Source organism: Aspergillus aculeatus (genome assembly GCF_001890905.1).
Source record: "Aspergillus aculeatus ATCC 16872 unplaced genomic scaffold ASPACscaffold_3, whole genome shotgun sequence".
NCBI lineage: Eukaryota > Fungi > Ascomycota > Eurotiomycetes > Eurotiales > Aspergillaceae > Aspergillus > Aspergillus aculeatus.
In genome coordinates this window covers 1,417,945-1,484,291 of record NW_017962978.1, presented here as the reverse complement: position 1 = coordinate 1,484,291, position 66,347 = coordinate 1,417,945, and the positions used below count along the sequence as shown (strand labels likewise).

General features: G+C 52.0%; 14 protein-coding genes across 14 annotated transcripts; 6 read left to right on the top strand and 8 right to left on the bottom strand.

Moving 5' to 3' along the window:
• Positions 1–4,456: 4,456 nt before the first annotated feature.
• Positions 4,457–7,258, bottom strand: ASPACDRAFT_76111 (glycosyltransferase family 20 protein). Its single transcript, XM_020204644.1, has 5 exons — positions 6,638–7,258; positions 6,013–6,388; positions 5,576–5,946; positions 5,162–5,501; positions 4,457–5,009 (listed from the first exon to the last, which is right to left on the bottom strand). The coding sequence occupies exons 1-5, from the start codon at positions 6,936–6,938 to the stop codon at positions 4,943–4,945; spliced, it is 1,455 nt and encodes a 484-aa protein (XP_020059382.1). The 5' UTR covers positions 6,939–7,258; the 3' UTR covers positions 4,457–4,942.
• A 1,531-nt stretch (positions 7,259–8,789) lies between these two features.
• ASPACDRAFT_76110 (trehalose-6-phosphate synthase) lies at positions 8,790–12,232 on the top strand. The gene is made up of 3 exons (XM_020204643.1): positions 8,790–8,990; positions 9,054–10,383; positions 10,441–12,232. The coding sequence occupies exons 1-3, from the start codon at positions 8,968–8,970 to the stop codon at positions 11,995–11,997; spliced, it is 2,910 nt and encodes a 969-aa protein (XP_020059381.1). The 5' UTR covers positions 8,790–8,967; the 3' UTR covers positions 11,998–12,232.
• A 1,630-nt stretch (positions 12,233–13,862) lies between these two features.
• ASPACDRAFT_57995 (putative chromatin assembly factor 1 subunit B) lies at positions 13,863–16,405 on the bottom strand (the record flags this gene model as incomplete). The annotated part of the gene is made up of 6 exons (XM_020203303.1): positions 13,863–14,478; positions 14,536–15,628; positions 15,677–15,922; positions 15,997–16,099; positions 16,209–16,224; positions 16,302–16,405. 6 exons carry the CDS (start codon positions 16,403–16,405, stop codon positions 13,863–13,865), a joined length of 2,178 nt encoding a protein of 725 aa, XP_020059380.1.
• Positions 16,406–17,511: 1,106 nt separating this feature from the next.
• ASPACDRAFT_113663 (uncharacterized protein) lies at positions 17,512–19,076 on the bottom strand. Its single transcript, XM_020195743.1, has 2 exons — positions 18,442–19,076; positions 17,512–18,376 (listed from the first exon to the last, which is right to left on the bottom strand). Exons 1-2 carry the CDS (start codon positions 18,937–18,939, stop codon positions 17,909–17,911), a joined length of 966 nt encoding a protein of 321 aa, XP_020059379.1. The 5' UTR covers positions 18,940–19,076; the 3' UTR covers positions 17,512–17,908.
• Positions 19,077–19,198: 122 nt separating this feature from the next.
• ASPACDRAFT_113661 (uncharacterized protein) lies at positions 19,199–23,054 on the top strand. Its single transcript, XM_020195742.1, has 5 exons — positions 19,199–19,326; positions 19,388–19,427; positions 19,512–19,930; positions 19,983–22,579; positions 22,649–23,054. Exons 1-5 carry the CDS (start codon positions 19,317–19,319, stop codon positions 22,880–22,882), a joined length of 3,300 nt encoding a protein of 1,099 aa, XP_020059378.1. The 5' UTR covers positions 19,199–19,316; the 3' UTR covers positions 22,883–23,054.
• A 1,146-nt stretch (positions 23,055–24,200) lies between these two features.
• Positions 24,201–25,505, top strand: ASPACDRAFT_1896343 (alkene reductase). Its single transcript, XM_020198708.1, has one exon. The coding sequence runs from the start codon at positions 24,277–24,279 to the stop codon at positions 25,408–25,410; it is 1,134 nt and encodes a 377-aa protein (XP_020059377.1). The 5' UTR covers positions 24,201–24,276; the 3' UTR covers positions 25,411–25,505.
• Positions 25,506–25,620: 115 nt separating this feature from the next.
• Positions 25,621–27,338, bottom strand: ASPACDRAFT_23420 (putative MFS transporter; the record flags this gene model as incomplete). The annotated part of the gene is made up of 5 exons (XM_020199198.1): positions 25,621–26,615; positions 26,665–26,702; positions 26,749–26,857; positions 26,902–27,063; positions 27,119–27,338. The coding sequence occupies 5 exons, from the start codon at positions 27,336–27,338 to the stop codon at positions 25,621–25,623; spliced, it is 1,524 nt and encodes a 507-aa protein (XP_020059376.1).
• Positions 27,339–36,692: 9,354 nt separating this feature from the next.
• ASPACDRAFT_40351 (acetate uptake transporter family protein) lies at positions 36,693–37,690 on the top strand (the record flags this gene model as incomplete). Its single annotated transcript, XM_020200738.1, has 3 exons — positions 36,693–37,075; positions 37,134–37,302; positions 37,370–37,690. 3 exons carry the CDS (start codon positions 36,693–36,695, stop codon positions 37,688–37,690), a joined length of 873 nt encoding a protein of 290 aa, XP_020059375.1.
• A 2,035-nt stretch (positions 37,691–39,725) lies between these two features.
• ASPACDRAFT_76104 (uncharacterized protein) lies at positions 39,726–42,534 on the bottom strand. The gene is made up of 4 exons (XM_020204642.1): positions 41,262–42,534; positions 40,890–41,206; positions 40,726–40,841; positions 39,726–40,673 (listed from the first exon to the last, which is right to left on the bottom strand). The coding sequence occupies exons 1-4, from the start codon at positions 42,268–42,270 to the stop codon at positions 39,929–39,931; spliced, it is 2,187 nt and encodes a 728-aa protein (XP_020059374.1). The 5' UTR covers positions 42,271–42,534; the 3' UTR covers positions 39,726–39,928.
• Positions 42,535–45,958: 3,424 nt separating this feature from the next.
• ASPACDRAFT_113644 (ENTH domain protein) lies at positions 45,959–48,928 on the bottom strand. Its single transcript, XM_020195741.1, has 5 exons — positions 48,447–48,928; positions 48,138–48,375; positions 47,885–48,075; positions 47,717–47,828; positions 45,959–47,660 (listed from the first exon to the last, which is right to left on the bottom strand). Exons 1-5 carry the CDS (start codon positions 48,492–48,494, stop codon positions 46,372–46,374), a joined length of 1,878 nt encoding a protein of 625 aa, XP_020059373.1. The 5' UTR covers positions 48,495–48,928; the 3' UTR covers positions 45,959–46,371.
• A 779-nt stretch (positions 48,929–49,707) lies between these two features.
• On the top strand, positions 49,708–51,290 carry ASPACDRAFT_13835 (uncharacterized protein; the record flags this gene model as incomplete). The annotated part of the gene is made up of 3 exons (XM_020197132.1): positions 49,708–50,058; positions 50,223–50,363; positions 50,421–51,290. Coding segments are annotated over 3 exons (1,362 nt in total), but the record flags the coding sequence as incomplete, so codon positions are not given.
• An 819-nt stretch (positions 51,291–52,109) lies between these two features.
• ASPACDRAFT_76102 (40S ribosomal protein uS17) lies at positions 52,110–53,667 on the bottom strand. Its single transcript, XM_020204641.1, has 3 exons — positions 53,416–53,667; positions 52,831–53,069; positions 52,110–52,669 (listed from the first exon to the last, which is right to left on the bottom strand). Exons 1-3 carry the CDS (start codon positions 53,588–53,590, stop codon positions 52,601–52,603), a joined length of 483 nt encoding a protein of 160 aa, XP_020059371.1. The 5' UTR covers positions 53,591–53,667; the 3' UTR covers positions 52,110–52,600.
• Positions 53,668–54,078: 411 nt separating this feature from the next.
• On the top strand, positions 54,079–59,074 carry ASPACDRAFT_10238 (kinetochore-microtubule binding complex subunit SPC105; the record flags this gene model as incomplete). The annotated part of the gene is made up of 5 exons (XM_020195296.2): positions 54,079–54,321; positions 54,392–54,743; positions 54,797–56,169; positions 56,275–57,567; positions 57,617–59,074. 5 exons carry the CDS (start codon positions 54,079–54,081, stop codon positions 59,072–59,074), a joined length of 4,719 nt encoding a protein of 1,572 aa, XP_020059370.1.
• A 641-nt stretch (positions 59,075–59,715) lies between these two features.
• ASPACDRAFT_23298 (transcription factor domain-containing protein) lies at positions 59,716–62,627 on the bottom strand (the record flags this gene model as incomplete). Its single annotated transcript, XM_020199186.1, has 4 exons — positions 59,716–60,826; positions 60,876–61,424; positions 61,495–62,167; positions 62,231–62,627. 4 exons carry the CDS (start codon positions 62,625–62,627, stop codon positions 59,716–59,718), a joined length of 2,730 nt encoding a protein of 909 aa, XP_020059369.1.
• Between the last annotated feature and the right edge of the window lie 3,720 nt (positions 62,628–66,347).

The following is a 66,347-nucleotide window of genomic DNA, read 5'->3' as shown; positions in this document are numbered from 1 at the left end:
AGAAGCGGTTAGAGTTAAGTTAAGAAGGTGGATAAAACTACAAAGTGAGGAGTCCACCAACAGGTGAGGACGACGACGACGATGATGATGAGGAAGAATGGGGAAGAAAGAAAGAGTTGTAGTAGGGTAGAGTGGTGTTGTTGGTGGAGGAAGAAGAAGAAGAGAGGAGGACCAGACCACACGCAGTATTGGATGGGGCAGTCTACGACACAAGACAGGCACTTTCAGAAGAAACTCTGTAGGAAGTGCGCAGTGACTTGAGTGCCAGCTGCAGTAACTGACTAACTGACTAACTGACTGATTGACTGGACCCGTACTTGGGACTCTGGGAGTGTCTAGCGTGGTTGGATAAGAAGTAGCTTAGCAGAAAATGGATTTTTTTGGGTTAAAGGGCCTTTTTTTTTCATCCACGCCAGCAGCGAGGGCGAAGCGTCGTCAGCCTTGAGCTCCTCGCCCCAATCAGGGCCCCGCGCCAGCACCGCAAGCCGCGTGTGTCCCGCCCCGAAACAGTTAACTGAACCATGGCCAAGACCCTCTTTGCTTCCGTCCGCATCTTTTAGGAGGGTTGGCACTACTGCCACGCATCCTCATCGTAGGGATCGTAGGGAAGGGTATGCTCTCAGTGCAAGTTGTTCTCCGTTTACTACCATTACCCCCCTGTGGCAATAAGCCCTTGGCACAACCACTCCCACTGCCACCCTTCCTCCCCTAATATTACCCCTACCAGTCTTCCTCTTGTCGCAGCAGCAACAGGCACTGCTGAAGCCATTGCCATCCTTTGCTTGGTTGTTGATGCGTTTACGGAGTGCTTGCGAAATTGGATGTCTTGGCTCCAGTCATTGCTTGCGATGCCTACATCGCATGGCACATTGGCAACAATTTAGTCTTTTGATGGGGTACCAAACCACTTGCTGATGCTTCTTTCCCAAAGCTTGGCTCTCTGCTCGCTTCTCCATGACTAGAAAAGAAGAGGGATTTTCTCTTCTTCACAAGACACGTCCACGCAAGCCTCCGATCACTGCTATACCTTGGATTCCGAAGGGCTTCATCATCCTCCTTGGGCGGCGAGACAAATGATTGCGACCATATGAGTATCTGAAATTTTTTTTCTCCTCTCGTCGACGCGTCTGAACAAAATCTCCTAACAAGGCAATCCTCGAGCGCGACCGACCGCACTCCGGGTCCGCGCTATGGAGGATCTCGTTCGACGTCAGCCTGTCCGTCTTACGCGGCTCTCTGACCAACAGGCTAAAAAATGTCACCATCGGTCACTCTGTCATGCTTAGTGACCGTGCACAACGCACGTAGTGTCCACTTCATCTCTAGCTACCGGATCAGCGATTTTTTTCTCCTCTTGCCCTCATCGTCTCTTCCTCCGAAAACACACTTTCCATAGCTTCAAGTAAGGGCATTTCGGAGAAAATGACAGCCTAACCGATGAGCTTCATCGATCTCCCTCCCCAACTAGGCAATTATCCATTGCGGCTTCAACCGCATAGCCTTACGAGTATACTGGACCCATAGTCGGAATTGCACCCACTCAGACTATTTGCTCCGCTGACGAAGCAGTGGATATCCCACCGGAAGTTAGAGATCGAGCTTCCTTGCTGGAAAAGAGTAACGATTCTGGGCAAATAGGACGAGATGCGAAAATAATCTAACAGGCTAAAGAATTGAACGTAGGAAGCAAGGTGACTATTTGCTAACCAATTGAGGTCTTCTGCTCAAAGGGGTCCCGAAACGGCAGTATCCAACTTCCAAACTCCTGGTCAGTCTCCGCTAGGTGCTTCCGACATGATATCTAGTGCAGAGGATCCAGGTCGTCAAACCATGATGCCTCCTATAAGGACCAACCACTATGCTAGCCGGGATAGACTTAAGCCGGCCGATGGTCACGGTGATCCTGATCAAATGGTGAATTGAGGTCGAGGCCTTCTCCTGCGTCCTAAATGCCCTCATAGACCCTTTTAAGTCCGAGTTCCGACATGCATTGCGAAGCCCATGGAGGTCTCCTTGAGTCCGACTGACTCGAATCCGGCCCTGTCGCTCGGGTCAAAATCCTGATGATTGCTCATGGGTTCACCAGGCGACGAATCCTCTGGCGTCGACGTATGCCATGTGATACACACATAATGACTATCAGGGCTGATCGTACGTATACATATGTGTACTAGGACCCCCTCTCCTGGAAAGCGTCTTTCTTGAGTGAGCGCTGCACAGATAAGACGTGCACCCTTTCCAGCACAAGCACTACGCGGCACCTGCAATATTGCAACAGCTATCCCCACAGACGGACAGACAGGATTCAATGTACGCAAGACATTGATAAGTTGATAGACATCCGTCTCGCCACCTCCTCCTTTCCTTCCCAGAGAAGACCCTGGGATGAATAAGACCTTTGCATCATGATTGACATGGAACATCCAGGCAACACGGCGAAGCCCAATTTCCCTGGAGAGCAGAGAAAAGAGCGCTGAGGAACATGGTCGCACGGCCCGACCAAGCCGACAGCCGTACAGACCGACAGATTGAAGGTGCAGGAACCCCTCCAGACTTCATGCCTCAGCCTCCCTTTCCCTTTTCCCTCTTCTCTGGACCAACTCGATTTGGGAGCAACTTCAAACCGCCCGGCGTTACATGATTACGGCATCCTTCCTAATCGGGACGAATTGGTGGCGGAGACGCGCAAGCGTCCGTCTTGGCATGGCACAAGATCTGGCTGGAGGTCCAAGGGAACTTTGGGAGAGCCAGAAGCCTGGAGGAAAGACCCCATCCCGCTAAACTCCTTCGGTGAGTCTCTCCCAAGGCGCCTGTCAACCACAAATCTGCCCTAGACCCTGGCGGGGCCTGGCCAAGGGGAGGTTTAAAAATAATGGGAGAACTTGGCCCTTCAATTGGGAATTTTGCTGGTGAAAATGACTCGCAATCCCATTGAGAACCGGGGAAGAAATACAAGACGTGTCGAGATCTGGCTATCCTCTGCCTCTTCGCATTTTTGACTTTTTGGTGGTCCCTGATCCTGCCATCCATGAAGGAAGGGGGTAGATCCCTCTACGGAGTAGGTTAGAAGTGTCTCTGATGCCGAATCCCAATGGTTCAACAGCACAAGAAAGAAAGAAGAGAGGCCTTGAGTAGGGGTCCATGGTGGCCAGACCCTGGAAGACAATCGGCGGCAAATATTTCCCCTGATCAAAAGCATCGCATCATACCGTAGGTTGACCTCTTTTCATTCGTCTGTCTGGACCTGTTTGGCTTTCTGAGACTCCGAACCTTATACTCTGTCTGTTCTTCTGTTTTCTTTTGAGATTGTAGCAAGATTAAGCGACAACCCCGTTGATGAGTTAACCGTACAACTGAAAATCCACAGGTTTTGTGCCTCTACCCTTCAACTTCTCCTTCATATTGAAGTACTGTAGATATATATAATTTGTACTCTATGTCCGTTGCTAATATTAGCGACAACGCCTGAGAACGGATTAGAGAGAGAGAGAAAACGGGATCTTCAACGGGACTAGTTCCAACCTCCCCCTCAGAGTTGATCTTGGCTTTTTTTTCTTTTCTTTTCCCATGACTCGTGATTACGTATGTCTGGGTTAGTCATTCATCCCCTGGGGGCCGATCACGAGACTTGGGTGATGAAACTTTGAGACCCTTTTTCCTTCGAAGCACGTGAGGTGAGATGAAGATGAGGGGTCGGGACCAAACCCGGTGCAAGTTGAAACGGCTCCAGGCCCCGGGAACCTTCGGAATTACCTTGTTGGGATTATTCCGAGGTTGTCCACGGTTTCTCATCTGCTTCTGCGATGGAGGAGTGAAGAGGGTATGTTATGAGTCCTCAGCTTCTTACAATATATATCTTCAAAGTATTCTCCAGTGATTGCTTGACGTGATTCTCTACTCAGTAGCTGAGGACATTTGTATAAAGTTGTTGATGGTTCTACCATCAGTGACCCACTATCATTAAATATTTCCTCGTACATACTATCATGCTACAGTATGTGCACAACAAATTCCACAAGGGTATCTGAGTAGTGCATGCGTAGTTTACTGTAAGTGCCAGCAAGTTCTAGACCCTGTCTAAGGGCGTGGATCTAATCTCATACGATTTACCAGCCCATGCTGATACTGTTGTTCGGCGATATGTCATTGTGAAGTCATGGTGAGGTGTTAATGTCTCTGCACTAACGATCATGGGCTTAGTTTGAATGTATTAAGTGGTAAGTTCTTGTTTATACTACTTGTTGTTTTAGGGGTAGTAATAGTAAGGCGTGATATACCGTCGACGGAATGGTTGTGTAATATTCTTATAGTAAGACTTGATAATCTAGAAGGTAGGAGGTACGGGTACAGTCTGTTTCGGAGTGTGCTTGTTGAGCTTGATTGAGCCTGAGCTTGATCGTTGATCTACCTACCTATGTGGGGGTGGGTGAAGTAGGTGTGGATTCGAAGGCCGGGGGGCAAGGGCAGGGGCAAGGGTAAGGGTATGGGCATGGGCAGGGGGCGAGATTAGATTGTAATGTGTCGACGTGGATGGATGACGTATTTGTTGAAGTGATGGTGTAGTCCCTGATGATTCAGCGATAAGAGGTCGAGTCAGATAGGAGGGATAGGCATCTCACGTTGGATGTGGAGGATCCAACTTTGGTTTGGTGGACTTGATTCGTGGATTAGGCATTTGTACTCGTACTCATACCTGAGGTAGGTGGCTTGCCACATGTCGGTGTTCCGGATTCTTTAATATTCTTCCAATGCTCCTGTCCTATATTCGATGCTATATCATGTGCCTTGCAAAGGTGAGAGGCTGTTGCTGCTGAATCTATCAAACATAATCGTGAAAGCTCACTCGTGCGCCGAAGTCGTATCAATTGAATTGCATGCCAGGGGTTAACCGAAGAAGAAACGAAACAAAAGGGAAGATAGGCCAATAAACAATAGATATTCATCAAGCATCCGGGTTTGCAGCCGAGAACTTGGACAATTCGGCGACGAAAGACTTGCCCCAGAATGCACTACATCAGTGTGAAACAACAGTCAGTACTCTGGTTTCCTTCCATGCGTGGCGCGGGAAGGCAAGGGAAAGGGAGAGGGAGACAGGGCGGGAAGATCGTCTGTCTCTGCATGCAATGCAGGAAGGAAGGGGGGAGGGGCCACGTAAGCTTACCTCGTGTACTTGGTAATGTACTTGTAAAGCTTCTCAAACTTCTGCGCACGCAGATCATCGGTCATCGAGACCGCTTCGTGGTATGCGTTGGCCAGCTCCTCCGTGTTCCACGGGTTGACGACGATGCTTCCGTTAAGACTCTGCGCGGCACCCGCGAACTCGGACAGAATCAACACGCCCTTGCGCTTCTGCTGGGTCGCGACATACTCGAACGAAACGAGATTCATTCCGTCGCGGGTCGACGACACCACACATGCGTCCGAGGCGGCGTACAGCGCGATGAGTTCGTCAAAACTCACCGACTTGTGCATGAAGTGGATGGGCATGTAATCCACCGTTCCTGCGATTCCGCGGGTTAGTACAGTTGCGCTATCCAGACACGTTCGGTCACTGGACTGGAGTAAAATGACTTACCGAATTTGCCGTTGATTCTCCCGACTAGCTCGTTAACCACCGCCCGCAGGTTCTGATATTCTTCAACATCCTGACGACTCGGGACGGCGACCTGCACCAGAACGACCTTGCCCACCCATTCCGGGTGCTGGGACAGGAAGACCTCCAAGGCATGCAGCTTCTGGGGGATACCTTTGATATAGTCCAGGCGGTCGACACTGACCATCAGCTTGGTACCCTCAAACTTGCTTTCCAAGCTGGCGATTCGGTTCTGCACCTTGGGACTTTTGAGACCCTCAGTGAATTTGTCGGGATCAATGCCAATGGGGAATGCCCCCACAGCGACCGATCTGTCCTTGAATTCCACGCTGCTCGGAGTGGTGACCAATCCCCTACGGCGCCCGGTTAGCGTGCGACAGACGGGTCCTCCGAGTGGGAGGAAAAAGATGGTGACCTACAGGATATGCGAGCAGCAGCTCAAGAAATGACGCGCATAGTCGTAGGTGTGGAATCCGATCAAATCACACTGCAGCACGCCGCGCAAGAGTTGACTCCGCACGGGCAGGATACGGTAAATCTCGCTACTGGGAAAGGGGGTATGCAGGAAGAATCCGATTCGGATATTCTTCTTGCCCAACTCGTGAAGCTCCTCGCGGAGATATTCCGGTAGGAGCATGAGGTGGTAGTCGTGGACCCAAACCAAGTCCCCGTCGCGAGCCTCGCGCGCGATGGTCCGAGCGAAGAGCCGGTTCGCCTCACGATAGGCATCCCACGCCGCTTCGTCGAACACGATTTCACCGGGGTGGTAGTGTAGCAGTGGCCAAAGAATAGAGTCTGACAGCTCACATTAGTCATGGCGACCCATTGGAGGGGGGAAGTGGGAAGTGGGAAGTGGGAGGGGAGGCGCCTGTTGCTAGGTGCCATGTGGCTATCGCGGAAGCTGGGAAATATGCAGACGCATATCAGATGCGGGTAAAATGCCCAGGGAGGGGCAGAAGGAGCAGTGGCAGCAGCAGCAGCAGCAGCAGCAGAAGAAGAGGGGTAGGTTAAGGCGCGGGGCGGGTGATTAGGGCAGCGACTCACTGGAGAAGCCATTGTAGTGACGATCCGCCAATTTGTCGTCCATGAAGACTGGAGTCGCATTGAACTCATCCGACAATCGCGCAGTCACCGATTCAATCTCATCCTCAGGCACTTCCAGTCCGGGCCAGCCATACCACTGGAAAGTCGTCGCCTTCGAGAGTCCACTCAATCCTGTCACCAGTCCGCCCGAAGACATGGAAAATTCATACTTCCCTCCTGCCGATCGTCGAATGGTGATCGGAATCCGATTCGAGACGATCAACAGGCGGGAATCGCCCTGTGAAGAATTGTCGCTGGCCATGACAGCTGACACTCAATGTGATTCAGGTAAACGAGATTGAAGATTGGAGAGAAGCTAGGAAAGCTAGGAGATGCTGTGCCCCGCTTTTCTTCTGTTCTGATCGAATCTGGAGGGAGCTTGGATGGGTAAGGGAAAAAAGAAATCAAGAGGGAAGTCAATTGGGGTCTATCGATAGGAAGGAGAAATTGGAAGAGTAATATAATGCGACGGAGAGAGAGAGAGAGCGCGCGCGCGAGTGATGGAGAGAGGGGAGAGGAGACGGAAGAAGAGGTGGTGATGACTTTCTGGCTTCGTATCGGTGAAGGGAGGGAGAAAGATCGGGGAGCGAAAGGGCAAAACCCAGATAAAGATCAGGAACAGGGCTTGGAAGAGGATTAAAGTGGTAATTTTGGTTTCCCTGGTGTACACACTACACGACAATCAGGAAGAGCTCCACTTCCTTCTTAAGTGATGGCTGGCAGAACAACAATAATAGTGTGTAGACTATTGTTGGGTTGGTTATTACTTCACCACCGCCTCATCGAGCCCCTCCATATGGGGGAGTAGAGTATTGTACTGTAGGTTAGTTAGTAGTTAGTTGGTTACTGCTTTCCGTTTACCTAGTATTGATCTTGCTTGTCCGCCTTTATTTCCCCCCTATCATCTGCCCCTCCTCTCTTTCTTTCTCTCTATTTTCTTATCAAGTACTCAGCAGCATCTTCAACACCCTTGTTGCGACCCATTCCTACTTTTCCCGTGCAATTCCTTCTTGCTGAACCAACCCTCAAATCCATGTGCGAAGGGTGCGACTGTGAGTGGTAAGAAGGGGTGATGCCAACCTTGACCAAGGTTGACGAAACCGGGCACGCGGTGGTGGTCGAACTGTCTCGAACCGTCGCCCAAACGCCGCGGGTGGATCAGTTGCGGATCCCACGGGAACCTCAACGTCATTGTTCTCATTGGTCTTTGCCCGTTTCTATACTTCCCTGGTCTCTTTGTTTCTTCCTCCAGCCTAAGCTAGGGAATAGTCGAACTGATTATCTGCAGACCGTGCTGCAGGCAAGTTTTACTCCCCGTCTAGTGCCTCCTATCCCGATCTAGCTAGATTGGTCAGATTCTTTGATATTCAATTGATGCTATGAGCTTGTGATCTGATAGTTTTCAATTGTGATGGTTGTTTTTTTCCCCCAGCCTTGAAACCAAAAAGAAAATAAAATCACTCAATGGGCTAGAATCTTCCTGGTTTCCCCCCTCCCGGGCTTCCTTTTCCCCTCTTTTTCTTTCGATTCTTCGCCCCTCCCCCTCCTTCTGCCTTCTTCTGGAGTGCCTCCGTGCACAGCTCATCTCTGCCCAAGGCCACCACACATAAGCCAAAGAAGGAAATTGGAGAAAAACAGATACCAAGAAATTAAATGGAAACGGGAAAAAAAAGAAGAAAAAAAACCTAGCCCAAACCCCTCCTTCACGCACGAAAAGGCCAGAATGTTCCTGTCTAGTAGGAAATGATGCCTTGCATGTGCTCCGTTCCCCGCGGGTTTTGACAGGTGCCCTGGTCCTGGGCCAATCAATGCCCATCAATCATGGACGTCACCACTGACTGCTTCTTCCTTCTGCGCATGGCTCGGGTGTCTAACTCTCTCTCCTTCTCTTTTGCATCCACCCGGGATTGTCAGGGTCATCCACTCTCTTCTTTCATCCTCGTGTGACTTAAAGACCTATCCATTGTCCTCTTTTCTCGCTTGGATCCGTATTTCAACTCTATTATCCTCAGCAAGCACTCCCTCCACTCCACTACCCTCTGCAGCCTTAAAACATCCCTAGGCCCGAGTCTTGTCGCTGCAGTCCAACCCTCCCTCCTTATTATTCTTTCCTGCCATCACGGACTCTTTGACTCTTTGATTTGTGCTCCACTGCTCCACTATTCTTTTTCAGCCTCCTGGTCCCCGCTGATCCTGGATCCCTCCCTGCTGTCTGCAAGACATCCATTTGGTGTCATAAAGACCCTCTAGAAAACACCTCTTGCTCCAAGACACATACACACTCTGTCGCAATGACGGTCTTCATTGCTTCACTGTACGTCAATGCCTTTCTTCTTCCTCTCTACCTGGTCCGTTGCACCCTACTAACTCTGAATAGCTTCCTTCCATACACCATCAACTTCCAAGCTACCGAGCTGAGATATGCTCGTCGCAAATCATCCAGCAGCTCCTCTCAAGGAGAAGGGAAGATTGTAGGACGTTTGGCTGATACCAATCGGAAACGCCATTCGAAGAGCATCAGTCTATACACACCAGGGGCAACCACTGAGGATGAGAAGATCTTCAAGCCATACATCTCCCGATCTGCGGGAGAGATCCCGGCTGCAGATGACCCCAACGGTCCCGGCCCTAGTGAGCCTCGCACGGTCTCTTGGGGCCAGAGCCGGAAGTTTAACCAGCCTCGCTCCAAGGCTTCTTTATACCCGGAGCCATCTATTCTTAGTCGTCCTGAGATCGACGAACTAGACAACCCACCGTATCTTGATGCTCCATTGGATGCAATCAGCTCCGAGGAAGAGCATGGCAGCCCGCGGGCCCTTCTTTCGGAGATGGATTGGGTGGTCAAAGCAGCAGAGCAGGGCAATGGTGGCCTGCGCAATGCTATCAATGCTGCCGAAGAAGCCGGCATGCTGACAGACAAAATGTGGGTGGGAACCTTGTGCATGCCCACCGACTCGTTAAAGGACGAGACTCGGGCTAGTATCTCCGAGGCCCTCGAGGATGAGTTCGAGTCCTTGACAGTTTTCGTCAATGACAGCGAGTTCGAGGGCCATTACACTCACTTTTGCCGTGCCGTCCTCTGGCCTGCCTTCCACTATCAGATGCAAGAAAGTCCTCGACACACAGAGTATGATGATTATTCTTGGAAGCAGTATGTGAGGGTCAATGAGGCCTTCGCGGACAAGATTGCTGCCTACTGGCGTCCAGGGGATAGCATTTGGATCCATGACTACCACCTTCTGCTTCTCCCATCCATGCTCCGCGAGAGACTACCGAATGCGGAGATCGGGTTCTTTATGCACACTGCCTTCCCCTCTTCGGAGATTTTCCGGTGTCTCAATGCCCGAGATGCGCTGCTTCATGGTCTTTTGGGCGCCGATCTCGTCGGGTTCCAGACGGAGGAATATTGCTACCACTTCCTCCAGTCATGCATTCGTCTGCTCGGCTTGGAGGTGTCTGTCGATGGTGTCCAGCTGGAGAAGAGATTTGTCAACGTGAGAAACATGCCCATTGGAGTCGATCCGAAAGCCCTCGATCTGCTCCGCAGGTCAACCGAGGTCAAGGACTGGATCGCCAATATCAGTTCTCGGTACAAGGGGAAGCACTTGATTGTTGCTCGAGACAGGCTGGATGCTCCCGGCGGTATTAAGCACAAGCTAATGGCTTATGAGCTGTTCCTGAAGCAATACCCCAAGTGGAGAGACAAGGTATGTTGACATGCTTAACGTCTACTCGATGCAGGGACTAGGTTCTAACTTCAGCAGGTCGTCCTTGTCCAAATCGCTTCGGCCTCTGAATTACCTGAGTTAGAGGCGCAAGTCTCGAAGATTGCCATGCGCATCAACTCAGTTTACTCGAGCTTGACTCATCAGCCACTGGTTTTCCTCCGCCAAGACATCAGTTACTCTCAGTTCTTGGCTCTCATGAGTGTGGCTGAGATCTTCATGGTCACTAGTCTGAGAGAAGGTATGAACCTCAGTAGTCACGACTACATCCACTGCCAAGATGGAATCTTGACCGGGCAACGCCATGGCTCACTCATCCTGAGTGAGTTTACTGGAAGTGCGTCGATCTTCAACGGTCACGAGCTCATGGTCAATCCATGGGATTACAAGGAGGTTGCCGACACAATCAACAAAGCCTTTGAGATGACGGCGGAGCAGAAACAGCGCAACTGGGAGTTCCTGCTAGAAAAGATGACTCCTCACACCGCTCTTGCCTGGTTCAACTCGTTCCAGGCCTCACTGACCAAAGCCCACAGCGCACAACTATCCCGTGAACTCAGCCAGGTAAAGCCTCTTTCGCTCGATGCCGTGAAAGGCGCGTACGACGAGTCCACCGTGCGACTGTTCTTCTTAGAGATTGAGGGCATAGTCGCCTCCAGCCATGGAGGGCCTGCTAACTTGGTTCCTCTGCTCCAGCGCCTACTCGAGGATCCAAAGAACTTGGTATACGTGACCAGCAGCAAGAGTCCTGAACAGCTCGAAATCCTGCTCGAGCCGCTCGCCACCAAAGTTGGAATCATTGCTGAGAACGGCTGTTTTGTACGACAAATTGGAAATCTCAACTGGGTGACACTTGTAGACATGGAGAAGGCCAAAGATTGGCGAAATGGCATTCGCAAGGTGATTCAATACTACCACGAACGAGTTGAAGGAAGTGTGATGGAGGAAGCCCGTTGCCTGCTAAATTTCTGGTATCACGACGCGCTTGACCCCGAGGCGGCCGCCCGCCAGGCTTCTGGCCTTGCCGATCAGATCAACGGCACTCGCGGTAGTGAAGCCATCCGCGTGGTCCTCACCGAGGGCGCAGTGAGTGTTGAACCTTTGGACATGACGAAAGCCAAAGCAGCCGATTCCGTCTTGCAGCATCTGGACCAAATCCCGGACTTCTTGTTTGTGGCGGGCGGAGCCCGCGGCGACGAAGCCCTGTTCCGGTGGGCGAATCGCCTTCAGACTGACGAGAAAAACCCCAGTGTCACCACGCTCACCGTGGGTACTCATGCCACAGAAGCGCGAGCCGTTCCGCCTGAGGGATTGGGCATTGTTGACATTGTAGATGCGCTGGTCTTCTCTCTTCCCGAGGGCCACCTTGATGGACATTCTGACGGTCTCGCCGCCGACGCCCCAGCCCCAGTCCAGGCTGAACAAGGAGAGGACGAGCAGACAAACGGACACGCTCCAGCCACCCCTCCTCCTGTCTCCAATGGACATGATGCAAACGGGTACTCCACCCCTCCTATGTCTCCGACTCCGGACTGGCATCTCGTGGAACACTCGCCTACATTAAATGGTGTGAATGGAGCGACACACTCATTATGACCTTGATACCTACTGATACGCATCCGCTTCTGGGAGCTCACTAACATCATCTTTGTCCTCCCGTCTACTTACCTCTTTCACCTCTTTATGCAGCCTTCTTCTCTCTTATACCTTGATTCGAGAAACACCTTGTAGCACCTCCTTGACATGACGTTACGTGACCTAACGTGTGACATGACCTAAGATTACCCTCAACCCCCCTGTCACTACCACCAATACCCTTCTCGGTTGTCCTTTTCCTCCACCTCTTGTCTCCTTCATTCCATTCTTCTTAATCAGGGATGTGACATATCACGGCGAATGAACACGATGATAATCACAATTTTTTCACAATGTGATGATGTTGATGAAATGGCTAGAATTCACTAACTCCCTTATTTGATTTATGAAGACTTTGGTAGTCGATACTTAGATTGTGATCATACAAATAATGATATTTTTTGACCTCGTAACCAGCCATCAGAGATCAAGACGTAGAGATGGAATAGCCGTACAGATAGAAATGGTTGGAAAATGACAGGCCTAGTACCCTTCCCCCCCTCCCGGTCCCCTTCATCGGATACCTATTACCTAGCTGTTGTAGCTTTGTCTCAACAGCCGGCTTTTCCTTCGCCTCCCACCTCCCCGACCCTCCGCACTGGACAGATATACATAAGATGTACATCCATACATGTCACGGATCATCCCCTACCACCACCACCACCACCACCACCGCATGACCCGACCGGACCCTATCTCCGCTACTACAGATCACAACAAAAGACAAAATTCACCCAGTCAACCCCGTATGCGTCGATCTATCCACGGGTACAGCTAGGCTGGATAGGAGATTTTCACTTTCTTGAGCCGAAGGAGCTGACGGTGACGGTGTTGGTAAGGGTAGATGGCAATGTGTGTGATTTACATACAATGCTCGGCAGGCGGGGAGCGCAAATGTGGCCACACACATACACACACACACACACACACACACACACACACACACACACACAGGTTTAGCGCAAGGGTACTTGCATTTTGGGGTGATGTTATTGCTCAGCTATTGTCGATGATCGATGTTGACAGAAAGATTCCCAGCCAACCCCCGCGTTTGGTTTGCGCGTCGGGTCACCAGATTTACTGCACGTTCGATGGGGTGCGCGGGAGGGGAGAAGGGACAGGGTGGGGGTTAGGAGTTTGTTTGAGAGGGAGTACATCGGCAACTCAGGTGATGTGCTTGATGGCTGGGGTTCTCAGCTGGGGAATGAAGAAATAAGACTGAAGTTCAGAAGTATTTACACACATCCACATCCGAGCTGATGGAATGACAACTATTACTAATCGAATGTTCGTTTGCGTGTGGGGGTACTAGTACTAGATGATAACAATAGAAAGCAGAGAGAAGGAGGAGGGGTTGTGCGGAGAAAGAAAGTCAGAGAGGGGGGGGGGCGCAAAGATCAAATGAGGAGAGAGAGGGGAAACAAGAACAAAAACCAGAATACCGTACAATAATGCGCCGGAAAGGGGGAACAATGATGCATGTATGCCTTGCCTTGTCAGACTGACTGACTGAATGACTCAATTCGGACTTCGAAACTCTTCCGGAAATCCTTCCTAGTAGACAAACACTGGGGGAAAATAGATCACTAGCTCATGGAAATGCGAATGGGAGAATAGGATGATGACACGTGAATTCATGGATCTCGCCTGAAAGATAGATAATATGTCGTAGCGAGTCAGGATCGCTCCGAATCTCGCCTGGGAGGGTGGCGGTGGTGGGTAGTAGAAGACGGGAGGTAACGGGACGGAAGAAGTTACGCTCTAGACACGTGCGGGATAGGAAATAACAAGAACATCATGAATAAGATACTTGTCAGATGACATGATTAACCTCCAACATCCGTAGTACTATGTGACTCCTTTTTCACAGAGGTATGCTCGGTGCCTGCTGATATGAGCGTCGGCGCGACTCGTCGCTTCTTCGGTGGTTGGACGGGCGGAGCCGCGCTCGGGTCTCTGTCTTCCTCCTTCTCCGATTCACTGACCCGCTTGCCTAGCACACTGGCGCTGACATTGCTTGTCCCACTTTGCGAGGCCACAGGCATGGGGGTCTGTGGCGGCGTCGTGAGCGGAAGTGTCGGAGGCTGGGATGAGTGAGTCGCCGTCACCAGGGGGACTGATCCGAGAGTCGGTGTCGGGTTGTTGACCACCGTCCCTGGCGTTTGTTGGCTACCAGACTGGGTCGTGACTGATGACACCGAATTAGATCGTGCAGGGCTTACAGGCGGTGCTTGGCTCGCATTGGCCTGGGGGGCTGGGCTTGGTTTCGCTGTTGTCGGCGTAGGGAGCGGAACATTATTGGCCGATAACACGGCGGCTGCGTTCTGATGAGCCGCTGATGCTGGCGCAGTGTATGGTTGGCCTAATTCGCCCGGCGAGAATGCAAGCGTAGAACAAAATCCGTCCGACGAACTCATCATCAAGGTCAAGCCATCATTCGACCTATCCAAGTTTAGTTCAGCTGCATCACGTAGACGAGTGTCCGTCATCATCACTCACCAGGTCAGATCGGTGAAAGTAGCAAAGTGCAGATTGCTAACGACGCAGATTGGCGTCTGCTGCTGGGTGTCATACACCAAGACTCCGTCCTGGGTGGCTACCGCATACACGATTCGGTAGGGCAGTGTGAAAACGGGGGCAGGGATTTGGCTCGCAGAGGGACTGTCCCGCTCCGTCGCCTTGGTACCGGTGTTGTTCTTCACCAAATCATTGGCGGCAAGCGTGGACGATGGGGGCTCCATTGACGCGCCATCCTTGGTGGAACTCACCACCGGATCGGGGAGCGAAGAGAACGACTCTTCGATGGACGAGGTGTCTAAGGTGATATGACGAGCAGGCTGAGGAGTCTGCCGCAGGGTATAGAAAATTGGAGAGCACTTGACCGCAACAGATGGTTTCTTATGGCCTGGGAGATGAGAGATAGGCGGCTTGTTGAATCCAGCACGGGTATAGATGTAAACGGTATTGATGATCTCGTCCGTTGTTTTCGTGGAGTCGGTCGCTGACACATGCGACGTCTTGTACTGCCCGGCCGGGGTGAATAGCAAGCTTCCATCAGGAGCAAAGGTTAACCTCCGGAAGAATGAGGTGAAGGTCTCATTCGCATAGATGTTGGCATTCTTGACTCCGAGCCCACCCAATAAACCGGGTGATGGTACCTCGAGCGGTTTGACAGCTGGTAACGGCAGTGATGGCGCCGGAGATGCTGAACGACGGATGGAAGGAGAAGACCCGAATGAGGATCGGCGACTATGCGACACGGGGGGAGGGTCCATCGGCAAGTTGGAGGTCATTGGTGTACCTGGAGTGGACGGAGCGGGAGAAGCGATGGCGGCTGAGCTGGTCGGTGCGGGTTGAGAACGAATCGATAGATCCGGCGGCGCAGGACTGCTTGACGAGATGCGTTTCGCAGGGAGATCCATCTTGAGGAACTTCCCATGGGAAGTGAGGGTAAATTGGCCGTCCTTGGTTTTCAAGCTGTAGATGTGGACCGAGCGGTCGGATGATTGTGTTGCAACAAATTCATTCAGCGGATCCCAGGCCACACCCTGAACGTAGTGCGAGTGCTCAGCGATCTGGCGCACCATTTGGCCTGTCATTCAAACAGTCAGCAGCCCAATTTCATGTGCAACCCACAAACCAAACCCACCCGTTTGAGCGTTGTAGATCCGAGCGATATTGTCCATACTGCCCGTGATAATGAACACCCCGTCGGGCGACCACGCGAGATCATAGATCTCTGCCCCGGAGGAACGGCACATATGCTTCACTCGCCAGGTTTCCTTGTCGTCCGAGCGGTCTTCACCTAAGCCCGGTTGTGATTGCAATTCCGACGGTACCCAGAGTAAGACATTGCCGTCATCCCCGGCAGATGCCAGCATCTCGCCTAGATGAGATTCGAGGAGACACAATCAGCACAGAAAGCGACATTGAGAGGTTGGACCGAGCGTTGCTGCCTACCTTTGGGGCTGAAACGGACGACATTCACAGCTTGGGTATGTTTGACCAGCGTGCTCAGGTAGGACACCTTCCGTTCCTCTCCGGTTGATTCCACTTTCCATAGCTGTGGTTGTGTTATGTTGTCAGACACGGTGTACAGAGTGCCCTCGACGGGGAGTCACGAGTAGGGATGAGGGAGGGCAAATCCAGTTCGAGAGGGGAGGGGATCGTACTCGGACGTTATTGTCACTAGAGAGCGGAGACAAGCGTTAGCAACCTGAATGACAGACCAAAGAAGGGCAAAACGAGAGATCAGACGAACGCACTTTCCAGCAGTGGCTAAGCGACCCTTACCATTGGGGTCGAAATGTACCGAGTAAATAGGAGCATTGTCATCGTGCCACGAGATGAGCAACGGGGTGGCCTTCATGATGAGCACGGATGCTCAATTGGGGCACCCGTTGAGAGATTGGGGGTGGGAGATTGAGGCCCAGGACGACTATATATTGCGGATTTAGATGGGGTGGAAGATTGATTGTATCAAGTAGTAGTATGAGGGGTGGGCGGTGGGGGAAGCTGAAGCAGCAGCAATGAGGAGAATTGTTAGGGCGTGAGAGAGAAGTGCGGAGGGAGAGTTGCGGGCGAGGAAATTCAATGCAAACAAGCTGTCGGAAAGTACAGTACTTGCAGCAGCAGCAGCAGCAGCAGCAGCAGCAGCAGCAACAGCAGTCTCCCGGAGGGATTTAAAGAGGTATGCAATCAGAAGATTGAAAGAAGGGGGTGGAGAGGGAGGGGAAAAGAGAAAGAGGAAGCAAAGAGGAAGCAAAGAGGAGGTCGGATTATTAGACAAGATCAAGAATCTAGTAATTCTAACACTAACACAGTCAATGTTCCTTCCGATTTGACGAAGCGAAAAGTGCAGCAGACGAGAGTGGTGTAGTGTAGTAAAGTAAGTAGTGTAGTGTGAGAGACAGAGAGAGAGCGAGAAAAGCGGAAGTAGTTGTCCGTTGCAGTGGAAGTTGATTGCAGGTTCCAATCAGTGGTCAGTTCAGTGGTGATGTCGTTCATCCCAGCATCCCATCATGGATCCTTTTTCTCTCCCTCGTGTCGCGCCCGGCGAATGACAATCCCCGCGTCCGTCAGCTTCGCGTTCGCCTGCTCCGTCGATCGCGCGTAAAACTGGATCTTCATTTCATTCTTCTTACGGAGATGAAACCCACCGGTCACCTCCGATGTTTAATTCTCTTGCTTCCTCGGTCTATTAATTATTGATCTCTGTGCGCCCGCTTTCAAACCAACGCCTGACCCAGAATACCCTATCAATTAAGCGGTTTGGTTTCTCTTGCGGCATGGCGGCTGGCGATTACTTAACACCACAATCCCTTCCGATTGACAATGGGAACTACCTTGAATTGTGATCTGCATGCGGAAGAAAAGGTATAGGTGGTTGCTACTGTTGTTGAACCGTCTCTCCGGTTACCAGGGGCGTGGAGAAGTTTAGACTTGCTGAATGGCTACCTAGTAGACTAGGTAGCTGCCTCCTTGGCCAGTTCCGGGCATACTAATGCGTCGAGAGAATCATCGCTCCAATTAGTCTTCTGTCGCTGAATAGTGCATGGGGGCGTTGATTGAGCAAAGCAGTCAATATGCGATCCGACCAGGGGAGCTGAGGCTACCGATGGAATATAGCACCACCACCTCTGGGACCCATTGCACTTCCACTAACATATAGCACTGCGCAAAGTGTTCGATGCTTACCCCTCTCGCCAGATTGATCTTCAAGGTCATCTTGATTACCGGCAATGCCTACTATTCAACTTCGAAAGTATCGCTGATAACTACTCACAAACTCCCCCAGAAAAGTCAAGCCAACAGGGGTAACAATCATAATATACATCAGAATTGAAGACGAATTTCTCATATCCGAAATGTTTCAAGTGACCCAGCGACCAATCGTCTCGCCAAACCAACTGGTAGCCTTCTCTCGTCGCTTGGAACGGGCCTCATCCTGGCTCTTGATGAACGGCGTCGCCTCCTGCACGTACAGTTTCTGCTGCTCCAACTGTGCGTTGTGCGCCCGGATCTCCAGCTCTCGCTCGTGGGGCGTGAGCTTCTCCAGAGGCTTCGATGGCTTCAAGCCGACAGGGATGGCCTCCCCACCGGGGATCTCCAACGTCTTCTTGGTGGTAACGGCGGGACTATGCGGCGGCGGCGGCGGTGCTTGGGGGTTAAAGAGCGAGGTGAGAGGCGGAGGTTCCAGCCCAGCCTTCTGTGCTTCCTCCACCTGGGTTTCGTAGTCCAACATTTCGTGATAGAGTTTATCCGCGTGCATCTGAATCCGCTCCTCTCTCTCCGCGTCCCACTCGAAGGAGGATGCGTAGCCCAAGGCCTGGAGGAATTTCTGAGACCCCCAAAGCAGTTAGCATCTTACGTATCAAAGGGAGATTTGTCCACCCGCGGACGTACAGCCTGGGTGGTAAAACAACGAGAAAACTTAGAGTTCTCTTCTGAGCACATGGTCGCACGGGCTTTCAGTTGCTTCTGCCAGTTGCCGGTGCGGAAGCAATTGGCCCAGTCCTCCTGTTCCAACGCACAGTTCTCCATCGCCGCCCGGTGCACGGTATCACCGCGCTGTTTGTACTTCTCGATCACCCGCTCTGCGGTTTTCATCTCGGATTGTTCCTTTTCCTGGGGTGGCTTGTAGGTCTTCCAGAGGTGGGCATAGCGGCCGTCGGGGAAGAGGGAGGCACTGGGGACTGAAGGTTCCGACGGCGTAGAAGCACTCTCCGACGATGGCGGTGGTACCGGTGTCTTCTCTACTGTCTTCGAAGGCTCGTGGACGGAAGGAAGCGCATTCGTGGGCACGTATTTCTTGGGGGCTTCATGTTCGAGGAAATCCCGCAGCTCCGGGTCAAGCTTTTTGACGGGGTCGTCTTGGTTCGAACCGCCCCAAAACCAACCCATGATGTGAAGTGTAAAGTGAGCGATTCAATGGGAGGAGATAGCCGCGAGTAAGCAAACGGGATTTGGGAGAAAGAAAGCCCTGCAAGCGCACGCTGCTTTTCGTAGTGTACACTGCAATATAGATTGACTGCGGAGAATGGCGCGAGATGCCCGAAACGAAAGGCAGGCGCCCTCCCTCAGTCTTCAACTTACCGGGCGCCAAACCGTATTGGGGAAAACGATTGTCAGGTTTCCGCCCGCCCTGCCATCATCTCCCCCAATCCAACTTCCGCTGCCCCCAAGCAGGAGGGATCCGAACCTCTTTTCACGTCCTTCCCCCCATCTTTTCTCGCGCGTCAAGTTGCGCGTCGAGTTCGGCCTGACGCCGCTTCTCCAACATGAATATCAGTATGATTATCTATTTTCGCACAGGTTCTTCGCGTACTCAGCTAATCTTTGGTAACGGTAGATCGAGAGGAGCGGCAGCAAATGCGGCAGCGCGGAGCAGCGTACGCGCATCCAAAACCCCCAGCATACCCCGCGTCGCCTTACCACTAGAATTTGAGTCGCTAATTGTTCCCAATCTCGAGCAGGTCACGTAAGACGAAAGAGATCAACTTTGGCTTTTCGTTTGGGCTAGCTCCTTCGCCGCCGGACGAAGCTGCTGATTCCGCGTCGCGCCCGGCCGATGTTGGAATCGATGGTGAACCTCCTGCCTTACCTCCACCGCCGCCGCCAACAACAACAACGACGACGACGACGACGACGACGACAGCGACAACAGTAGCAGCAGCAGCACCGCCAATTACTACAAATTATACAAGTATTGCAGATGAAGCTACGCAAAATGGCTTGCCGCCTGCGGCTGAGCCTTCGACTTCCCAGAACCAAGAACCCGCTCGACGGACGTCAGGAAGCCCGCGCACCAGATCCTCGCCCAGACTGTCTTCGCATAAGAGTCTATCGGATGATGCAACGGAAGCCGGTCCAAGTCGCAAGATCAGAAAACTTGGTGCGCAGCCACATGCACTGACGCGGTTTATACGATGCTGACCCTGTCCAAGATCACCCTAGGAGCTCCCCTAGGAGTTCAGCTGCTGCGCACAGCGCTGAGAACCCCCCTTCTCTCGCCAATGGGATCGCCCCGAATGATCCAGCTCAAACTGCTGAGGAGTTAACTGTTGCGACCGAGCCTGTCCCGGCCCCCGCTTCCGAAGCTTTGATCGAGAGACCAGCATCACCCGTTGCGCCGGCAGCAGTCTTTATAGCGCCCAATGACCTCGCGTCTCCGCAGGCTCCCCAGGAACAGGAGTCAGCGGCAGTGGCTACAGAGAAGCTGTCCTCGAGGCCTAAGTCAGCATCACCCAGAGCGAACGGAACACCCTCCCCGCCAGGTAAGAAGGCAAGAGGCAAGCGCAAGAGACAAGGCTCTCAGGAAAGTGAACGATCGTCGCCTACTACAACTAGTCCGAAGACGAGCGAAGAGCAGATCGAACAACCAGCAGAGCCCATGGATACATCGCTGGATGTACAACCTGAAACTACGGAACCACCAACGACAGTTGTGCCAGATACTGTTGAACTGTCAAACGACACAATTCTTCCAGATCTTCCTGAGTCGACCGAACCCGTTGAGCCTCAAACCGTCGCCGAGCCCCAATTGACCGCCCCATCCCAAGAAACAACCCAATCCCATGCCGCCACCGAACCTCAACCGATTACGAAGCAATCGAGACTACCCGTTCCTTCGCGAACCAAGCGATCGCGCGGCGAACGAGCTGCATCCGTCCAGCCACACACGACTACGGTCGAAGAGCCTCGAGTGGCGAGAGCAGGGTCCGCGGAAAGTGCGCCAGTTGAAGCTAAGGGAAATAAGAGAATCCGGACACGGGTGGATGGGGTCTCTGAGCGAGAAAATGATGCTTCCATCACCAACGGGGAGCCAGAGGGTCAGAGTATGGAGGTAGATGCTCCCCGAGGAGCAGAAGTGAGTGCTGCGGAGCGAAAGGGAGCCCGCAGAGGACGTCCACTACAGTCGGAGGTAGCAGAAACGAAACCGAAGCGCGCTGGTCGCCCCGGAAGAAAGGTTTCGCCCTCTCTCCAGGACGTGGTCGAGGAGGAGGAAGCTCCAGTCGAGGAGGCGCAGAAGGAGGTGCAGGAGCCGGAAGAGTCGGCGTCACAGCCCATGCCAAGAGGACGGAGACCCAAGGAATCTGAGCCACAGCCGGTGGAGCCCGAGCCAAGTCAGCTGGAGCCGGAGCCACAGGAGCAGGCCCTACCATCAGAGGCGCAGCCGAAGCGCAAAGGACGGCGACCCAAACAAGCAGAGCCGGAGCCTGTACATCCAGAGCCAGAGCAAGCGGAACCTGCGCTACAGCCACAAGACCATGAAGCAGAAGCGGAGACAGCATCTCGCTCGAAGCAAAGAGGACGGAGAGCTAAGCCAACGGAACCGGCACCAGGGACAGCAGCGGCTCCGGAACCAGCAATGCCTGATTCAAAGCACAGAGGGCGGAGAGCTAGGACTGCAGAGCCAGAGATTCCACAACCAGAGACAAAACCGGCGGAACAACCAGTGGACGAGCCAGAGCCAAGGTCAAGAGGGCGCAGGACAAGGACAGCTGAGCCGGAGACAGCACAAGCGGAGCCCGGCCCGGCAGATCAACAACCAGCCGAGGCAGAGCCCAGGCGCAGAGGGCGGAGAGCACGGACAGCTGAGCCGGATGAACCACAACCACAGCCAGATCCAGAGCCGGCCACGCAAGAATCAGTTGAGACAGCGCCGAAGCCCAGAGGACGGAAAGCGCGGACAGCCGGGCTGGAAGGTGCACAACCAGAGCCAGAGCCGGCCACGCACGAACCAGTTGAAACAGCGCCAAAGCCAAGAGGGCGGAAGGCGAGAGGAGCCAAGTCGATACCACCAAAGCCAGCAGAAGCTGTTCCGGAACCTGAGGTGGTCGAACCCGAGGTCGCACAGCCAGAACCAGAACCCGAGTCTTCGCAGGCACCCGCTGAACCCCGATCTCGCAAGCGTGGTCGTGGCGGCAGGCAGGCAGGAGAGAGTGCCGGGGTTAGCGCGACACGCAAGGCAGACAACGTTCCAGCAGAAGGCGAGGGCAGCGCAGAGCCTCCGACGCGGAGACGCAAGCCCAGACAACCTCGCGGAGAGACCGTGCCGGTCACTGTGTATCGTCTTGCGAACGTTGTTGCTCTCGGGGGCGATCCCACACTGTTGGAGTCGTCGGATGACGAGGGCGAGACCGCTGAGGCGTCGTCCGACCGGCAGCAGGCCAAGTTGCCAAGCCGAGGCGGCGTGAATGTGGCCGACGTACTGGGCCAGATCTGCCGCGAGACATTGGAAAAGACGCTGACGACGCTGACCAACGGCATCGACGGCGAAGGGAACGCCGCGCGGCGCGCCGAATGGACGCGCAAGAAGAAGGTGGTTGAGGCGTACGGCAGCGAACTGGAGGGCCGACTGCTCGAGCTGAGTGAGATGCTGGACGGCAACTTCGTGCTTGGGGTCAAGATGCGCAAAGCCAAGCGCGAGATGATGGAGTATCGGAGTCGACTGTACCAAGTGCGAAAGGAGCGAGAGGCGGTTGCGTTGCAAATGGACGCCGTCCGGAGAAAACATGCCGAAAATGAGTCTGCACGAAAGGTGAGTCTTTCTAGAGTTGAACAAAAACTATACTGAGAGCAGTCGGAGGCTAACATCAATCCCGTATAGGCGCGTTCGACCATCAACAACTCCCTCCACAGTCTCGACCTCGCGCTTGAGCGTCGTCAGACCCACCCGGCCGATCCTGAAGAGACCACTGATCTGGGGGGAATGGAGTTTCTGCTTCGCAACGTTGCGGAGACGGTCAGTTCCGCCGCCCCCGGCGGCCAGGGCGGGCTGCTGCATCAACTTCGCTCCTTCAACGCACAGCTCGAATCTACGGCACGGCGGCTGGAGAGTTGAGCGTGGAGCTTCCTCTCGACCCATTGTGTTGAGACTTCTGTCATTCTCGGTTTCTTTTTCGTTGCGTCACCACCTGAAATGCGAATTTCGTATCTTGCTCGTCTTGCTCTTTCTATCGATCCCGAATACCCACATGACACGAACACTGCGACAGGTAGTTTTTTTTTTTTTTAGGGTGGTTTGTTTTTCGAGGGTACCGGTAGCAGTTCCGTTGGATTATTTGATGATGAAATGGATACCTACCTGACCATGACCGTGACCATGTACTGTACGTACTGTACTACTAGACCTAGCTATTGGATAACAGCATATCACTATTTTGCATACGAGTCCGGAGTACAGCATAAATCAATATGAGTGACCTAGCCTCATCTTGGTATGTATATGTATACGTATACTACAGCGTAGTTAGTCTGTACAGTATCTGCAACAACTGAATCATGCAACGGTAACCCAAGTTGAACCCTACACCACGAAAAGAAGTATAGTGGCAAGCCGAGCCCGGAGGACTCGTCTCTCTCGCCGAACCAAACCCGCCGGCAGCCCGAAGCACGGGTACCAGGCAAGCAGGCAGACACCCCAGAAAATTCTTAGAAAGCATTCGAAACGTTCCTCCCCACCCCCCACGCCACCAGCCAATCAGCCAACCAGCCCTATTTGTCAGCCGCGGCGGAAAACAATTTCCCATGCCGAGGCCGAGGATTGTTATCTACACTAAGAACCAAGAAACAGAACTTTCTGCAGGGGTCCGCCACCCACGTTATTGTTATCGTCATTAAGCCTAGTCTTCAAGCCTAGTCTACAAGCCTAACATACGGAGTTAAGTATGGGTAGGAAAGGATGTAAGCTTATGGCATGGTCAGGGTCCAAGTAGCTAAGTTAGTGCTTACCAGGCCTGACTGCCGGGTTTCCCGCGTGCAGATTATGTAGACTATGCGGGATACTATCTAGATGTAATTTAGTAGGGTACATGGTTTAGTTTTAATGGTGACCTACGAGTATTTTGGATAGGTGCACCACAATCGACATATTCACTAATCAGAGTTAGTAATCACGCTCACTAACTAATTCACCATGGAAGGGGCTCTATGTCGTCAAGGGCAAGGGGCAACTGTAAGGAATTTGAGGAGAAGTTGAAGCCCCATCGATGCTTGGAAATCAACATGTGGGACATGGGCACTGGGCCCCACTTCCACCACTGTTCCCTCACCCCCATGGAAGATTCCATATTCCTATTCTGGATTGATTGAGGAACGGTATAAAGGTGCTGGTTCTTCCTCCGTTCTCTGGATTCTTTCCTCAGAAAAAAAAAAGTTATAATTGATCGAATCGCATTGTTGCAACACATTTATCTGAACTCTATACTATACTCCTCCCCTCCCACCACAAACAAAATGACCACGAAACTCTTCCAACCCCTCCAGGTGGGCAACATGCACCTCGCCCACCGCCTGGCCATGGCCCCGATGACGCGCTTCCGCGCCGACGACGCCCACGCGCCCATGGATATGGTGGCTGAGCACTACGCCCAGCGCGCCGCCGTCCCCGGCACGCTGCTGATCACCGAAGCGACCCTGATCTCGCCGCGCGCCGGTAGCTACCGCAACGTGCCCGGCATCTACACGGAGGCGCAGATCGCACAGTGGCGCAAGGTGACAGACGCCGTGCACGCGCGCGGCTCGTACATCTACATGCAGCTGTGGGCGCTGGGCCGCGTGGCCGACCCGGCCGCGCTGAAGGAGGACACCCAGGGGAAGGTCGACGAGGTGGTGTCGGCAAGCGCCATCCCGGCTGGGCCGGAGGCGCCGACGCCGCGGGCGCTGACCGAGGAGGAGATCCACGCCTTCATCGGGGACTACGCGCAGGCGGCCAAGAACGCCATCGCGGCGGGCTTCGACGGCGTCGAGATCCACGGCGCCAACGGGTACCTGATCGACCAGTTCAACCAGGACACGGCCAACCAGCGCACCGACGCCTGGGGCGGCAGCGTGGAGAACCGCGCGCGGTTCGCGCTCGAGGTAATCAAGGCCGTCGTCGAGGCCGTCGGCGCCGAGCGCACCGCCATCCGCTACTCGCCCTTCAGCACCTTCCAGGGCATGCGCATGCAGGACCCCAAGCCCCAGTTCAGCTACCTCGCCGAGAAGACGGCCGCGTTCAAGCTGAGCTACGTCCATGTCGTGGAGCCGCGCATCCAGGGCAACACCGAGGGCGAGTGCGGCAACGAGGATAGCCTGGATTTCTTCTTCCGCGCCTACGGCCATGCCGGCCCCGTCATCACGGCCGGCGGCTTTGATGCGGAGTCGGCCAAGAAGGCCGTCGACGTCGACTACAAGGACTATGATGTCGTCGTCGGCATTGGCCGCCCCTGGACCGCCAACCCCGAGCTGCCCTTCAAGATCCAGCGCGGCATTCCCCTCCGCCCCTACCAGCGCGAGGTCTTCTATCTCCCCAAGGATCCCAAGGGTTACAACGACTATGAGTACAGCGAGGAGTTCAAGGCTGCCAATGTCGCCAAGGTCGCTGCTTAGGGTGTTGTGCGGGCGTGATGTATTGTACATATAGCGTTTTTTTTCTTTGTTCTACTAGGCGTTGGCAGGATGTTTTGCATAGCATAGATCGCATAGACTTGCTTGTCCACTTAATGTGATATCAATTACATCTCATATCTCATGATTTAGCCCAAAGTGTCTTACATTTTGATAAACTAAACTTTAATGCTTGTACTACTTGCATATCAGTCAACTGATGCACCGACTTTCCGGGGTAGCGAAGAAACTCACCCTGAACTCCAGATTCTCCCTGTCTGTCAAGTCGAGGAACTCGGAATTCTCCTGATGTTGCTCACCGCGGCCATTCTCCTCCCTGCGGCGGTTCTCGCAGATGTAATAGCACTTGAGAAGCCCCGTGAACAAGATCGCCACCGAGACGGTAGCCACAATGGCGACCTTGGCGGGCATGTACTCCGGCTCGTCCTGCGTGCGGAAGGACAGTGGACCCAGGATATTGCCGAGACAGAACGACATGAGCACGATCGCATTCATCGTCACCTTCTTGGTATGCCCGGCTACATTGGCTCCCGTGATCGAGTACATCAGGGGCAGGGCGGATCCGACGCAGTTGGTGAGGTAGTTGCCCGCCAGCATCGCGCCTTTGTTGTCGCTCGGTGCGAAGGCCATCAGACAGCCGCCCAGAAGACCGCAGCCCAGAATGCCCAGAACGCAGAGACATCGCTGGTCGAAGCGCCCGGCCAGGTAGGTTCCTGAGAGGATACTGATTACGCTGACCACGCCGCCGGGGATGGTGAGCAACTCGGTCTCCTTGGTGGTGAAGCCAAAGTTCTTGATGATCAGCGCCGAGAAGCTGCTGATGGCGGCATTGCTGATGTTGCTCGCTGAAACGATGATAGCGATCAGGTAGGCTTGCGGATCGTTGAACACCTCGAGGAACTGGTTCCACTTGAATTGTTTGTTCTCGATGCCGGTGCGGTTCTCGCGGAGGCGCTCGATGGCCATTATCTTCTCGTGGCTGAGTCGGGAGGTCATAGGGTTGTCCGGGAAGATGAAAATGACTGTGACTCCAACAGCGATGGTCAACAGTCCGAAGATCAGGAACATGATCTGCCACGAGTAGAACTCATCGGCCGTGTAGAAGAGCAGACCGTACGCAACCAAGGCTCCGACAATCGTTGCTGTGCCTGTGCCCAAGTACCACAGGCCCATACGTTTTGGTTGTTCTAGGACTCGATCAGTACATATGGACCAAAGATTGACCGAGATCTCTACCATTTCTTCGATACCACATGGAAGTGATCAATATCAAACTAGTATGATCAGCTCGGTAGGTTCCAACTTTGGAGGCGGTCATACGCAGGTGCTACAGCGCTCTCAAAACATCCTAGCAGCACGCGGAGGACAACAAGCCCGACGAAATTCTTTGCGACGCAATTCAGAGTGGTCAACAGACCCCAGAGAGTGACTGGGCTAATCAGCATGGTTCGCAACTCAAGCCGCGCTACCTACCATTCAGTCCCAAGTACTTCGCCGTTGGCAGACGCTGCATCAGATACCCGGTCGGGAGTTCGAAGAAAAGGTATGACGCGTAGAATACCAGAGCCAAGTGAGAGAACTGGTCCGTCCGCATCCCCGTGTCCTCCAGCAGACCCATCACCGACGCATAGTTGACTAGTCGCTCGGTCAGGCAACAGTTACAGTGGCGGCATGACAAGCAGAGACGGACTTAGGAGCTTATCTTGGTACTGAAGGAAATAGATTGCCCACATGAGAGGCACAATCATGCGATCAATCTTCCGAACAAGCTGTTTCTCTTCTACCTCGGAGAACGTCGCTACTTCTCCTGTTTGGAGATACTCCAATGCTGCATCAGCTTGACGGGAATGAATATGGCGGTCATTCTTTGCCGTAGTGACGATTGACTTTTCGGCGTCCACGTTTCCCATCTTGATCCAAGTTCAGTGCTTTCGAGCTGCAGGAACGATGTTTTTATCAGGGTAGGGATTGCCCATCTTGCTGCTTTTATAACAGTCTGCTCTCTCAACCGTGTGACCTTATCAAGCCAAGGATGATAGCACGCATAGCTGGAGCTCCTGAAGCATTTCTCAGCATGTAGTCATATCGTTGGTGGCATAGCATGTAGCAGTGGCATGCTCCAGTCGAGCGACGGCGATTTGGCAGAGATAACCCCCATTGTTGGACATGTAGTTCTCAACACCTCACACTTGAGGCAAAGCACCACTCGAGGTAAGCAGGTCATGATGAGAGAAGATTGATAACATAGTATGCATTGAAAGCTGCATTATCTCGCCAATATGCCCCAGAGTAGAAGGTGGTATGGAGAGATGTCACTGCGGCATATCAAGAGCCGATGTCACTTATCAACCCCGCACGAGGGGCTGTGTTGTACTGCATTAGTGTCTATGTCACTTGCGTGTTATCAGTGAACAACTGAGCAGATAGCATCTTAGCAGATTTGCCGTGGATATCGTCTTGCGACATTGAAAGATAAGTCCCCGATGTCTAGACTTGAAGCTTGTAAAGACCAGACGCATGTCTGGACAGGCCAATATTCAGAGCATGAGGGTTTCCACGGCGTGGATGACTGAGAAGCTTGATAATAACAGCCAACGAAGAGCCAGTGAAAATGGTTGTGTACTGGTGAGATGAGGTTGTCACTACGATGATAAATCCCGTGATATTCATCTTTCACATGACTGAATGACTGACCATCCATGCCAGGCCCAGCTTCCCAAACAGGCAAGGCCAAGCAGTACCAGTGACTGTACCTTGCATCTCTCGCACTGATAACTTCCTGTGACCTCCAAACCATCTCTTGAACCATCAACATAGTCGGTGAGCCCGTACTACTACCTTGGCTCACAAACTATCGAAGGAGGGGGGAAAAAAAAGAATCAATGCGCACGAACAAGTTCGATCCCAGTCGACATCATTCCTTGAATCCTTCGACAGACCGCTTCTTCCGTATACTACTGCAGATCTGCCACCCCACCACCACACACTAGCCCACCCGGCGATCTTCACGAATGACGGCTTGGGAACTCGGCAACAAGCTCGCGGCTACTCACAAGTCAGTCTAGCTCGCCCATGATGTTGCTGAGCAGCATCCAAGTTGGCATCGCGCGATAGCGCTTCAGACCCTTACACGCGTGGAAGGTGGACAAGAGGCGAGGATCTACAGAACACATGGGTTGACTAGAGCTCGAATCATGCTGCCCATGCATGCTACTACTGGCTTGCTGCATGAACTATGGAGTCGGCGGGTTCTCCTCTGAGTTCGCGCTTCTCATGCGAACCGCAAGCTTTTTTGGAGGCGAGTGAAGACGATTCTTTTCACTCTGCTAGGATTTTCCTCTTGGTGTGGACCAGCCGGAGTTCTGTTTTCCTTCTTCTTCTTCTTTCTGTCCGCCACCATCCGCTTCCCCGAGAACCAACCCGACATCGGTGATATGCACTTCCAAGTGTCTGTATGAGGAAGCACCCCCACCACAAGAAAAACTCTCGGTCCAAAAAATAGGAACACATGAAGCCATTCATCCCAGCAGTGAGAGACTGGAGTCAGGCAAGCCTATAAGCCCATCACACAATTGCATCATCGCAAGAGGTGGACTTTTTCAAGCGGGCCCTAAACCTAAGATCCAAAGCCAAAATTTATTATCTGGCTTATCTTGGTACTCTGGGCACAAGGACTTTTTTATCCTTTTGGCGCAGGCACTATTGAAATAGAAGACCTTCGCTAGAACTTCTGGAACCACATCTTCAGCCAGTGGCATCGAACATGCAAGGCACCCGTCGGAACCCTTGTCTCTGGCTGGGAATGGGTTGATGGTGGCGAAGCCTTCCAGATGGCGTCGCGAAAGAAAAATACGGACAAGAAGGTTTTCGCTCATGCCCGGCGATAGTGGAGCCCGAGCTGCAGTCTGCTCCAGTCTTGGCTTACGTTCGATTCGTCTCTGGAAGAGCACCAGGATAATCACCACCAAAATTCCAAGGCCAAACCCCGAGGGAAAGCTCTATGTGTTGCGATCTCCGCTCCGCCGACCCGAGGTCAAACATCCCATCTTTGTCATCTTGTTAGTAGTTGTCTCATTCACGACCCGTGGATGCCTACGCCGAGCTTCCCTTGTGGCGGGGTAAACTTCCCCAGCCGCAGCCCCAGAACTCCAGGTCCTCCCCGAGTCCCGGGTTTCGGTCCGTATAGGTTGATGGGGAACCCGGACACATGGAACTCTTGGTCCTAGAAGCGAGTATCGTACCATATCCCAAATTGCCGGGTCTGTTGGTGAGAAGGAGTCAGACGATTTCCATCGTCCGAGCAGATCCGTACGCGGTCTGAATCAAGGTCACTAGTCCCGCTCTCTCGGCTACGGAAACTCAATCCAGTAAGAGACTTTAGTTTAGATACTGGACAATGGGCGGATACGGTTCTCGCTAAGTCATCAACTATCAGATTGAAGGAATGTCTTTCTTCTCTGACCCCCGGGCGTCGATCCCCCTCACCCCGTGACCTGTTTTTGAATGATGTATCTCGAACCCAGTACAGTACATGAGTAAAAGGGAGTAGACCCCGCCCCTCAGAGCAACGATAGACGAACAGGCCCGCATCAATACCGATAGCCAGTCCGTTTGCATACTCTGGATGCAGTCCATGTAACTTAGTGCTGGCAATCATGACAGCCGCAGATCTGCCCCAACTGACCCTACCCCAACAATACCCATCCATCATTCGGAACTCATATCCTTCCCCAGACAGGCATATGGACAATCCGCAGTGCTCCGTGCTCTCCTTCAACTTACGTAGGTCAACAGATTAGGTATACTGCTCTTAAAGATCTACGTCACTACACCATTCCTCTAAACAACCAATTCGGAACTGTATGTACATCCACATTAGCAATGAAATGAACCCTCCCCATCCCGTCAAGCCACACGGATCCCGCGGCAAACAACGGACCAGCTTGTGAAATTGGGGTCCATTACCCCAACCCTTCTTGAAATTAAGAAAAGGAAAAAGAAAAAGCAAAAGCAGAAGGGACTCGTATATCCTCACGTGGGTTGCTTACTCCACTTCCTCAAAAGCAGTACGTTACGTAGGTATACTCCGCATCTTGTTAATGCGGGGTAAAGATCTGACCATTTCTCTGGATTTACACCCCCCTAAGATGGGAGATTATGGGGTAATGCGATAGGGAGGGGACATGTATTATAGGTATTGTACTTGTGGTATAACGGTCTGTGTGTAAATTATGAAGATGTAATCTCTAACTTATCCTCTGGGGTCAGATGGGGTCTGATGCCTCGGGAGATTAGGGGTTTAAAGAAAAGAGGGGATCGTACTGTACTACTCCGTAGGTATACTTCGTATCTGCACATAACTGGTGGCATTTACTTGCATTTGCAGGTTGTGGTTGTGAGTAATAATGCTATGCTGTCTTGCATGGGTTGGGCTCCCCTGCCTAGCCTTCCATCAGTGCTATACGCTACTTTCTGATTTGTGGTAGGCAGTAGTCACTTAAAGGACAATGGTGTCTATGGGTACGTACGTTACTATGTAGGTGTATAGACCAAGCGAGCAACATCTAGCTCAACAACCGAAACTTACGACAAAAGACCCTTACCTACCTACCTAGTAGTCAACTTATCTTCCCATAACAGCGTACCCATGTACACAATGCACCTTTGGATGGAACACTATTTGATCTAATCGAATTGCGAATCTCACCCCCAAGCCAACCACACGAAAATTAGACCCCTAATCAAAATCCAAGGCAACTGGCAAAACAGTAGGCGCAGAAACCCTGCTCATCGATTATTACCTTGTAGGGATCGCACGGGAAGTACCAGCTAGCTAGCTGCCAGTCAGAGTCTAGCTTTCCGTGAGCGCGACCATTGCACCCTTCAAATGTAAGTACCGTACTCAATCTCCGGCTCCGTGGAAATTCCCACCTTCCGTGGCGGACGGCTCCGAACGACGGAGTGCACTAAATTAACATTGATGAATTAGTATGAGTCTGCGAGTAGTCAAGTGGCATGGCACTGGCATCAAAGCTCTAGCTCCAGCGCCAGCTCCAGCCAGCGCCGCATCCACAGCCGTAGCTCGACTCCACCTCGGCCACCAACCATTTACACTTGTTGTACATACAATATCCACAGTGTAGACATACAGCACCACCACTGTATCTTTGCTAATTTAGTACTGTACCTCAGCAGCGGAGCATACTCCGACCGACCGAGCTTTCCCTCATCATCCTCCCTCCCAGATCCCTACTCGATGATCATTCACAATTTGGAAAAGGCGAGCAGTACAGTACCTCGCTAGGCACCAAACCCAAGGGACGCCGTGATCCTCGCACCGGGGAGATTAAATAGCAAAGACCCTCTTCTCTTGGCAGCATGCATGCATCGATCGGTCCACGATCTCGACCCGGAGAAATACCCGAGTACGTAGTCTACACAAAAGTGTTCAAGTGGACTCGCACCAAGTTACCAACAGAGATTGGTTCATGTTTCCGGAGTCAGAGCCGGGTTTCCTTGTGAATCTAGTGGTGGGACAAGAGGAGTGTGTGCCTTTGTACTCTGCCCACTTAGCTCGCTACTTAGCTGGTCGGCGTAGCTAGAGGTGTTGGTCTAGGTACTAGTTACTACCGTGGCGTATTCCTACCGCAGGGTTTGCGAATGGTGCGGTAGGTACCAGGTACAACCGTACAATCCTTGTTTTTTGGGGGGGGAAATTCAACCGAGGAGCTAGAGTTAGCAGGAATCTAAAAAGTCTAGAAGTCTACACAACTTTTTGTAATGCGACAAAACAAAAAAATAATTTAGTCGAGGTGGACAGCGCTGCTGACACTTTCTATTCTGAAAACGATGAAGACAATCCCCAATGTTTATAATAAAGTTCGAAAGTTCGCCAGGTAAGCGAAGGGCATGCCTGCGACTGAATGTTGCTAAGGTAACAAATATGCCGCCGAATATGCTCAGTAGGTAACTGTATAGTAGGCTAGGCATACGCCGGGCGGGCGTATTGTTATTCCCGCGGGAAAAGAAACCCTCGTGCTGGATGATCAAGCATACGAGGCTGACTGACTGTCAGTAAAAGAACCAAGGGGGGGAAGAATGTGCATGCTAGCTGTGTTGCGCAGCTTAATTATCAGGTAATGTTACCGGTATGAGGACACGAGAAAGCAAATTAAGGGTGATTTGTTACCGATGTTATTTATGCATGTAGCCATGCCTTTGTTGATCTCACACCCTTTGGTGTCTTTCGTTTTTGACAGCTGACTGACGGACACTGGCAGGGAGAATCAGGTGCAGACCCAACTGCTTTGAAGTCCTCAGCAACTACTTGTGCAGGACTTGTACTTGTGATTGTGAAGGGTGGATCACTGATTGGACTATCATTCCGTAGCGGGTGGTTACTAGCGATCGCGAAAAAGATCTGACTCCATACTGTGTACATCTACGACCACCAGCATCAACCTTGACAGTTCCTTTAAAAACCGAGCAATGGCCACAGCCTGCGGTGTGGGTTGCGATTCCCGAGCGGGCCTCCTGTCTCTGTGAGCTTGTTTGGACTTCCGTACGCCATGCTGCTCTGACAGTGAAATGAAGGGATAGAAAAGGGGGTCTTAGTCCTGATTCTGCGACTGCCGCCTGCCGATAGATTATAACAATCAAAATTAATGAGTTGGCGTGTCTGGTGGTGGTAGTGGTGGTGACCGGCAACTGGAACACGATGAACCCGCCGAACCCGCCCGCCCGCGTGCTACTCTCCTCTAAGTTTTGACCAAAGAGAGACAAAACTCGACGAGAGCGGCAGAAACGGTCGCCGAGAGTGGAGCTCCTCTCGACGCGGTTCCAGTTCTTTTTCCTTGCCGCAAACACTTACGATTCGAGACAAGTAGGACGGAGACGAATACACCACCAAAGAAAAATGGTAAATCAAGGTGGTGGATGATTTGAGTGTCCGTGGGAGAAACGTAGTACTTATTAGTCACAAAGGTAAGACTCTGTCTGTGTCTGTGCCCTACACACTGCCTATTGTCAATGGAACAACAACACAGGGAAAAAAAAAGATTATCGGATAGGACCCAGATAAACTAGTCTTGCCTTCGGGTGGTGTTTTAGTCTGACGGGGAAATCTCCCTTCTGGAGCCGATGGTGCACTGGTGAGACCTACTATGTGCCTTCACGCCCGGAGCTTTCATTATTCCACCGCAGTAGAGCTGCTTGCTGAGCTGCTAAGCCTCTTAAGTTCTGATGCTGATCGTGGGTCTTACATATTCATAGTACTGTACTGTCCGCTGTCCACCCAGGAAAGCAGACTTGAGCGTTTCTGGGTTGTGGTTTGATTAGTAAAGTGTAAAGTTGGTGGACGGACGACCGCAAACTAACTCTCCTGGTCAACCGATCGACCTCGCTGCGACAGCTGGCAGAGACGATCCGACTTCAAGTTACTCTTAAATACAGTCCTTACACATACTCATAAGCTACTCATACCCGTACGTACTATGTAAAGCAACGGACTGTGTGCGATCTACCTACATGTAGCTCAGCTACGCTACGGAGTACGTACTCCATCGACAATCATACACAAGTTATACCAGGCACACAGAAAGGATGATTAAACTAAACCCACCATCCCCTAACTATGCACCAAAGTGCATACATTAAGATAATCTACTAACTGGGTTCTCTTCGCCCCCGCCATATCTAGACCCAAACCAAGCAAGGCCCTCTCGGCTCGGTCTCGAGACTCGGGAAGTTTTGGGTAGGTATGGTTCGGGGAGCCGATCCACCACTAGCAGTTCTAGCACACAAAAATGACAGTCTAGCAAACAGTAGGAGTAGTAGCATACCAGAAAACTTGACACTCGACTGGCTAGGACAGTAGCAGTTAAAGTCACCGAGGGTATCCGTAGCAGTGCAAAAAGGCCCCGTCGCAGTTGCAGCAGCACCAGCGCACGGAAAGTCCCACCACCGGGCCACCCACTCAGTCTCTCTTAGTCTTTAGTCTACAGCCTGCATCCTTCGCCGCGGTCCATAGCCTAGCCATTAGCAAGGGAAGGGACCCAATTAACCGCATTAGCCAGCATTTAGCCTGTGGGCGAAAGTGGGCGCGCCGGACCCGGGGCGGTTCAAGCGCAGGTACAACTGCAGTGACTGTACAGTAACAATAGTTGCAAGATTTTCCGGTACAAGATCTTTGTCTGCTGTACGAAAACTGCCAGCTGCGACGGTGAAGTGCCTAGAGGGAGGGCCCGTACCATCTTCCCTGCCCGTTCGGACGGAAGGGACACCAGAAAGTCTGGTTCGGGAAACCCTTGCCCGCCACCACCGTCGCAATTATGGACAAATCTTCGTTGATGGAAGTAACCCTGGTTGGTACCTTGGATTGAGAAGTGCCATGGTAAACCTCATCAGCCCCATCCGAAGGGCCCAAGGGACGACCTCCCTCCCCCCAAGCCATTTGGGATCGATTTGAGGTGAAGGGGACATCAGCGCACTCACCATTGTCACCACTCGGCAGTATTGTTAAGCTGTGCAGCTTCCGGGAGGATAGTCTGGTTAACTACGAACCGACTACGAACCGACTAAAGAAAGTAGATTATTAATAAGTGGACTTTTGCGTGCGTAAGTGGTTTCTTTTCCAGGGTCCTAGCCGCCCGTCGGAGTCTAACGTAGTACAGTACAAAAGTAGACTAATAGCAGGAATTTAGATTGAGGCATAAATTGGTGGACATTTGGACGACCATCCATCCCATCAGGGACTTTCCAGAGAGGAAAAACATCCAAATTAAAGGCCGCTAATTGTGTCCTGATCAGTACCTAAGTAAGCAGGCGGGCACTCCGCATTCCGCATCGAGCGGGAATCTGGGACTTCTCCAAAACCCCATGGGCTGGCTGAGAGGAGGGAAAGATTGGTAGACAAAAAGATGGCATGCAACTGGAGCAACTGGAACAATTGGAGATATCTCCGGTGCGTCCGTCTATCCGTTACAATACCGTACCGGTCATGTCATCTCCATGTCATCCGGCGGGGAGGAGGCCGCCTGCCAATGGCCATGCCGGTGGCCCTGATTAGGAGGTGGTGATTGGTGCTATTCCCGGACCTCGGGCGCTTCTTAGGGCTCCACCCACGCCTCCAGGCTTGGTTTCCCCAGGCATGAAAAGTCAATCGGTATTAGAGCTGTAAGGTTGGGAAAATCCCTTCCAACCTTTTTTTGTTTTTTTGCCTGCGCTCTCTCTCTCTCTACCTGGACGAATGGAAGCCAAAACTTTCCCTTTCATCCTGACCCTGCATTGGGTTTCCGTTGAGACGAGCCAGCGGTCCTTCTTCCTTCCCCCAGACCCCAGACCCCAATTCCCCGCTTGCTGCCCTGCAATTGATAGATTTTGAATTGACTGTCACCGGTTTCAATTGACGAATCTGGTCACTCCGTCGAGCAGTAGCAACCGCACCACACATTCCCTAGAGTCAGTCCGTCGGTTTAGGCAAAGCGACAAAAGCGACATACGGGAGTGGCCCGTCAGGTGGATTCCTGCACATCGTTTTAGAAGACCAACACTAATTTGGCTCGCTCCACCCCGGCCTTCCATCACGAGCAAAGCATGATGGGGTCATTGACTCGTTGTAGTAATAATACTACCGTAATAATAATAATGATAATAATAAAATGATAATAATCACAGTCACACACTGCCTAAAATTCAACGGTGAGACTTTCTCCTTCCCCCCCCTCCCCAAAAAAGAGATTGGCTGTTCTCCCCCTTCGAGGTCTTTCCCCAAAGATCAAAAACAGAAAAATAAAATCAAGCAAAGGAAAAAAAAAACAAAAAATTAATCACCACCAAAGGAAAAGAGTCCACTTACCCAAGCTAAACTTTGCTAACGAACGGTCCTCCCTCTCCCTGGCTCCTCCCCTGCAACCTTCGCTCGTCCGTGGTGTCTCGCCCGTCCGTCCATCCAAGCACCACGCCTCGTTCCAGTTCCCCCGAGGCCCTTCTTATTTCGCCTCTCCCCCTCTCATTGCTGGTATTTATTCCTCTTTTTCTCTTGCACGGCCCCAGACCTTCCCAAGAGATTTTCCTGTTCATCTGCCCAGCAGTGCTGTGTGGCTTCATATATTTCCTTTCCTCCTCCTCCTCCCCTCACCTGTTTCATCTATAATACTCTTCCTCCACCTCTCAGCTAGCTGAGCTATTCCTGATTTCCTCGAGATCAATTGATACCCCCTTATACCTGTATAAACCATAGATTCTGGTTCAATCAATCAATCAATATGTCGGTCGAGCAAAACCCTACCTTGGAAAAGGACATCGGTCCCGAGACCGAGAGCAACGGAACTGCTCCCCTCAGGCACGAGTTGACTGAGGAGCAGACGGCTAGAGCTGCTGCGCGCTTCGGCTATGGTCCGATGGCTCACGTCAATACCGCCGAGGCCAACTTGCGTCCCTTCGGAGGAGAGTTCCAGCCTGGTCTGTACAAGTCGGTCGAAGGTCGCAAGTTCGCCAACCCGGCTCCTCTGGGTCTCTGCGCTTTCGCCCTCACCACTTTCGTCCTGAGCGCGATCAACATGGGAACCCGGGGCATCTCCGCGCCCAACATCGTCGTCGGCCTGGCTTTTGGATATGGTGGTCTCGTTCAGCTGCTTGCTGGCATGTGGTATGTTGCAATCTCTTGTCGTCTCATCCTTAATCGTCCTCGCTCACACTGCATTCAGGGAGATGGCGGTTGGAAACACTTTCGGTGCCACTGCTCTGTCTTCTTATGGCGGATTCTGGATCTCCTTCGCGATCATTTTGACTCCCGGTGGATTCGATATCGAGTCTGCGATTGAATCGGCTGGCGGTGCTACGATGTTCTATAACTCGATGGGTCTCTTCCTCATGGTAAGTGCCGCAGAAAACCCGTCGCAAACCGCAAACCGCAAACCTCGTGCTGACTGCTGTTCCACAGGGCTGGTTCATCTTCACTACCATCATGCTGTTCTGCACCCTGCGCTCGACCGTTGCTTTCTTCCTGCTGTTCTTCTTCCTGGACTTGACCTTCTTGCTCCTGGGTATTGGATACTTGCAGCGCACCGATACCAACGAGGTCAACACCCCTGTCATCAAGGCTGGTGGCTTCTTCGGCTTCCTGGCTGCTTTCGCTGCTTGGTACAACGCCCTGGCGGGTATTGCCGACAGCAGCAACAGCTTCTTTATCATCCCTGTCGCCCACTTCCCGTGGTCTCCGACCGCTCGTTCTCGCCAGAAGACTGCTCGCGAGACGGTCTAAGGGGTGCAGCACTCGTATAGTCCCAGGCCCTGCAAGCGGCTTTGCTATGTTCCGATGAACATGCCATTGTTATAATTCTGATACCCATTCATGTAGGACCGTCCTGTTTAGCGAGTGGTTCGCAGTGTCGGCCTTCGCACGGGGTTGTTGTCCGGTATATTAATTGTTTTTTGTCACTGTTGTTGATTCCAACTGGATATGGAAATAACCGATCGGGTAATAATGAGGCAGTCCGCTGTCGTGGACGATGATTTGGAGTTTTGTTTTTGATATGCACAGTTGCTCAATGAATGATTCGAATGACTATTATGGAAGTGATTTTAGCAAGTAGTTGAATTGGTGTAGGTTGTCTGACTTACTGCAGCAAGCATTACCTGCAGTCATCCGTACCATGATCATGCGTGTCAGCAAGTCTGCTTGCGGCATGATGACATTCAACATACGCTCGACTCGGCGAAATATCATAGATCGAGCTTGCGGGTAGGTTGTTGAAAGTGTTGTCCGGCAATCTGAATGATCAATCATCTCAACACCAAGACAGGTGATGTACCCTCGTCGTGGCGTAGCAGCCAAATCCCGGTTCGTTGTTCGTCGACTCGACGAGTGGGCGGAGCACTGCGGTGACAGGTGATAGTTCGGGCGATCACCGCGCAGGCCGGGCCGAGCCTCCACTAAGCTTAAGCTTTCTGGCATGACTATGCCTGCCTGCCTGCCTGCTTCAAGCGGCCCCATCCAGCCTCCAGACAGCAACTGCACGAGTAAAGCCCAGTCGGTAGCTTGTGAACCGGTTGGTCAGTCAGTCGGTCGGTCAGCCGGTCAATTCGTTGAATAATCAGTCCAGTCCGATTCGGCCGTAACCACCGCCCCCTATACTTTCACTAGGACCGCCACGAGAAAGGTAGATAGGTAGCGAAGTCTAGAGGAACAACAACGACAGCGAGCTTGGACGAAAAAGAAGCCCTGATAAAGCTGGAGCCAAGACCATCGAGCAAGGACCAACGGCGACCTCATTGTAGTGGTGGAGGGTAGGCCCACAGATGTAGCGTAGCAATCGAGTGATAACCGATAAGTAGGAAGAAGTAGACCTAAGTGAGGTGGGTAGGAAAGGCCGTCCGTGCCGATCGTCCTGTCTTTCTTGATACTGTATTAGGGGACGTAGTCAGTAAGCTGGAGGTTAGTTGTTTTGTATAGCAGATGTATAGCAAGAGTGAGTGAGCAAACGACCACAACAACAGCAGCTGGATCTGGAGTTGAGCTGTAGTAGCTGTAGTAGCTGAGTATCAGCGGTAAGAACCATGAAGAACCCAGTTTGTAAGAGAACGAAGAAGGAAAAAAAAGAGAGAAAGAAATAGAACCACTCGACCCCCGAAGGACGGGGCGCCTGGGGGAGAGGGCGGCATAATAATACCTCACTCAGTCAATCAATAATTCTTTCTTTCTCTACTTTGCGAAAAAAGGATTCTCGGAGCAAGGTCGGAGATCGGGCGGGATTCGGTCGGGCGGAGGAAAATCGGGGAGACCTCGAAACTTGACAGGCCCAGCGGCGCCCGCCCCGTGTGGTGTGCCGCCGCTGCCCTGCAACTAGTCCACCTCAAGTCCGGCCTGGCGCCGCGCCCGCTCGTTTCTTCAAAGACTACTCCGTACCTTACCCTACTAGGTAGAATACTTAGAGGCACTTCTCTAGTCGGAAGTTATCGGAGGGAGATGAGAGAAGGCTTCGTTTTTTCTTTGCTTTTTGTGGTTCGGAAATTGGTTGAGCATGATTCTGCTGGGAATGCGTTTATCTTCCAAGACCTTCTGGGCTCTGGTTTTTGAGGTTATTTTGTGCTGAAGATTGGGCTGTGACTTGGCCTAGTCCTCGAACAACATGTGGGTGAGGGATTTTCCCCTCTTCCTTCTAGCCTCAAAGAGGTGGATGGGTGCTGCAGGGCTTTGCTCGGCGCTGCTGCGGATTGAGTTGGTTCTTGGCTGGTTTCACTGCCAATCAATCTGGGTTGCATCAATCGATGGAAGGAAACACGGATGAACTGGTGGTATGATCCGGAATAATATTATAAACAGACATTATGCTAGCAAAGGGGGGTATGGCACAACCAAATAAATCACGACCCTGAACCATATATACCATGTCTCATCTCATTAGTATATCATACATAGAACATGTGCATATGAAACCGACATGCTGTGAAGCCCCTATATATAAACATAAGTATCAACCCCCAGAAGAAGAAAGGCCCCTTATATACACTCCGGCGATACGACCGGCATGGTGTGGAGCTCTTCCCACAACTCCCGTAGCGGCTGGAGATAGGACCGATCCACGTAGAAAAATCCCAGCAGAAGTGCGCGGAGCTCCTGCCACGATTGAATTCCTTCTTGCCTCAGCACGATTGCGAGCTCATTCACAAAGAAGGCTCGATCCGGCAGCAGGCCGGAGCTGGTGGCCCCGATGAATAAAATCCAGATCAAGACGTCGCGACACAGCTCGAAATAACCGGCTTTCATCGTCGTCTCTAATGCCAGGCGAAGGTTGATGATTGGCTTGGGGAAGACCGGTGCGACCACCGGGTAGAAATTCCAGATGACGTTGTTGTGGAATAGCAAGCAAGCCAGTCGAACGCAGCCCTCGATGGTGGCATCACCCTTGACTTCGCCGGTACCGGTGAAGCGATCCGTATGAAGGGCGTATTCAACGTGGAGCACTTCGGTGTTGAAGTAGTCCTCGGTCTCCTCGTCGAAGTCTTGGTAGCTCGGCCCGCTCTTGATCCATTCGCAGTACCAGGTCAGCTCAACCAGGTCCCATATGATCTTAGACATGGCACCGCCGAAGATGCCGGGTATCTCAATTAATTGTATCAAGCGCGAGGCGGTAAGCTCAAGATCTTTGCTTGGAGGCTGGAGCGCTAAATGCAGAGGACGGGCGTAACGAATGAAAGGAAATATAGGCTTGGTGGAAGCCATGCATGCGACTCGAATATCCGTCCTATGTCAAGTCAGAACACATGCGGACAAAACATTGGTGCGGTGGAACTGACCATGTAATCTGGAATCGAACATCAGGTGGCACGTCTGCGAAGGTGTTCCGCATACCGACCATCTGCCGCAACCCGGCAAGGTGGATCTTCAGGTAATCAGCATTGCCGGAAGCAATCTAATCTGTTAGCATCGGCCTGGTTGGACATCGGAAGAAGGCACATACCTCAATGGTTAGAAGAATAGAGACGGCTGCGATCAATTCGTCACTGGACGCTTTGATCGGGTCAGAAAGTCCTTCGTTGACCAGGCGAATTGTTTCACCTCGATGATGGAAGGTATCGAGAAGTAGCGCACTGGATCGCCGCTCATTCGGGTCTCTTAAGGGCAGTTCTCCTTGCTCCAGAGCAGTATTAGATGCTGCGACACATATGCAAGCATGCAACGAAGCTGGGTCCTGCTGGACTAACGCAGCCCAGTGAGCCCTCAGCTTTGGCCCATACCGGCGTTGCAGCGGATATGATATCTGCGTCAACTCAAAGACTGCGACGGCACAATTAGGTTCATGCACACCAAAACAGCGGTCAATTACACTTACAGTGTTGGAGGTGCCCCGACATACGGTCCGTTAACACCGTATGCGAGGTATTGAAGGGATCGCTGCCTCCCTGACCCACCAGAGCCCACGGAGATGCCACCTGCACAGGCGAAAGCTCGTTCGAGGTTGGTGCGTCAATGCTGTAACTGTTCACGGCTGCCGCTGATACAACCGAGTAACTGCTCGCCTCCGTGACCACCAACGCATTTTGCGGTTCCTCTCGATGTCGCTGTTCGGGTGATGATGAAGCGGATGAAGAGGAGGATGGGGGTGGCGACTCAGAGGTGATTCGAGCCCCAAAAGAGGACTCGGTAACGATTTGCTTAGGTGAAAGGTTCGTGGGAGAGGCCGAGGTTGCTGCCGCCGCCGCCGAGCTGGAGGCCGTTGTCTCTACCGGTTGAAAAGCCAGGTGCTTCCAGGTCTTGCTCTTGTACCGCTTGGTATTTTCCAGTCGCTTCTTGCGATTATGCTCGGACATCACATGAGAACGAATGCGCTTGAGAGTCTCTTCCCTGGTGCCTTCCGACACGGACTTAGGGTCGGTATGGACCCAGAACAACGTCGATTTCCCCCCCGAGGCATTGTTGGTCTTGCGCGGTTTGCGCGCCTTGGTCACTCCGTTCTTGTTTGCATCTTGTCGGGTTGAGTCTGCACTTGCGAGGGGTGGCGCGCTGCCTTGGACCGGCGCGGATGGTTGTGGTGGTAATGGCGGCGGATGTTGTAGTTGATGTTGTAGTTGTTGATGCTGTTGTTGCGGTGGTAATGATGAGATCGGGGATGGTGGCAGCGGAGGCGCAGGAACCGGTACTGGACCAGGAATGGGCGTTGCGATCGGATAGGTATATGGATGATGGAGCAGGGAATAAGGATGGTTATTAATAGCAACTGGATGAACGGCGTTTGGTGTCGTCCACGCAGGTGGTTTTCCCAGCAGGGGCAGGACCTGCTCGTGGTCGGTTGCCAGAGAGCGCGCCGTTGGCTGATAGTGAGGGGAATTCTTGGCGTCCATCGCACGCGCGAATTTAATTATATAATTTCACAGATCCAGCTGGTGATCTTCACCGACGCTCAACATTCTAGAACGAGCTGATCGAGACAAGCGGTGGTCAGAGCCTCTCAGGATTAGAGGGGAAGCGTGCAAAGAGTGAGAGAAGAATCCGGGGGGAGGGGGACAGAGGAAGATCAGAAGAGGAGGGAAATGCTGAGTGGTCAGCGCACTGCCCTTATCTGGAAAAGCCCATCTCTTGGTGCTTTAGTTTAGAGAGAGAAACGAGGGGGGAGGAGCTAAAAGGATTGGGGACGAAAAAGGATGACAGGAGAACGTTAGGATGAATGGTTGGGGACTGGTGGTGGGCTAGTCAAGCCGTGGTGGGTGAGAAAGAGAGGGAAGCGTAAAGCGAGAGGGAGTGAGTGAATGAGTGAGTGTAAGCCGGAGAGAATAATGAAAGGAAGAGGGGCTGCAAAGTGGAGGGGATGGCGGATGATGGCTTGCCAGGAAATGAGTCCAGTCCCTAAGAGCATAAGCTAAGCACCAACTGGGTATAATTTTAGAACTGATGGGAAATAAAAAAAATAAAATTAAAGAATCCAGACGAAGAAAAGTTGAGGAGGGAGTTGGAAGGTAGTTCGAATGCTTGGATCCTTGTTTTGACTTCTTTTCCCCTGAACCTGGATTTGTTATGCCGATTCACATGTGTAGTAAGTGATATTCTAGACTCGGGGTTCTTCCGAACCAACTGGTCATTATAGTTTAAGGTGCTCCTTTCCGAGAGACCAAGTGGAAAATCATTCGATTGATTATTGTTCTTGACGAAATGGAATCCAAACAACCCATAGGCGAGACGAGAGGAGACGAGACGGGAGGAAGATACGGAGACGCGCAACTAACAGCCGTGAAAGATTGAGGATTGATTTACTTTGTCCCACGCCTGCATCCACGGGTCCCTCTTGTACACAGGGGGGTTTTTCCGCCGCTGTCTGGTTGGACCAAGTCGAGGCGCAGTACGAAGTACTGTATGTAGTGTAGTACTGGTAGTAGTATGGTAAGGTGTGTGCACCCATCGCTGCACCTAATTAATGCTGCTGCTGCTGCTGCTGCTGCTGCTCCTCCTCCTCCGACTCATGACAATACGAACTTGATCAGGATTAGTATTCTCAACCGAAGGCTGTATTCGTCCTTCGCAGACAAAGGGAAAGACACGAGGCCCAGCCCAGATCTCGGATGCTGTTGCTGCCGGAGCCCGAGTGGAGCAGCAACTTAAATTTCGACATCGGATCCCGGAATCGCTGTGGAAGCAGACACTTACTGACTGTTTGTTAATGAGTCAGTAAGGTAAGTATTGTTGTGTATGTACTGACAGTTGAAACAGACAGGGATGATGGCCTGACAGGAATCTACTGAACTGTATGGAGTACATTGATTCCAACAACACCAGATAACAACACCAGATTATCCTCCAGGAAGAGATAGCCGATGTCTCCCCTGCTCTTTCACTGTCTGGCACCTTCAGGACCGGAAGCTAAAATGTCGTGATCAATTGGAGAGGTGGTCATCGGCAATCCAGGTTTGAAATTAACGCTAAGTGAATTGATTTTTCGCTCCCGATCGGATCAGTCCGGAAATTGGTTCTTCCATTTCCGAGCCTCGATCTCCTTGCATGGGCCGCATGTGATCTATCGAGTCTGTCGGCCACAGGGAGGAGGGGGAATACGGTAACCTTGATGCTGAACACGAAGAACGAACATCTCGCACAAAGCTTCTTCACTTTTGGTGCTTCTCGAAGATCTATTGACTCACGGAGCTGTCTCAAGAACAAACCTATTGAGGTGCTACCGACGTCATTCGTGATCACTATTTAGTGGACGAGGTCCTTCGCCAGCTCTCAACAACATTGAACAAATTGAACAAACAATCAAGCATAGTCCACCTTGCGACAGGCTAAAATCTAGCCAAGACAAGTTTGATCCACCGACCATTCCGATTGACCGCAACGGGCTGAACATGTCAATCAAAGTCCCCAGTATTATTTCTTGCCATGCCGGAGACCTCCGTCATTGACCTAGGGAAAGCATAAGTAGCTGCTTGAGCACAACAGTTATGTCACGCGCGGAAAAAAAAAACAAAACAATCCGACTTCACTGACTCCTCCACCCTCAACAATCTGCACGCGATAAGCTGTTTTCAAGGCACCAAACTCGGCCTTATTCGACCACTGTCTACCTCACTACGACCCTGCACCTCGCTTCTGGCTGTCTTGCAGCGATCGTCGATCGCAGAGGCCTAAGAACTTTCCCGCCGCAGACACTAGGACGGAATAGTTAGACTAGGTGCTCCATATCGACGGACTTTACAGCACACACAAACGCATGTCAGCCTTGGTTTACGGTGATGGTTGCCCTACTCCCTTGGGGTTTTGAGTAGACTAAGCTTGACCGCAAGATCGCACGTCCTCGCCGGAGGTAAAGTGGGTGGTGAGCTGAACGAACAACTCCTATAGTCGTATCCCCTCCGCTCCATTCGTCTTCCATGCTTTAAACCATCGCTCTTCGCTTATCCACAACAAACCCCGTAGCTACAGTACTACACCGACACCGTCTCGTACAGGAGTCTCATAATAATGAAGCTGCCCGACGATGTAATCTATCCCATACACGCCTCAACCCACAGGAATCATCCATGTCTCTCATTGACCACGGAAATACGGATTAGCTAACGGAGCTGAGCACGGAGTAACTATACTTCCTGTCCAAGTCGAAAAGAGGCCTTGCTATGAAACTTCCCTCCAATTGTTCTCTCGTGCGCTCGGTGTAGAAATATGCAACCCTATAATCAATTGTTCCAGATATATTCATGCTACCGATTCTCACTGAATGGAGACAAGCGCTCCGAGTTCGAAGTTCGTCTCCTCAACTCAGCACGGAGTATAACCTACTTTCATCGACACGCATACATAGCACGTAAGACTTATGTAGATAATAGCCCGTTAGGAGTAAGAGACTCCTCCGCTGTGGGTCGCCAGATTTTTTTTCACCTCTAACTCTGCCATCTATTTTCTTCAGGGTTATTTTCCTGTTTTTCTATGGGTAGACTTGCAGAAACGAAAGGACGGAGAAGAGAAGACAACTTCCTCCGTTCCTCCCGTTTCCAACCCAGGTAGTGTGTTCTTCCAGAGCCGAGAATCAACCCTACAACATCTGGAACCCAATCCTCCATTCTCTTACATACTCAGAGACTCGTAGTAAATAATCCAAAATACTCCCGATTTTCTTCCCGAGCGGAACGAGCCGATTCTGGCTGGGACGGCCGGTCCACAATTACGGAGTTTTTCTCTACTCTCTCTCTCCGTAGAGTCGAATCAAAATCATCAACCTGAACCTACAGGCTACGAGCTGGGGCTGGGGCTGGGGCTGGGGCTGGGCACCTCCCCTCTCCTCCACTTCTGCATTCTGATTTGATTGCTCCTTCTTTTCTTCTAGCTGGGTCTCCCGGTTCCCCTACTACGTTAGCAGTCCTGACGGTGGTCTAGGCTCAAGGGGGTAATTATGTACGAGCACTACGTATAATTCTTAAGTTGAATGTACTCTGTACGTTGACTCGGCTTACCGGGTGCATGGGTTCCGGATGTATAGCTGTGTATCGGGGAATGGAATTATTCGATGAAGCCTGGATGCTTTGCTTGAGAGGGGTGGATAATACTGAGTATGTCCATTTGTTTGAGTGCTTTCATCTTTGATCTCAGAGTGGCAGTCGCCGCTTATAATACAATCGCAATATACACGTTTGGTTTATATGTTCTCCTGAACGCTAACACTGCTCGGTATAGCTAGGTAGGTATCAATACAGGATCAAATTGAAGCAGTCGCGCCCGCGCTGCAAGCTCACCATGCTCAAGCCCGTACGTACGTAGGGCAGGGGAGTGGAACAGAATGGCAAATGCATCGAAGCAGTCAATAATGACAAGTATTAAGTGAGCCAAGGGGTAATGGGTGGTAAGGTCGACAAGGAACGACACTACCGACACACAAGATAACGATTAGGTCCGCCGTCCGCAAGCAGCAGCGACAGAAATCTTTCTATCTACAAATATTCTCTCCCCCCACCATTCCATATCTACATACCCGGTCGCGGGAAGATGGGGACCGTGTCCAATTGCTCCAATCCACCCATTGTGCCTTGCTGGCCACCAACATGCCACCCCTGGCCGGTTTGTTGGTTCACAAAGGCACTTTGACGGAATGGATTGGTGCTTCCCGTGGGGTTTGGCCGGAGAGGTGCCGCCGCGGGGGGCTGTAGCCCCTGCGATTGCTGGGGTGGTACGGAGGAGCTGCGGGCAAAAGGGTTGGTTCCCGTGCGCTGCGCTTGAAGCGGCGCTGCCTGTTGCACCTGCGCCGGTGGTTGCGCCTGTGCCGGTGCGAACGCCTCAATACCACCGGTGTTAAATTGCGGGTTCGCTGTCGAGAGCCGCCGCGCGAACGGGTTGGTATTCTGGCGGTCAAGTGGGGCGGCCGATCCGGTCGGCGTGCTCATCAACATCGACTGTCTGAACGGGTTGGTGGACTGGGGCTGCAGGAGGTGCGGTTGAGCCCCCGGCGCCAGTTGCTGTTGCGGCTGCTGTTGCTGCGGCGGGAATGCAGTAACATCGTTTTGCGGGATCGGAGCCAGGTTAGGTTGATAACCATAGTTTTGGGGCTGCGTTGAGTAGCCACCAAAGCCGGCCCCAGTGTGGTCGGGCTGGAGAGGCTGTGGAACTTGTGGTTGGTTGAATTGCTGAGTCTGCGAAGTGAATTGAGGCCCAAATGGCGATGACTGTTGGCCAAAAGCCGTCGGTTGTGGTTGTTGCTGCATCTGCTGTTGTAGAAAGCCGGTCTGCTGTGCATAGAATGGCTGCTGCTGTGGTTGAAAGCCTGCTTGTTGAAACTGCATGGCCTGCGGCGGCTGCTGGAACTGTTGCTGTTGGTACGCGTTTTGCTGTGCCATCGGCTGCTGATTTTGCTCGATCGAGTCGAAGAAGTCGATCAAATCTACCGGGTTCGATTTCGCTTGAGCTTGCGGATTGGGCTGTGTCTGTGGCCGAGCCGAAGGAGAGGCTGCGTGGATTACGGCGTGGTCACCGGTGGCATTTTTGGGCACAGAGGATGGTGTTCCAACACTCTTGCCCTGTTTACGAGCAAGGTACTCGCGGCGGCGGAGATTAAAATCGGGGTCGTTCAAATCGTCCTCAAGAAGCCGAGTCAGATCAGTAGAAGCATGCTTCAGCTTAGGGATTTCCAGACGCGTCGCGGATTGGAAATGCCGAGCTACGCCGAGAAATTTGACTACTTCTTCCGTCTGCTGGGTGAATGTTTTATAGATCTCCAGCGCACGTTCACTGTCGGGACGTGACATCTCAAAGTAGTGTTCTAATCGCAGGTCATGTAAGGATTGTGCGATCCAAATGAAAGTAAGAGACACTTACCCAGGACATTTATCGTTCCCTCGTTCATTACCGAGTAAAGGGTCAACAGATCCAACGTGAGCAGACGAAACGCGGTCAATGAGATCTCGTTCTCAACATCGTCCGTTAGAAGCTGAAGCCTGGTCAGTCGTACTTTCACGGTTGCGACAAAAATTATGGGTAACACACGTCACATCTGAGCAACGCTCGGATCTGTCTTTGAACAATCTCTGTTTCTCTCAGAAGGCCTTTCTCAACCGTCAGGCGCTTCATCCGGCCCTGGCCGCTTCGCACGAAGTCGGTCTTGGTGGACTCGAAGGCCTTTGCGCGCGCCAGGAGATACTCGGAATATCTTCGGATGTTATGGCCCTGCGACTGGACTACACCCAAGCCTAAAATTTAGCGACCCTCATATCCCTCTCGTGCACTGAAAGCTGCTCACCTTCCGAAAATCCACTGATTGCCAACTTTTGGGGGTTCTCTGCCATGTACTGCAACGTGGCGTCCAATTGACCCTCCCTGATCATGAGGTGGATCACAATCAGGGCCTTGAAGACGATTGTCCATGTTGAGTCGCGGAGACGGAGCTGCAAGGTCCGGAAAATCTCTGCCACACCTGCTTCGCCTGTATGCGTCGCGACCAGGATATGTTCGATGTACTTGGATTTGGGGGCGGCGAGCTGTCGAAGAGCACGGCCATTAGCATCTGCGCAGATCCCCTTAGGGCAGCCATCATCGTCCCTTGACTAACCTTGACCTTGGTAGCCCCCTTCACCGACTTCTCAAAGTTATGGGACATGTTGAAGTATGGGAGTTGAGTGGTGCGATGGCAGTGGAGCGGAGATAAGAATCAGGGGCGGCACCGTGGCTTCGATGTCGAAATATTGGGGAGGGGGTAGCAGGGACTGGAGTAGTTGGAGGTAGTTATATCGAGTGTCTATAAAGTCGAGTGCCAATTGATCTATCCACGCCAATGCTAAGAATAATCATGATCACTCAAGTAGCCATACTGTGGAACCTTTCTTGAGGATGATGCCTAACGCGGTCTGTCGATGACGAAGTGGGGACGGAAAGGAATCCCAGATGGCAATCGGTACGATCGGGTTGAAGCAAAAACCCTATCGGACTCAAGCCCGGAGAGACAGCGGGGGGTGTGGAATAACTGGAGAGAAAGAATGCAGACAAGCGGGGGGGGAGAAGAGGGGAGAAGAGGGGAGGAAAGGAAGAATCCCGGCTGAAAGTGGAAGAGGGAGCTTTGAGGCCCGTCGGGGATGATGACCGGGCGTTGCGGTGGAGTGGAGCTGCACTTGGTCGCCTTAGGCTGAGAACTGCCTAGTGCGGGTTTGGCTGGTTCGATGTCTTTGACAGTTGACAAACTTGACAAACTTGACAAAGCCTTAAGTAAGTCAACTATGCTTAACTACTGCACGTCACAGCTGCTGCAGCCCTTCGAGAAGGTTTGACAGCTTCCTTATATGAACTTAAAAACATCAAGTACTAGATTCTTACCCAGAATATACTTCTTGTATTCTCAGAGCGGCTTTCAGCCTCAGCCCGCTGAATTGGTCAAAAGTGATAGGTCATTACTGTGCTCGGGTACCGCGACATTTATATAGTTCATTGTCCGTTCTATAATGAAGGGCAAGATGCAGCAAATGAAAGCCTACCTACACTGAAATCCTTCTTCTTTCGTAGATCAAGTAGCCTTCTCTTTTCTTTTTCGGTGTTCCATGCCCTGCTCTAAGGGCTAGTAACACAAAGTGAGCTTTGAGTAAAACATGGTCACACTCAGCAATCGCCTAGGGAGGCCAAAGGTATTCCTCAGGTGACATTTACTCAGTCTACTCCACCAATCTAGATTGCTCTATCTGTCGAGGACTTTGCAGTGAGTCTGACCTCTCATTTGAAGGTGTTGCTTCTATCCCCTTTCGTCTCATACTCCCTGCCCCCCAGTCCCCAACCTTACCCACTCATTGCTCACATTGCACTATCCCTGACCTCTATTGGCTCAGATGCCCTTATCAAGAGGACTGAACTTTACAGCAATGGAGCCTCTGATTAGCTGGGATTCGGAGAAAAGAAAATTTCTTTGTTGTTTGTATCGATTCTGGGATCGGGATATCAACGCTTACAAGGCAGTATTCGACGCCGTCTATCGAGACGATTTGAGAAACGCAGGCTTTAGAGATGGTGCTCCCAAAGAAAGACTTCGCGGCCAATGGCATCACTTGAAGTCAAGAGTACTCCCGGACTGGGTTGACGTCCATCTGTCTCCCTTCGATAAAGATGGACGGTGGGCGCCTTTCATTGCGACCATCCGCAGGACTTTGAGATCCTTAGAAATACGACCCAGGGAGAATACGGTGGATCCCATCGATGCTGCTACTTACGAACGTGCAATGCGCACACTCAGCCGGAGGACGTCGGTGAGTCTAAGCCTCTTTACATGCATGCAATTGGCACTGATATGTGATTCTAGAGTCAGACCCAAGCACAGGACGACACAGACATGGCGGTAGACACTGAGGGAGTGGATGAAGTCGTTGGCGAGTATATCACCCACGAGATCGAGGAGGAACCGGCCGATGTCCTTGTGCATGAGGACAGGACCCTTTGCAAATACGGGGACAAAGAGTGTTTCTGGTGTGTACAGGAGCGCAACATGGAGGTAACTCTGATTTGCAAGACACATGATTCAGGAGAAGTCTAACGAAGAGGCGTTTAGATCACAAATAGACGAGGAAATCCAAGACTCAGAGACGGCATACCGCCAGTACTGTATCGGTGGTCGAATGTCGACTCGCAGGGCATCAACACGAAGAATCTCTTGGTTGCGGGTCTCTTCGATGATTGGGACAGGTACTTCTCACCGAACACAATACGACCAGAGAAATTCGTGGAGTATTTCCGGAAACATGTTCATATAGAGGAGGTTCCATCCCCATTCATCTCGACGTTCAAGTCAATGCTCTCACCCGTGCACCGTGCCATACGGAACAAAGAAGGTGCTCTCATTTCCGTGATTGATACCAAGGGGCTTGACTTTGTGTACTCAGCCAGGAATTTGTTCAGGACACACAAAGTCCGGGTAGGAAACAGCTATTACAACGGCGCTGGGGAGTTTTTGATTTGGGGGAAAGTCCCCTCCTCCAACATAATCTGTTCCTTCAAAGTCAGCACATTGGAACAAATTGCAGACGAGCACAACGATATTGCTGAGATCCTTCAGCTCGACACCATTGCGTTGTATAAGTGTAATCGAAATGCGCTGAAAGCTGCCCTTTCACAGCGAGGGCATTATTCCGATCGCACATCTGGCAACATCATTGGAAAGCTCCTTTCTCTACTTCAAGTTCGATTTGAGTATAGTGATGAAATCGGACGAGGCATGTTCTATTCCTGGCGTCTTCGGAAACCCGACAATCCCGGTGAAGCATTTTACGAGGGTATACGTACAGGATATGGTCATTCGCCTGAGACCCCAATGACTGCAGTTGAACACCAGCATCGGGAGGTCTATGTTATCTCAGACGATGAAGATGACGACGACGACGAATCAGTCACCGAGGCCGGACTCAGTGAGGACGAAGAAAATGAGCGAAGCCTGGCTTCTATCGACGATTTCAGTTATGTCGTCGTTCGGCGTGGCTCCCACGGGTCTCACAGTCATGAACAGACCGAGGCCAATGGCGAAATGATGCACATTGAAACCCAGTGTAGTAGCTACCCTTCTTCTCCAGCTTGCTATGGGGACCAGAATGAGACTCGTCCTTTTCATGGCTCATTCGATCAAGACGACCGACACAGTGCTGCTGACGATGAATCTTACGTGCTGTGCAATTCCGGCATCCTCCGATCGAATACACCTCGCATCGACGAGGAGGAAGAGACCGAAGAAGAAGATGACGACGATGAAGCAACTGTCAAATGGCCAAGACGAAACCGCCGCTCGTACCCAGCCATCGAGACCTGGGACGCATATACCGGTCGGTGGATCGCCCAGCAGGATGAACTCTCTCGTCAGGGGAAAGGGCTCCCACCAAGAGATGTGTCTGGTGCGCGGAGAATGTTTGAAAGTTCCGATGCGGGAAGTTGCGTCGCGCTTGTGTCTGTGGAGTCGGATCTGGTTGCTACAGATTCCGTTATCGCGGCCATGTGCGACAGCATGGAGGAAGACACAGAACCAAGCGTGGTAAGAAACAGAGGTACAGAAAACATTGACTGGCAATACCAGTTTGCTCTGGACAGAGCACGCCAGAGGATGATCCTGGGTTGATGCTACTTGATGGCCTATCTCCGTGTATTCTCGTTATGCTTGTGTAGACTTCGACATATCTCCTGGCAATGGAATGTAGGGGAAGATGATTGGGAAGAAACATTGATTCGTCTACAAAATGTTTGCAATTGGTGGCGGATGATGTGCATGTGCTCGGAGTACTAGGTATGAGTGGGGAGTGCCTATTTGAGAACTCTTTGCCTCAATGTTAAGGTGGTGGACGAGAATTTGAACGAATGTAACACAAGAAGCTGTTGTTTGGCTGTACTTATGCTAAAGCACACTTTTGAGATGACCGTTGATCGTAGACAATCCACCCTAACTCCGTTTCTCGCCCAGAAAATTTTGTAGGTAGAATTCGAAGAATGCGCCTCACAATTCAATGCTCAATCCGTGTAGTATTCAAAGTGGAACCTAGGAACAGGCCCGAGCCATGCCCAAGCGTGTTGCACGGTGGACTGCCATTAAGGAGAATCAAAAGAATTTTTTCATTGGATATTCTTTCTCAAGGGTACCTGGGACATGAAATCGTGAAACAATCCCAACCCGTTTAACTAATCCATTGTATATCCAGTCACGCCGCAGCCCTAGGTTCTTTTCCTCTCGAAAACACTTCCTCTTCGACACGCTTAGAACTTGCTGAAAGCCTTGACGGCCTTACCGGTGCGGGGAAGGACACGGAGGACGTTGAAGCGGACCTGTAGGTCAATATGTTAGATGGTGCGCGGAAGGGGTTGGGCCCGGGTCTTCTCAAGAGCATGGTAGTGGCTTTGTCGCATCTCATCGGTTGATCAAGGACAAAGCCATACTACCCCTGACAGATCCCAGGAAAGATATTGGCGGAATCGAGGCAACGTACAGTCTTGGAAAGGGGACGGCACTGGCCGACGGTAACCCAGTCACCCTCCTCAACACGGAAAGCGGGAGAAACGTGGGCAGCAAGGTTCTTGTGGCGCTTCTCGTAACGGTTGTACTTGGGGACGTAGTGGAGGTATTCACGGCGGATGACAATAGTGCGGTGCATCTTGGTGGAGACGACACGGCCGGTCAGGATACGACCACGGATGGAGACCAGACCGGTGAAGGGGCACTTCTTGTCTGTTCTTGATGTTAGCGACTGTTGCTCTCTCCCTCCTTTCCTGCAGTGTCTGGAGATGTTTCCCCGAGCCCTTGAAGATGAGAATGTCCAGATCTTTAGAAATTTCGTCAAGCGCTCCGTTGCCGATGGTCCACGATATTGAATCCTTCCGCAATTTGCAAATCAAAATCCCTTCTCTTGCGCCTAGCCATCGTGTCGTGACCAAAGTCGTATGTATTGCGCTTCCAATTGTCAAATCCCTGGTGACAAGTCTCATCTTCAAGGACCCTGAAAATTTCCCCGTGCTTTGCCGCAAAAAATCGAAATCTGATCACTCCGCAGAGATTTGGTGTAGGTCGTGCATACCGATGTAGGTGCCCTCAATGGCGGTCTTGGGGGTACGGAAACCCAGACCGACATCCTTGTACCATCTGCGGCCGGAGGCAACCTTCTTGCTCTTCGCAATGGTCTTGGGGTTGACGAAGATGTGAGGCTGCTTCTGGAACGCACGTTCCGACTGGACGGTCAACTCGGTGGCCATTTTTGCGATATGTTCAGTCCGACGAGGAAGCGAAGTCGAGCTGGGTTGTCGCGAAGGGGGGGGTGTCGGGGCGTGCGGTGGTCGACGTCGATGATGGAGAAGATTTATTCAAGATGGCGGATATTCGCCGTGTGAGTGTGCGATGGGGGCGCTAGTACTCTTTGGGACTCGGCTAGGGCTTTCCGTTTTTGGTTTGTTTACATCCGCTCGATCACATGAGCGGCCTGGCCGGGAGACGCGCCCGCCGGAGGACCATCAAGAGGAAAGCGGTAGACTTGGTTTGTTGTTTGTTGCTTTCAGTTAGTTGCCTTGCCCGCCGCAACACCGGACGATAACTTACTAACTTAACCAGCGACAACCATCGATCGTTATTGCTTGCGCCATTCAACAAAATATGATCTTGTCTTCCTGATATCAACAGGATCTGCATACGACAAGTACCTGAACTTACATCTCCCTTAAGTCTATGTCCGCTCCAGCGTGAACCCATGGCGTCCAGAAGTGACTCCGCGGGGTCTCTCCGCCCGCGAGCCCGTCGCTCTCTTGCTCATATCCCGCGGTCGAGATTGACCTCCACCCTCGACCAAGAAAATGCGACGACGGATATCAGCTCCTCTCAACCGCTTGATGGACGCCCCAAACCCATGGCTAGAGACAAAAAGTCTCGTAGCAAAAGCTTAGGCCCTGGTGGTCTAGATGCGCTTCAGGACTCCAACGGCAATCGCCGCAAGGTACTTGGTGTCCCCTTGTCCCTCATTCACCACGTGTATCTTGCTTACAGAGTAACTTGTTGTCGCGTAGTCCACAGCAGCCTTTCCCTTGAAGTCCATTCTCAAACCAACAGTTCCCGTCTCGCCCGTGCGCACTATTCCTACATTTGAAGAAACTCGCAAACGGACGCCGGCCCGTGAATCGCAGCCGAGTGTCAGCAATGAAACCAATACCCAGAGCAATGAAGGCCTCCTAATCGACCTTGATACTCCCGCGCCCGCTTCGAATATTTCCGAAGACCGATCCAATCCTTTCGACAGCTTCAACGCTACATCGATTCGGGATGAGATGGCCGCCGCAAGGGAAAAGGAAGAAAAGGAGCAGCGGGAGCGGGAGCGGAAGATGATCCTTGAGAAGAGGGAGGCACGTCGGAAGTCAATGGGTTTGTCACCTTGATTTCTGCGCAATCTATATGTCGCTTACCCAACATCACAGCAAATCGCCGGGTCTCATTCGCCCCCGAAGCCACATTGCACACTTGGAACGTGGTAGAAATACCCGACGACTCGACTTCATCATCTGCTGCGAACTCGACACGGCGCGCTTCATCAATAGCCGGAGCTGAAAACCAGACCCCTGCTCCCCAAGCCGAACAAGCCGAACAAGCCGAACCGCGATCCTCTCCCGACCCATACGCAGAGTCAGATGCCGGCTTCTCGCCCGTGCAGTATCCAGATCTGCAGCAACTCCAAAGCCAGTCAACTAACGGAAGCTACGATGAAATGGGGTCCTCGCAGGAGATGTTCTCAAGCCCCTTCAGCGGAAGTTCAGCCGACGGGACTGAAGATCTTGGACTACAGAGAGAGGACGACGACGATGACGACAATTCATCGACTTCTGGATTCGACGGAGAAAGCACCGCAATGTGCTTGGATGACATGTCAGCTCAGTCTCCAGCCTCAGTTCATTCTGATGGTTCCGATGCCACCACTGGCAGTGCTCGCTTGAACGAAGCTTTGCGGCAAGCGGCTAGAGAAGCTGGAACTCGTGACTTTGAGGACGATGACGGAGACATGTCTATGGAAATCGCAGATCAGGAGATTACAGGTGCTTTCCAGCCTTGGATCAAGAAGGGCCAACGTGAGAGTTTCGATTGGGCAGATATCAGCGCCCGGTATGATCAAGAGAATGCTCCGCCTTCTGAACCCATGCTCGATGCTCCTCCGACTGCAGATGACAAGGATGATGCTATGGACGAGGATCTTAGTATGGAGGTCACCAATGCAATTGGCCGAATTCTCCCCAATCAAGCGAGTCGACGCAGGAGTGAAGTGCGCCGCAAGTCTCTTAGCGAGGAGACTAACTATGAAGAACAGACCATGGAATTCACTAATGTCGTGGGAGGTATTGCACAGCCTGTTTCTCCTGCGAAGTCCATAGGGGCGGAAAGTAGAAACGGAGATGAAGAGATGACTATGGAATTCACATCCGTTGTCGGAGGCCTTTTGAACAGTCTTGGCGTCGCCAACAATGCAGATGAGAACGACTATGATGATCAACAAGAAGCCTTCACTTCAGGTGAAAACGACCGTGTCTTGTCTGAATGGGAGAATGGGAATGACATGGATGATGATATGGATATGGAGATTACTGGAGCTATCGGTGGCATTATCCCTGGTACTCAGGAGAGCATTGCAGCCGAAGATGACGACCAAACTGCAGGCATGGATATGACTGCTGCTGTTGGAAAGATTCTAGAACCAGAGCCAGAACAAGAACAGAAACAAGAACCCCCGGAACCGGATGAAGACCGAGTGACCCCGGAACCCAAGCCGGCTCAACTGGGTAGTTCGCCATTTCAAGAGACCGTACGGCAGTCCCCTAATAAGTCACCCGCTAAGTCGCCTTCCAAGTCGCCTTCCAAGTCGCCTTCCAAGTCGCCGGCCAAATCACCAGCGAAGTCGCCAGCCAAGTCGCAAGACGAATCTTCTTCCAAATCACCCGTCTCGTTTCATGTTGCAGCTGTGGCATCAGAAAGTGGAAGCCCTAGCTTGGCAAGTGTACGGGTCCGACGAACGAGGCAAAGCTTGACCCATCCGGCGCCCACTACACCCACTCCACAAACCCCACAGGTATCTCCACCGGAGGATATGGTCTCTCCTCCCAGTCCATTCACGCCAACAGTCAATGCACCCTCGAACACAAAAACAACGACCCCTTCCAGAGATGCAGGTACAGAAAATGCATCACCACAGAAGCGGTCCCAGCCAGAAGTACAGGAATCCGCAAGTAATACATCCCCCAGGCGCAAGAGTCTGTTTGGGGAGAGCGTCAATGGAAGACCGGCTCCTCTTTTTGTCTTGCAACCCCATGGGAAGAGGCGGTCCTCTGGTCTGGGTATTGACAAAGAGGGGCTTGGATCGCCTCGAGTCGCTGCTATGCTGGATAAGCGCCGGTCTATCGGTGAAGAAGCACCCGAGTTTGTTCCACAGGAGCAGTCAAAGCAGGGTGTACGCTTCGAAGATCCCGTGAAGCTTCAGGAGGAGGTAGATCGTGAACGCGAAGAGGAGGTGAACAGAGAAGATGGCTTCATCTCGCCTCCAAAACTGAACGACAGGGATCCCACCGCAAGCTTGAAGGATATGATTTCGAGCTTGACACCCAAGAAGAATAAGCTTCGTGGTAGAAAGAGCTTGCATGTCGGGGCCGCCCGTGGCCTGCTGGGTAAAAGACCAGTCGAGTTGGATTTGGACGACGACGCGGATTCTGATCACACGCCAAAGCGCCTACGAGGCCGCGAGACTAGCAGCCCAGTGAAGAAGTTCAAGCTCCCAGCTCATTCGACCAGCAGTGACACTTTTGGACGTGGATTCCAGTCTCCGCTTAAGACCATCGGTGCACAATCTCCCCTCAAATCTATGTCAACGCCAACACAGACCTCTAAAACTATCAGTGCTACGACGAGTCCTGTCAAAGATAACTCAGACACAGCATCCAATACAGAATCAACTGAAGTGCAAGATGCGCCTATAGAAGATGCTGGCCCGGAGGTCGAGCCTATACAGTTGCAGGAATTCCTCAACATGACCAACATCCACTTCATGGAACTCACAACCACGAAAAGAAGGCATACTACTGCCCCAGACAGCGGTCGGAAACGAAATCTTCGACTTTCTAGCGAGAACGAGGCTAGAAGTCCCGCGAGCTTCGAAGAGTGCGTGGCTGCTGGCTTCTGCACCGTGCCTATGCTTGAGTTGTTTCAGCATGTAAGTTTTTCTCAGGCTTAGTATTCGTGCACCACTGATCTCTTTTCAGTCTTGTCGAGAGTTGAAGTCGTATATAAATGAAGGCAGACAGGTGATCCGGTCTATTGAGACCGAGACTCTTGCCGATAATCCGCCACTGTTCCGCGAATATATGACCGCTCCAGCGGACATCCGCTTGCTGATGGACAATCAATTCAGAAATGTTAAGACTCATGCTCGCCTACTCAGTAAGGCTACATGGTATGAGTGGCGCATGAAACTGCTGGAGGGACTTCGGGATGGCCTCAACCGTCACGTGCAAGAAATGAAAGCAGACGATGAACTCCTTGCTAAGCACGAGACCCTTCTGAGCGATACAGTACCCGCTCTCATCGAGAAACACTCTTCTCTTGAGGCGGAAGCCACGACACTGCAGCAACTAGCAGACGAGCTTGAGAACTGTGACCAAGATGAGCTGCGTAGCACGCGGGAAAAGCTTGCGGGCGTCGAGGACGAGATCGCGCAGAAAAAGAAGCTCCTACAGGAGATGCAGGCCGAACTCGAGGATAAGACTAATATCGTCGAAACCGGCACCGAGGTCAAGGCCGAGTACATGGCTCAGATCCAGGAAGCCGAACGAGTCAAGGCGCAATGTCGCGGCTGGAGCGCGCAAGAGATCAGCGAACTGAAAGATTCAGTCCGCAACATCGAGCGTCAAAGCGGTTGGAGCATCGTGTCTGCCACCGCATCGGACGGTTCCACCCCAGCCGGCCCAGCAGTGACCATGTCCTACCGACACCAGCTGCAACTCACCTTCCACCCTGCGTGCTTCCTCATCAGCAACAACAGTACCTCCACCACTCCCAACGACCAGGTCACCAACACACCTATCACGCTCAAATACGCTCCCACTACCACCATCACGACGAAACCCACCCCTACCACCACTCCACACCTATCCGCCATCACCCTCCTGGTCCTGAAATCCCTCCAAACCCATCTCAACTCCATCCCGCAATCCCGCACCGCTCCCAAACACCTCCTCCACTTCATCGCTCAAGCATGGGACCTGACCCTCCAGCTCGAAGAAGAAGCCCGCCTCCTCGAATTTTGCGGCGTTACCAAGCTCAAACTCCTCGAGGGCAACGACTCCGCCAGCGCCAAAAAATGTTCTACTCCTTCCCTCCGTGCGCGCTGCACCCTCCTCGGTCCCGCACCGCCCCCTTCAGCCCCCTCTTCGGCAAACTGCCGTATCGACGTCGACTTCGCCGTCCGCACTCGCATCATCTCTTCTCCACAGGACAGTGCGGCCGCAGGGGCACTCGGGCAGCTGGATCTCCAGACCGACGTCCTCGCCAGCAAGGTGTACGGATTCACTGCTCAGAGCTCGGGCATATCCGAGACGGAGATGCGCAGTATCCTGAACAAAGGTCTATCCGGGTCCGGGACCTCGGCCGAGGGCAAGATGCAGCTCGGTCGTGGAGTCTGGAGGACGGCGGTGCGCAAATTGACCGGCACGGTGTTTTGAACTTCAACCATCATGTACAATGGGTCTGAATTCGGTATTCAGTCAGAAGAAATCGGGAGTGTTGCTGTGTTTCATTTGATTGAAGGTCGTAGGCGACGGTGAGTCTGGGGGTTGTTGATTCTACGTCTCGGGGTTGCTTCTAAATTTTCACTTTCGATAAGTTCTGTTTCCCTTCATGTTGATAATCTTCGGAGGGGTCCGTGGGGGAGGGAGTTCCAAATCGGTGTTTGGATTGGGGCGCTGTGGCTTGTTAGGAATTGTCTGGTGTAGTGGTGTGGTTTGATATATATCTTTAGTCCTCTTGTCACTGAAAAGGATCAGTGCGGTAAATACCATATCCATCAATAATAATTCGTTATTGCTTATCTACACTATCCAGGTACACGCGACAGTCCGGGGTATGGTGTGTACTGTACTTATGCAGAGGTTTTCAATTTCCATGCATTGTAACCATGCATTAGATGATGACAGTATGAATACAAGAATAGGATGAGAAGAGTACTGGAGATTCGTGAAGTCGTCATGCCTGTTTAATATGTGAGAGGCATCAGCAGGGTATCTTATGTTGGTAGGCAAAAGAGAGCTGGATCGGCCTGCCGGCTGCGTATGTGCACGTGACAACATACCAGTCTGCGTTCAATCTACATCGGAAATGGATAAGGCCCGGAGAACGGGCCGTTCATCCACATTGCACTCGCCTGCATGGCTTGTGCTGCTGCTGCCGCTGGGTCGTCAGGCACGGGGTCCTGACCCTGAGGCCCGCCACTCGGAGGTGGTGGCACCATGTTGGGCGCGTACGGTAGTAGGCCCAAGCCCATGGGCATTGGACCCATTGCCTGCTGCTGCCCCCCTAGGTTCGGAGTGCCGAACTGGGACGGCGGCGGCGCGTCCATGTTCACGTTGTTGCCGGGATTGACCATCGGTTGCGATTGCGATACGTCCGGAATGGGATAATTCAGGTCGAAGCCGAAGATGCCGTTCAGAGCCTGGGGCGACAGCTCCCAGTCGGCTGTCAGGGGGATTTGCCACAGACCTGGCTGGCCAAAGTGGAAATTGTCACTGTTGACGGAGACGGGAAAGAAGCCGGCGTCGAAGCTGCTTATATCGAAGGGTTGCGGCTGTTGCTGGGAGGACGCGTCACTGGGTTGCAGGGGAACCGGCGTGGCAGATTGACTGTGACACTGTGCTTGTGGCCGTTGGGAATATGTTGTGGTAAGAGAAGGGGGGGAGGTGGTGTAAGTTTCTGGGTTGGGGCCGGGACTGAAACTGTCGGGGACAACATAGCCGGATGAATTGATCTGAGGTAGACCTTCAATGTTGGGAGGAATGTTGTGTTTATGAGCGGCAGATGAGGTAGGAGAGGTTGGGGTAGACGTGGGGGGACTGGTCCGTGATTGAGAAGTAAGGCCAGTTTGTCGATGGCGAGAATGAACAGTCTGACCTGAGGCGCTTTGTGATGCTGCAGGATTCTCATCCTTGTTTGTCTGGGGTGAATTGCTTTTCATGTCACCGGGTTTCAAGACTTTCACGTCTCGTTCGAGAAGATTGCGTGCGAGTCGCTCGAAATTGGCACTCATTTTAGTCATAAATCGAGCATAGTGGCCGGGTCCATCGCCCGGAATGAGCGTCGCGAAGAAGGTCGCGGCCATGGTGAGAGATTGGAGGTCTTCTCTGGCTTTAGGATGTTGAGGGTTCTTCAGGATATTGACGAAGATGTTCATTACTGCAAGGAACACGTAATACAGAAGAGACCTAAGGGACATTAGCTTATATGGAAGACCTCGTCTCGGGCATGCCTTACCAGATCCATGCAATGTCGCCCCATGGTAGGTTGTTGACTAATTTCAAAGTATCCCGTGCAGCCTGTACACAGATCTCTGAAGAGACAGTGGCTTCGCTAAGAATTAAGCCGTAGTCATCCATAGGATGTCCTCGTGCAATGTGATCCATTGACCCGAAATGAAGTAAGACCGGGAGTCGATGAATCATGAGCATAGTATTATAGTAAACAAATTGCAGGCCGGCGGAGGCGAATCCAAGCAAGAAGTCCTGGCCTGTCCCTCTTTTCTTCAGGCGACATTCGAACGGATTAGCGTTCTTCCATTCTTCAAGTTCCGCGTGTAGTTCTCGGATATCCTGAAAAATGACTGCAGGAGACTTGTGCTCTAGCGCCTTCGTAGAGTAGAGTTTGCTGTACATGCGACTTTTTATCACTGTGATCTTACAAAGCTGGCGGAAGAAAGAATTATGTGACGACTTCACGAATGCATCTTCTGTGTTATCTGCCGGAAAGTCCACGTCGAAGTCCTCATGATTCTGGATGGGACTGCTTCCTGCGCGTATACATGTGCTAGAAAGAAAGCGCGTGTCAGAAGATTCCTTAGCCTATTTTGTGAAATGACGATAAGGGGGTGACGCACCTTTGATCAAGTATATAGGCAACCCAGAACACTCTGCGTCTTTGCTCCTGCTCAGTGGGAGAAAGATGTGCCCTCCCAATATTGCGGTGTAGTCCCATGCGGTGACAAGCTTGCACGGCTGCCGTAATAATCGGCAAGGAGGACTGGGTTCCGGAATTTCCTCGGAGAAAAAGAGCCATGCCCAAAAGAGCTTGTATGCTAAGGAGGTCGGTTCTCCTCAACGACAGCTCTACAAAGACTGACATGGCGTTCTTGTAGTAGAGCCAAGCTCTTTCCCTGTCCTTCTCGGATTTCTGACAGTTGGAGAACCGATATTCATAGGCCAGAGACAGCAGGATATTGATACTAGCCCATCGAGCGGCATCATCACATGTCTGCTGCGTGTACTGCCACTCAACCAGGCGCATGAACGTCGCTTCATGATACAGCGGGAACAACCGATTTACAGTGCGAAAGTAATCGCGCAACAAGGCAAATACCTCTGCTCGAGGAGGCAGCGGTTTGAACACTTCCGAGGTGAAGATGTCATGAAAGACGTCTGGCCGCCAATAGTCCCAAGGACTATCTCGAGTTGAGTCAGAAAATATGACATTCACAAGCTTTGTTTCACCGGTCTTTCTCTTGATCCATTCAAGACCTTCTCGTGAGAGAATAGACATTGAAGACGACCGTCCTTGAAGAGAAGTCAGTCGAGGTTTGTGGAAAGAAACGCCGCAAATGGAAGACCAGTTCGTACCATAGTACCTATATTCTTCTCTGTTGTCCAAGACGAAAAGAGGGGCATGGGGCTGGCCGGACTTGGGAAGTGCACGGTTTCCACCCTTGGGAGATTCTGGTGCAGCTTGTAGCTTTCCCTTGTCATTCGACGACCGAGGCTGTGCATCAGCCAGATCACTTGAAGCATCTAAAGCGGGCGGTCCAGAATTGCGTCTACTGACGCCAGCACGAGGACTAAAGTAGGGAGAAATGGAATCGTCATCGGAGTCCATATCACGATCATGATCATCTCCCTCTTCGCTGAGATATTCATCCTCAAGTGACAGCTCTTCAGCGAATAAACCGGCGGCCCGGAGCAGAGACTCTGTCCTCTTGACTCGTTCTTCTAGTGTTTTCACATAATGTGTCCTAGCCATTTCTTAGTCCGGCTTCAAAGATAGTCGGAGTGACCTGAAGACTTACCTTTTCAACGACTCTCTTTTTTCTTTTCTTGTGGTGAACTTGCATGGTATGTTGCGACGCATACATTGGATGCAAGCATTGTTAGACCCTTCGACTTCGCATTTGATCTTCCTCTTGTAGCATGTTTCACATGCCTGCATTGAACGTTTACTCACGTGCTCTGTTGTAGTGCGGAAGTAAGAGGAGAGATGCTTACCAGTGGATTCCGCCTCCGGCTGTCCAGGTCCTGCCCGCCGTTGGAGCCTGTATTTCTTGAAACGGGAGGACTAGTTTGGACGCGCCAGGAGGACGAGTGATCAGCACTCAGATCCAGGCTCTGCATGGTTTGTGTCTAGACAGAGCAATCGGCTACTATCACCATAGGATCAAACGGGCCCATACTCAAATGGCCTGGTGGATCACCTTATAGGCTGACGATAACCGGAACGTGATCATGTGCAATAAAGCAGCGGAGTAAGCATCGCTCATCCAATAGCAACGAGCAGAAACAAGCCGAAAGAAGAATGAAAAAAAAATATTAGAGACGGATAAACAACAGCAGCCCAGCCCTATCAGGCAAAATATACAGGAGAAAAGAGGTTGAGTGAAGGGCAAACGAGTGATGAGAACGCTACGCGGGCGGGATCGAGCCTTAGGCTCTTAGCTACCCGGCTTCCGTTTAGTGCAGGAGGATCGGGTCGAGATGTGGGATGCTTATTTACCCAGTTGAACTGTGTCGTAGTGGCATGAGGACAATTTAGTTATGGCCAAAGACAATCCAGACACAAGGAGATCTGCACCAGCGACAGTAAACACCGAAAGAATGGTGATCAAAGGTGTTGACTCAGATTTTTCATTAATCTGGTGACAGTTGGGAGGTCCCTTTTTGGCAGGGATTATTAATGGCGTCCCATGCTGGAGGAGATTGTCGAGGCTCGCTCGGCAAGTCGGCGCCTCCAAATTCCGTCCCGGACGGCAACTGCAGTTCTTCTTTCCGACGTGCGAGAATACCCTCATAGCGATGCAAAAACCCCCTCAGACCATACCCCCGTTCAAGCCCCTGGAATCGTAGTATGCTGGCTAATTTGCAAGACTAAGGTTGTTCCGCTGCTTCGTTGCTTCGTTGCTTCGTTGCTTCACAAAATCTCTTTCAGTCTTATTTCCCGGCGGCCAGAATCTCTTCCTGTCTAATCCTGCTTTGTGTGCAAAAAAAGTCGATGTGACTTGGTCGACTGCTGTTCACCATTCTGCAGATTGTGGAGTGCCCATGCTGGCTGCAATCTATAGTAATAACTTCCAAGCGTTCTTGTGCTGATCTCTGGGTGGCTTCGTGGCAAGTCAAGTCGTTGAATAGATGCAAATAAGCTTCTCGCGGGACTTGTTTGATAGAACCTCCAGAACACAAATATAATCTGCTAGTACTTGATCATCAAGCCTTCCCCGCATTCTGGAACCGGTACGTTTGCCCCGCGGTGAGTGTCGACGCTCGGTCGCCGGTCTAGGACACGGAAGTACGTCAGCATTCTTGCGCATCTACTGGCTTGGGAATGGTCTAGAGCAATCGACTCACTGCATGATACGACCAAGCAGGCCGGTGGCCGGTGTGAAATCCGCGATAGCGGGCCTGAGAATGCTGCGTGCTATGAGGGCAAGGGGCGGAGTGAGTCTATTATAGAGTCGTGATTGTAGTCGGGGCCGTGGTTGCGGAATAAGCTTTTACCCTGTCAGTTGCAGCGGAAGTGCTGAGTCTTCCTCACGAGTGCTGGAGTGTGAATCGTGCTTAGTTCTAAGCACCTGCTGCTTTGCTATGTGGATATGAGAGTCGATGCCAAGGTAATATAGGCTATAGCGCCTTGCGCTTTCCCAAGCCGAGACAAGGACAATGTGGCAGAGAGAACATACCAGAGTACAGCCTGTAAGCCTTAGAAGAGGCAGCGATGCCCGCCGCGAATGACGTGCCCATTTGGGAAGTCGCTCCTCGTAGCTCACCGAAGCAGTCCGATCATATGAGTTACAATTCCGACGTGCATTTAGGACGCTGTAGAATGATCATTGGGTAGGTAGGTGGGATTTAGTACGTTGGCTCTCTTCTTATTACGTATAATGATCTCCAACGCTCTTCTTCCAAGTGGCCACCCACCACTTTCCAAAGAACGGGGAAATTCTACGCGAAGTCTACTAGGGAATCGGCGTTTCCCGTAGATGGCGAATGTGGACAGAGGACCATCAGATGCACACTGCTGGGGTAGTTGGAGAGTAGACTACGATGAACTACGAGGAAGTCTATGTACGTAGCGCGAAGCTTTCACTCGGCCGTCGGGGAAAAGAAGGTATAAGGTCTGGGTCAACAGTGGACATGTATGGGCCGCTCCGGACGGGAGTCAGGTCTCCGCGGAGTCAAATCTTGAACACGGAGGCGCAGTGGGGATGGAGCGAGAGAAAGAGTAGTCGATCAGGGACTACATCAAGGTCACTGTCTGGACGAAGGCGTTGTCGCTCTATATCCGTATCCCTCGCACGACGCACTGCCGATGCAATCGGATCGAGATAGAGCAGCAAGCCACGATCTTGTATCGAAGCACACGACGGTGCAGAATTTGCTTAATGGCACCTGGCAAGTAGACAGCAGGATTGGACTGGGTCAGCTCACCTCTCGATCTGTGCGATTCATGTACATGAGACAGACGTCTCATACACTCCAACAAGTCTCGGGGAAACTACGGCAGCAGACCTGTGCCTGCTTCGTCCGGCGGGCAGAAGCCCTGTGAGGATGGAAAGTGGAAGATGGAGAGTGGAAAGTGGAACAACCACTAAGATAAGCTCAAAGAAGGAGAAAGACCAGCGCCAAGAAATAGAAAGCACCAAATCTCATTCAAAGGTACCAACGGCGTCGTCTGCATCAGGTGGCAAAGGCCAGTGAGTGGATACGGATTTTTCCACCGTGGGAAATGAAAGAGAGGCATTCCCAGAGCTACTGTGAGTCCGTGTAGCTGGAGCGGCGAGCTTAGCAGTAGTGAGCACACGGCGCTCAAAACTCTTGCAGCAGTGGTGGATGGAGTCCGGGCTGTCCTGAATCGTGGAATCGGACTGGAGATAAATTGGGCCAGGCTCGACCAGTGGGAACTGTCTAAACCAAAATGATGTAAGCTCCGAGAGTCTGGAAGTTCCGAAAGCCTCCCCTGAATGAAGCGGGAAGCAATTTGGTTGTGAGAAGACTGACGAACTCAGAAGTTGGAAGTTGATATCCACCGCGGAACAATCGATCATCATTCATGTTCTGTCTCTGGAAACCCGACCGGTAGGAAGTGCAAGTGCGAGTGCGAGTACGCGTTGTTCCTTTTTTTTTTTTTCTTTTTTCCTAGATTGTTAGTCCAAAACGTTGATGACGAATGTGCACTGTGCAGTGACAGGAACTGAATGATAAGTGGGAGGGAGAATTGGGTCCCTCAGCGGGTCGTCTCCCCTTTCCAGTTTGTACTGTTGTTACTCGTACTAGGTACTTATTGATTTGCGCTGTGTTGACGTCCGCCCGCTCCTCGGCTCCTGCCCATTCAGATCTCGTCCTTCCTCACGGTCTACCTTCACCCGACCTACACTTACCCACTTCCCCAGAACTTCTTGTTCCTCTTTAACCCTTCTACCCTTCTGGAATTTCTTTTTTCCCCCTCAACTGGACCACAATCTCATGACATAGA

Coding starts and splice junctions, on each gene's coding strand:
- ASPACDRAFT_113661 (XM_020195742.1), top strand. Junction 19,428..19,511: donor ATGCGGCAGCGCGGAGCAGC/GTACGCGCATCC, acceptor AATCTCGAGCAG/GTCACGTAAGACGAAAGAGA. Junction 19,931..19,982: donor TCGCAAGATCAGAAAACTTG/GTGCGCAGCCAC, acceptor ACCCTGTCCAAG/ATCACCCTAGGAGCTCCCCT.
- ASPACDRAFT_76104 (XM_020204642.1), bottom strand. CDS start 42,270: ATGGACGCCAAGAATTCCCCTCACTATCAGCCAACGGCGCGCTCTCTG. Junction 41,207..41,261: donor GTCGGGGCACCTCCAACACT/GTAAGTGTAATT, acceptor GTGCCGTCGCAG/TCTTTGAGTTGACGCAGATA. Junction 40,674..40,725: donor GTTCGATTCCAGATTACATG/GTCAGTTCCACC, acceptor GACTTGACATAG/GACGGATATTCGAGTCGCAT.
- ASPACDRAFT_76111 (XM_020204644.1), bottom strand. CDS start 6,938: ATGGCCAGCGACAATTCTTCACAGGGCGATTCCCGCCTGTTGATCGTC. Junction 5,947..6,012: donor AGCTGCTGCTCGCATATCCT/GTAGGTCACCAT, acceptor CGGGCGCCGTAG/GGGATTGGTCACCACTCCGA. Junction 5,010..5,161: donor TACATTACCAAGTACACGAG/GTAAGCTTACGT, acceptor ACACTGATGTAG/TGCATTCTGGGGCAAGTCTT.
- ASPACDRAFT_76102 (XM_020204641.1), bottom strand. CDS start 53,590: ATGGCCACCGAGTTGACCGTCCAGTCGGAACGTGCGTTCCAGAAGCAG. Junction 53,070..53,415: donor CATTGAGGGCACCTACATCG/GTATGCACGACC, acceptor CATCAAGAACAG/ACAAGAAGTGCCCCTTCACC. Junction 52,670..52,830: donor GCCGTCCCCTTTCCAAGACT/GTACGTTGCCTC, acceptor ATTGACCTACAG/GTCCGCTTCAACGTCCTCCG.
- ASPACDRAFT_113663 (XM_020195743.1), bottom strand. CDS start 18,939: ATGGGTTGGTTTTGGGGCGGTTCGAACCAAGACGACCCCGTCAAAAAG. Junction 18,377..18,441: donor GTTGTTTTACCACCCAGGCT/GTACGTCCGCGG, acceptor TGGGGGTCTCAG/AAATTCCTCCAGGCCTTGGG.
- ASPACDRAFT_76110 (XM_020204643.1), top strand. CDS start 8,968: ATGACGGTCTTCATTGCTTCACT. Junction 8,991..9,053: donor ACGGTCTTCATTGCTTCACT/GTACGTCAATGC, acceptor AACTCTGAATAG/CTTCCTTCCATACACCATCA. Junction 10,384..10,440: donor ACCCCAAGTGGAGAGACAAG/GTATGTTGACAT, acceptor TAACTTCAGCAG/GTCGTCCTTGTCCAAATCGC.
- ASPACDRAFT_1896343 (XM_020198708.1), top strand. CDS start 24,277: ATGACCACGAAACTCTTCCAACCCCTCCAGGTGGGCAACATGCACCTC.
- ASPACDRAFT_113644 (XM_020195741.1), bottom strand. CDS start 48,494: ATGTCCCATAACTTTGAGAAGTCGGTGAAGGGGGCTACCAAGGTCAAG. Junction 48,076..48,137: donor AATCAGTGGATTTTCGGAAG/GTGAGCAGCTTT, acceptor GCTTGGGTGTAG/TCCAGTCGCAGGGCCATAAC. Junction 47,829..47,884: donor GAGCGTTGCTCAGATGTGAC/GTGTGTTACCCA, acceptor ACCAGGCTTCAG/CTTCTAACGGACGATGTTGA.